The sequence below is a fragment of the Hippopotamus amphibius genome, chromosome 7 (genome assembly GCF_030028045.1).
Source record: "Hippopotamus amphibius kiboko isolate mHipAmp2 chromosome 7, mHipAmp2.hap2, whole genome shotgun sequence".
In the NCBI taxonomy this organism is placed as follows: domain Eukaryota; kingdom Metazoa; phylum Chordata; class Mammalia; order Artiodactyla; family Hippopotamidae; genus Hippopotamus; species Hippopotamus amphibius.
In genome coordinates this window covers 91282901-91354989 of record NC_080192.1, presented here as the reverse complement: position 1 = coordinate 91354989, position 72089 = coordinate 91282901, and the positions used below count along the sequence as shown (strand labels likewise).

The 72089-nt window shown below is 40.2% G+C and overlaps 1 protein-coding gene across 1 annotated transcript; it reads left to right on the top strand.

Annotated features, from left to right (window-relative positions):
* Positions 1 to 38385: 38385 nt before the first annotated feature.
* PLEK (pleckstrin) lies at positions 38386 to 63616 on the top strand. Its single transcript, XM_057742334.1, has 9 exons — positions 38386 to 38491; positions 47388 to 47543; positions 47792 to 47973; positions 49552 to 49643; positions 52744 to 52928; positions 54299 to 54403; positions 59604 to 59687; positions 60546 to 60615; positions 61994 to 63616. The coding sequence occupies exons 1-9, from the start codon at positions 38450 to 38452 to the stop codon at positions 62128 to 62130; spliced, it is 1053 nt and encodes a 350-aa protein (XP_057598317.1). The 5' UTR covers positions 38386 to 38449; the 3' UTR covers positions 62131 to 63616.
* Positions 63617 to 72089: the final 8473 nt, after the last annotated feature.

Genomic DNA, 72089 nt, shown 5'->3' with positions numbered 1-72089 from the left:
AAGGTAGTTTGACTGCCAAAACTCTTTCTTCAAAGTTAATATTAATCTCACCGAGTATACTAGTGTTCTGTAAATGAGTGCTCCGTAAATATTGAGAATATTGCATTAGATACACATCTGAGGATGTTCCCTTTCATTTCTCATTTGCTGAGGGCATAGGATAGACTCACATCATCTAGCAGTAATTTTTAAAATAAATAGAATCAACCTTTATTTTGCTTGAATTATGTGTAATGTACCTAGGGGGATGTGGCCTCCTGTCCGGTGTGGACTCCCTCTGTGAGTCCTCCTTCTCTCTCCTCCGGGTCACCCAGCGATCTTTAGTGGGATGAGAGGCAGGAAGAGCATGGAGGCAGCAGAAAGCCACAGTCCTCAGCAACTGAGGCCCACTCAGGAAATCCACCAGAATGAGAGTCAGCCCAGGGTTTCTTTCTCATAGCAGTGGTGATAGGTGTGGGGCAACATGAACTCGTGAGCATATGGCTGTGACCACCCAAAGGAGGAAAATCAGGTGTCTCCGTGGTTTGAAACACTCTTTTCCATCCACTTTGCTTTGATGGTAGCAGAACCACCCCGTACGCATTTGCCCTGGCTCTCAGGCCCTGCCTGACTCCCTGCAGCCTTAGTGGGCTTGCCACAGACAGCGCTTCATGCTGGCCAACATGCAGAGGGAGAAAAGCAGTTTTGAGATGGGTCCTAGGGAGATTATGATTTTCACTACTGGGGGCTGAGGGCCACTAAGGTTCCTGTGTATTCTGAGGCCTGAACTTTCTATTTAAACTATGGGAACTTACCAGTGTCCTCCTAATAAATACTTTTTATTGTTTAAATAACTGACAGGAAGCAGGGTTTGCCACCCTCAAATACGCCACTTTGGCATAACGATTATCTTGAGCTGAAGGCATCTGAGAAGAACAGATACAAGAAAAGCTCTCTGCCCACCCCTATTTTCCTAAAAGCAGGACATAAATTTGTAAAGATGTACCCCACTCCTCTCTCTATCAGGAAGGTCAGAAGTTAGTCACCGAGACTGTTCTAGACCCTTATCAACCCAGAGAAGGGACCAGAGGAATCTATTTAACGGACCGGGCTGAAGTTAGCCCTTATCCACCATTGCTTCCCCCATATATTTGCTTTCCCATAATCTGCCAGACCCCTAGAAACTCAAAGTCTCTTTCTTGTATCTTGTCACTTCTCTACAAAATTATTGTTCTTTTCAAAGATGCTATATAAGCTCTCTGGGTATTCCCAGGTGTAAGTGTGACATGCTTGTTAATAAGCCTCTGTTTGTTTTCCCGTTGTTAACCTATCTTTTGTCTGTCTGATTTGCAGGGTCCCAGTCAATGAACCTGAGATGGGTAGAAGAAAAAGAAAAATTCCCTCCCCTGCATAAGTCAGAGTCAGTTTGTCTTTCTGGCAACCAAATAATAATAATAAAGTTGTGATGGGGGTGGGGATGGTATAACAAGAGAAATGTACACTAAGGTTTCAAAGGCAACAGTTGCTATTTTTCTTCATTTTTTGTGTCTATATTTCCTACCGTTAATAATGAATATGTATTACTCTTATGGTACAACATGAAAGGATAATCAAACTACTTTTACAAACAGGATCAGAGACAGACATGGGGCTGGGCACTTGGGATGCACTGGTTACCGCAAGTGAGTTTAGTTTAGATCTGACTCTTTTGGGAGTTAAGGAAAAAAGTAGAGACAGGAAACATATGGGTTATTTAGTCTGATAGAAAGAAGCACACATATTTTTCTAAAAAGACAAGGTTTTTCCTGGCACTGAATTTGAGGAGAAATTTTGTATGTGTGGGTTCCTGTTTAAGGTACACTGAGTAATTTAATAGTTATCTTAAAATGTGTTTTTGCAAAAGACAAAATGTTCTTCAAATGAATTTTTTATATTAGCATGCTGTAAAAACTATGAGACTTACATTACATCTTAATATGGTGAAAACATTTCTGCCACAGACCAAAATAATAAGATCAAAGTAAATTTCATTCTCCAGATATTACCTAATGTAGGTAATAGACCCTGGCTCCCACTCTCACCTACCTCAGAGCCAAATTCACAATTTCATTTCTTTTTCCAAAATAGATCCAAATACACATTATTATAAAAAATGGACATATTTGTGGTTGGTTTGTGATTCACAGCCTTCACCAAACAGCAAGATCTTAATCAAACTCATCTAGCAGAGTTCGTTCCTCTTTCCAGTTACCCCTATTTCTTCTTTCTCTTTCTCAAATTACTACAAATCCTCTCTGTGCTCCAGGTTTAGCTTTTGTCCTCAGCTGAGGACAATCCAGCTCTTGTCTATCTTACTCAATAAAACAAAAGCCTAGTTTGGTTAGTAGAATAATTTCCATTTATTGTTCTCAAGTGAGACCCTAATGCCTTACCAACCTACCAAGAAATGAGATCTGAAAGTCTTCTGCTTTTGACATGATGGTGGACCAGGTAATCGCCTCATCAAAAAAAAAAAAAAAAAAAGAACTTACATAAAACACAATTTTTATTATATTGCTTGCATCACAGCAAATAGAGAACTTTCCAAAGGAAAAAACAAAACCTCAGTGAATCTCATGCCTCTGAGAAGACAGAGTTGAACAGGAGGGAAATGAAATCACAATATCATCCCTGCAATCCAGAAACTAAGCTGTTAGATCAGTGGCAAAATGGAGGACGGGGAGGAAGGGAGGGATAAGGCCAGGACTCTTGATGCTCCAAATATGGGTTAAAAGTGGTTGTAGGTTTGCAGGAATCCCAAGCTCCTGGAAGACGTGAATAAAAATCTTATCTGGAGGAAGCGTCTTCAACTGGGGACACAGATTTTAAACAGATGAATAGCAACCAAATGTCAGCTTACAATCAAAGATCACCAAAGCCATATAGGTAACAGAAAAGAATGAGATTCCATACAAACAATAAACAACAAATTTAGACTACCAAGAATTTCAGGTATTAGAATATCAGACAGCAACTATAAAATAGCTATGGATGAAATGTTTAAAGAAACAAAAGATGAAATCACAATGATGTGGTAGGTCAAAAAAGACTATAAAATAGACTCATGTGGCTATGAAATAGAATTTAAAACTCAATGAGACCAAGAGGCAGCAATTCCTTTCCAAAAAATATTTGAGGAAAGAATCACATATTCACCAGCAGTAGGATGGATACCTTTTGGACAATAGAATACCATACTTCAATAAAAACTAGAGCTGGAAGCAATAATATAAATGCATCTCTCAATGCCAAACGAAAGAAACAAGATCCTCCAAGAATACAAATAATAGGATTCCATAAGATTCTAAAGCAAGCAAAATTAAGCTACAGTAATCAAAACCATGTGGTGCTGGCATCAAGACAGACATACGGACAGATGGGATAGAATAGAGAGCCCAGAAATAAACCCTTGCATACACGCTTAAATGATTTTCAGTGGGGCAAAGAATAGCCTTTTCAACAAATGGTGTTGGGAAAACTGGATATCCACATGCAAAAGAATGAAGTTGGACTCAATTAACATGATAAAAAATTAACTAAAAATGAATCAAAGACTTAAATGTAAGACCTAAGACTATAAAACTCTTAGAACAAAGCATCAGGGAAAATCTCTATAACATTAAATTTGGCAATGATTTCTTGAATATAATACCAAAAGCACAGGCAATAAAAGTAAAAACAGATTAATTTGACTATATGAAAATTAAAAACTTCTCTGTGTCAAAGGACACACTCAACAAAATGAAAAGGCAACCTATAGAATTGCAGAAAATATTTGTAAATCATATATCTGATAAAGGTTAATATTTCAGAATATATAAAGAACTTCTACAACTCAACAATAAAAACTCAAATAAATATTTAAAAAAGGGGAAATGACTTGAATAGATGTTTCTTTAAAGAAGATATAAAAATGGCCAACAAGTTGTAGCCACTGTGGAAAACAGTATGGAAGTTCTTCAGAAAACTAAAAACAGAACTACCATATGATCCACATTAATCCCACTCTTAGGCACATACCCGAACAAAACTCTAATTCAAAAAGATACATGTACCCCTATGTTCATAGCAGCACTATTCACAACAGCCAAGCCATGGAAACAACCTAAATGTCTATTGACAGATAAATGGATAAAGAAGATGTGGTATATATATACAGTGGAATACTACTCAGCCATAAAAAAGAACAAAATAATGCCATTTGCAACAACATGGATGCAACTAGAGATTATCATACTAAGCGAAGTAAATCAGAAGAGATAGACAAATACCATATGATATCACTTATATGAGGAATCTAAACTATGACACAAAAATGAACATATCTAGGAAACAGAAACAGAGTCACGGACATAGAGAACAGACTGGTGGTTACCAAAGGGGAGGGGATTGGGGGAGGAATGGAGTGAGAGGTTGGGGTTGGCAGATATAAGCTTTTATATATAGAATGGATAAGCAACAAGGTCCTACAGTATAGCCCAGAGAACTATATTAACTATCCTATGATAAACCATAATGAAAAGAATATATATATACAAAAAGAATGTATATATGTATAACTGAATCACTTTGTTGTATAGCAGTAATTAACACAACATTGTGAATCAACTATACTTCAATAAAAAAAATAAAAGTTCTCAATAAGATTAAATCGAATCATATCCTGAGACTGCAAGGCAAAGTAATTTTTTAGGTCTATTGCCACATGCATTGACTTTTTAATGTCAATGTTAATGCTATCAATCCTTGTATAAGCAAAATAAAGAATTCAATTCATAAGAAATTGAAAAACAAATGACCAACAAGCATATGAAAAGATGCTCAACATCACTAATCATTAGGGAAATGCAAATCAAAAACACATTATCACCTCACACCTAATATGATGGCTACTAAAAAAAAAAAATACCCAACAGAAAATAACAAGTTTTACGAAGATGTGGAGAATTTGGAACCCTGTGCACTATTGGTGGGAATATAAAATGGTGCAGCTGCTATGGAAAACAGTATGGTGTTTCCTCAAAAAAATAAAATAGAATCACCATATAGCCCTGCAATACCACTTATGGGTATATATCTAAAGGAATTGAAAGGAGATTATTGAAGAGATAATTGTTCAATTATGCTCATAATACCATTATTCATGATAGCCAAAGGCAGAAGCAACCCGAATGCCCTGTTGACAGATAATTACACAAACGAAATGTGATATATATGTCCAATGGACTATTGTTTGGACTTATAAAGATAGCAAATTCTGACACATCCTACGACATGGATGAACCTTGAGGGCACTATGGTATGTGAAATAAGCTAGTCATAAAAAGACAAATATTGCATCATTTCACTTATATGAGGTATTTAAAGTAGTCAAAATCATAGAAACAAAATATAGTAGTTACCAAGGGCTGGGGGTATCAGGGAATGGGAGTTGTCATTTACCAGGTATAAAGTTTCAGTTTTGCAAGATGAAAAATTCAGGAGCTCTGTTGAACAACAAAATACACTTAGAAATGGTTAAGATGGAAAATTTTATGTTACATGTATTTTACAACAATTAAAAATTTTAGAAGACAAGCAAAATTACTCTACTGGTTAGAGATACACTTCTACGTGTGCATTTACATGTGCACAAAGGAAAACAAAATTATTACCAAGAGGTCAAGATAATGGTGATCTCTTGGAAGAGGGAGACGTATATGATGGGGAAGGGTGTATGCGGTTTCTAGGCTGCTGGGAATATCCTACTTCTTGACTTGGGTGATGGTTACACATACATTCACTTCACAATTTTTTTCATTAAACTGTTTATATGTTTTATTCATATATGTAAAAGTTTTAATGTTTTTCTTTAAAATGTGTGTATACATAAATACATATATGTGTATATATTCACAATAGTGAATAAAACATATAAACAGTTTAAAGAAAAATTATGAAATGAATGTGTGTGTATGTATGTATATGCATGTACATATGTATATACACATATCTATGTATACATATATGCTTATTTCTTTTTCCTGCTGTAACAAATTACAACAAAGTTAGTGGCTTAAAACAACATAAATTTATGGTCTTACAGTTTGGAGGTTAAAAGTCTAAGATAAGGTGTTGGCAAGACTGTGTTTCTTCTGATGGCTCTGGGCAATCCCTTTCCCTGCCTTTTCTAGCTTCTAGAGGTCATCTGCACTCTTGGCTCGTGACTGCAACATCCATCTTCCAAACCAGCAGCCTGGCATCTTCCAAAGTCTCTCTCTGCTTCTGTCATCACATCGCCTCTTCTGACCCTCCTGCCTCCCTTTTTACAAGGACCCTTGTGGTTACACTGGGCCCAACTGAATAATCTAGGATAATCTCCCATCTCAAGATCCTTAATTTAATCACACTTGCGGGGTTTCTTTTGCCATGTAAGGTTACTACCTTATTCACAAATTCTAGGGATTAAGATGTAGGCATCTTTGGGAGGCTATTGTTTAGCCTACTGCAAAGTGTTTAATTTTTTTGGCCAGTTTTTGTATTTTTTATTAAATTTTGAGATTTCTTCATATGTTTTAGACTTAATATAGAAATGTGATCTGCAGATATTTTCTCCCAATATGTGCCTTGTCTTTTCATTTTCTTAGTGGTAACTTTTGAGGGGAAGAGTTGTTAATTTTGAAGAATTCCAATTTGTTTTTCTTATGGATCATGATTTACTGTCATACCTAAGAAACAGTTGCCTAATCTAAGCTTTCAACAAATTTTTTTCCTATTTTTCTTCTGCAAGTTTTTTAATTTTAAGCTTTACACTTAGAGCTATTATCTATTTTGAGTTAATTTTTGTATAAGGTGTGAGGCATAGGTCTTAAAAATTTTTAAGATTTAATCATAAGATATCACTTATATGTGGAATCTAAAATACAACACAAATGAACTTATCTACAAAACAGACTCACAGACATAGAGAACAGAATTGTGGTTGCCAAGGAGGAAGGTGGGGGTTGGGGAGGGAAGGACTGGGAGTTTGGGGTTAACAGATGCAAACTATTATATATAGAATGAATATACAACAAGCTCCTACTGTATAGCACAGGGAACCATATTTAATATCCTGAGATAAACCATAATGGAAAAGAATATATGTATATATGTATAACTGAATCACTTTGCTGTACAACAGTAACACAACGTTGTAAATCAACTATACTTCAATAAAACAAATTTAAAAAATACAAATTTTCAAGTTTTAAATCTTGAATGAATGATGCAAAGATTAAAATACAGTGAGAATTTATCAGCTGCAGGGGTGGTTAGTGTTGGATGTTCTATACTAGCAGCCTCTTGGCCATAGTATTCCTTCCAGAACATCTAGATTTCTGTCTTCAAGTATGACAAGGCAGCTATATTGACGATAAAAACTGTGTTTGTGTTCAACTAAACATAAAAAAAATCCCTAAACAATGTTGCAAAATAACATGAACAACAAACAAAAACACCTTCCTTAGAAACCAGTTTGTGATGATATTCTTTTCTCTACCACATTTTAAAATGTTTAAATAAAGGATTTATTACAGACACTGAACAAGAATGAGACTAACTTACATCGTACTCTTTGTTTGAGGAGTTATATGAGGAGACCTGAACTGAACAGTATAATTTTTATTTATCCCGATAATATTTAAATGAACAGATCAAAGTCTTAGAATATTGCTTGTTTGGCTGATTCCTTAATGCAGCTCTTTGTTTATGTGTCTCTTCTCAGGTTTCCATGATGGAAAGAGATTTCCCCCTCATTATTAGAGTCTAATATTTTGTTCTTATTTGGTTGAAATTTGGGAGAGAAGGGAAATGAAATATGCGTTCTCAAAACATTTGACTTTTAAATGCTTGAAAATTATTTTTATGTCTACCTTAGCCTTTCTGATGTTGTCCATTGTGTTTTCTTTATAAATGATGACTTATGGGCTTATATGGATAATTTCTAAATGAGCATTCTCAAATGCTAGATGCTACAGGATCAGAGATGGGGAAACATGGGCCCTGGCACTAGATAGGTCTGGGTTTCAGTCCCAGCTTTGGCACTTATCAGACTTCAGAGAGTTTCTTAGCCTCGCTGACAGTTTTCCCTGCTGCAAGATGGAGATAATGATACCCTCCCCGGATGCACACACTAGGTGCTTTATAAAACTACTTATATGGAGGAGGCCCTGGGAGTTGAGAGGAGGCAGAATTCTGGGCTGGATCCTGAGGGATGGATGGGATGCTTCCTCCAGCTTTTGCTTTTCACCAGCTTTTTTGTCTCTGTGACAAAGTAGCATCCCTCCTCCCCTGCCTGCCTTTGCTGTTACCATGGTGACCCAGGTTCTATTTAGCCAGAGTTTGTGACAGGACAGATTGGTTTTGCGATTTGTGAAATCTCAGTCTCTAAAATAAGGACCAGGCAGTCATAGCAGCAGTAACAACATGGTTTTGGTAGAGCTTCTACGACCTCTCAGTTACACCATATAAGTGGAGAAGCTATTGTCAGCCTGGACTGGTGCCAGGCCCTGGATATCTGGGTCGATCAGGAGGGGCTGTCTTTTTTTTTTTTTTTTTAATATTTATTGGAGTATAGTTGATTTACAATGTTGCGTTAGTTTCAGGTGCAGCAAAGTGAATCAGTTAAACATATACATATATCCACTCCTTTTTATATTCTTTTCCCATATAGGCCATTATAGAGTATTGAGTAGAGTTCCCTGTGCTATACAGTAGGTCCTTATTATTTATTTATTTTATATGCAGTAGTGTGTATATGTCAGTCCCAGTCTCCCAGCAGTTGAAGATTGCCATTAGCTTTTGTTTCCCTTTTCTTCAGTTTCTTTTTCACATTGCCTGCCTCCTGCCCTTGTTACCATCAAAGGCCTGCTATTAGCTCATTCGTTCTTAGCTGACATGGTAGAAGTCGTGTAGTGGGCCTTAAACACAGAGGTTCTTAGAACTGATTTCAGAAAACTTTTTATTATGGAAAATTTCAAAACCTTAAAAAGTAAACAGTACTCCCCATCCAACCTCAGTAATTATCAATTCATATGCAACATTTATCTCTTTGCAATTTCACCCTCATTCGTATGTTTGAATCAAATGCCAGAAATTGTAAATTGTATCACTTAGTCTATAAATATTTCAATAGAATCCCTAAAAGATAAGAATCAGTGTGTGTGTGTGTGTGTGTGTGTAAAACATGACCACAGTACCATTTACAGTGACCTTGGAGATACCCTTCCTCACTCTTGGGGAACCCATGAAGTATAAAGTTACTAACTTACACTTCTTCTCATGAAGGTTTTTTTTTTATATAAATGTATTTATTTATTTATTGGCTACATTGGGTCTTCGTTGCTGCACACAGGCTTTCTCTAGCTGCAGCGAGTGGGGCTACTCTTCTTTGTGCTGTGTGGGCTCCTCATTGCAGTGGCTTCTCTTATTGCAGAGCTGGGGTTTTAGGCACGAGGGCTTCAGTAGTTGTGGCACACAGGCTCAACAGTTGTGGCTCATGGGCTCTAGTGCATAGGCTCAATTGTTGTGGCACATGGGCTTAGTTGCCCTGCAGCATGTGGGATCTTCCTGGAGCAGGGATTGAACCTGTGTCCCCTGCACTGGGAGGCAAATTCTTAACCACTGCACCACCTAGGAGGTCCCCTCATGAAGGTTTAACTGCAATAAGAATTTCCTTCCTGTAATAAAAAACTAGAAAATTAAACAAAATATATGTGACAACTATTTCTAGACAGTTGATGGCAGGTAGCATAGACCTGTGAAATACACAAGGGGAGCCCTATGGTTGCCCCAGCTTGCAGTCTGTGGCCACTTCCAGGCTGTGGAGCAGGAAGGAGAATGGAAAAAGAGCCTAGTGGATGCACTGGATTAAGGAGCAGAGATCAGAATTACTGGAGACTGGCTAGAATTTGCAGGGCAGAATATCACTGAGGAGGGAATTGGCAGGAGGGTGGGGTCAGGGGAGGGAGGGAGAGAGAGAGAGAATGAGGATGCTCTGGACATCTGCAGGGCAGTCCTTGAGAATCTTTGGCTGACTGATCTGTATGGGTTGAAATTCCATGAGACCAAGGAAGAACCACCCAAAAGCATTAGGTTGAATAATTCCTGGAGCTCACACAGGGCTGGGAATGGTTTGCGTTGCTACTAGCCAGAGTGAAAAGACCTTGTAATATTGCAGCCCTTTCACTGGACGTTACCTTTGATTTGGTGGAAACAAGCAGTTAATGGGCCAAAGTCCGTAGAAAAACTTGTGTAGATGAGTATTGTCTGATTTAGAGCCCTGATACAGAACCCACCCCATGATAACCGCTTAGCAGGAACTGTCTTCTATTAAATCACATGATCATTCGGAGTGATATAAAGATAGGTAATGCTGCAACCTTATCTTTTAAGTTTATTTCTCAATGATTTTTAACAATTTTTGGACCAACTGTGAGCGTCTCCTTATCTGTCCCATTTGTTATGTAGGAAGTAGAAAAATATGTATCCTTCTCTGCTTTAATATATATATATATATATACTTTTAGTAGTTATGAAATAGGAATGTTTCTTATCTAACTACGATCAGAAATAGTAACACAAACACCTTAAAAGCCATTATTTTTATCAGCATCCCTCCCCTCAAAACTTACTGATTGATATTCAACAACTTCCTAGGGAAGATCAGTATGGTTAATTACTTTTGGTATGTTACTTCCCAATCTTCTAACTTGGTGGGATCACTATGATTCTATGTTATTTAAGTATCCGCTTATCTGCCTATCTATTGCCTCCCACAACCAGCTTTGTTCAGGGCCTTTTTTGCTTAGTGTGCCATGTTCATGTCCCTCAGAGCATCTAGAACACTATACTTCTGGAAGCAGATAATAGAGCTATCCTAGTAATGTCTGTTTTGATATTTTTCTATTTCAAAATCACTATTGCCTATGATATACAACTTTGATTAATCACTTACATATTTATATATATGGTAGAGCAGACCAACAACTGTTTTCCAATAAGAATCTCTGTCCTGGCATAAAAAAATCCTGCAACCACCAAATGCAGAAGTGGTATATTCATCTGTGAGGTGTGAATTATTTGTGCGTTTGACTGGAGCTAGCCTGTGGAGATGGAAACAATATTACCGTTTTACACAAAGGATAACATGCAGTGTCATCATTGCGTACCCTGCTCTTTTCCACTTGGCAATATACTCCTTCATCCATTCATTTATCATTTAAATATTATTTATAGAGTTCTTAGTATGTGCCAGGTCCTATTCTAAATGTTGGCCATGCAGCCTGCCTTTTGGTGCTTTGTCAAGCCACCAGGAGCAGCCCCAGGTTCAGATTGGCTGTCCAACTGGCAGGACTCAATGGGACTGAGTCTAGAACTAAGTTTACTCTGTCAGTTGAAACGGGTTATGGAAAACAGCACACAAAACTTCCCTGGGCTCATCAGTGATTCAGCAGGGAGTGCAAACATAGTTTCCATGAACAAGGTCTGGGTATGTGTGATTCATCTTGAAACAGGGACTTTCCTGTCCTAGTTCCCCTCCTGTCTCTTTATATGATTCCATTTATGTCAGCGCAAGGCTTCAGTGCCCATATCTCTCAGTAAACAAGACAGATAACAAAAATGTAGCATGTAATAGTCCACATTTATGCAAGGAAGTAGAGCTGTGAGACAGCAAACTCAGGATCAGCACCCCAAGCAAGTCTGCTGCTCACCCTTTACTTACATGCACTCACTCAAGGGCGAGACAGACAAAACAAATTAGCATATTGTAAGGAAAGTATTGGTGAGTGCTATGATGACCAAGAAGGAGAAAGAAATAGAGGATGATGCAAGGTGCTACTTTGAGGAGGGGAGTCCTTGCATACTTGTTATTTGCACACAGGTAAGTATATCCATAGGATTTTTGCTCAGAAGCAGATTTGCTGGGTCAAAGAATATGTGCTTTTTGTAATTTTGATAGATATAGCCAAATTTCCTTCTGTAGAGTTTGCTCTACTTTACACTCCTACCAGCCACATGCCTATTTCCTTACATCTTCATCAACACAGGTTGCTATCTAAGTTTTGACTCTGAGCCATCTGGTATGTAAGGAATAGCATTTCATCTTTTTTTGGTGATTTCATTTGTTATGAATGAGTTCACACATTTTTCATAAGTTTAAGGATAATCTGAACTCCCTTTCCTGTGACCTGTTCATGTTTTCTACCCATTTTCTATTGTCTTTTTCTTATTTCTTTGTGTGAATTTTTAGTACATCAAGGAAGTAAGTCTTTTGCCAGGGATATGTAATAAAATTTTTTCTTTTGATTTGACACCTTTTTGCTTTGTATGTGATGTTTTTCTCATACAAAGTTTGTTTTTTTATGTTTGTTTGTTTTTTTACTTTTATGTAATTTAATTTATCAATCTCACCACTCTGGGATTATAAAAATAATTTTATCTCATGTTTTCTGATAGGACTTTTGGGATATCATTTTTGATATCAATATTTACATTTTTGATTCATGTGGAATCTATTTTTGGAATCTATTTGATATAAGTTGTGAAATCTAGAATCTAAATATATCTGTTTCTTCTATATGGCTATCACCACTTTATTGAATAACAACGTGTTATTATATCAGAGCATATACATCTGCTCTTAATTGGCCACCTAGAATATATTCGCTTTAGGCCTTTGCCAAACACAATAACCTCAAATTTTTACTGCTCAACTTTTATCTTAAGCACTTTGATGAAAGATGATTTACATGGAAGATTGTTTAAAGGATGTTCCTCTGAGATTTTATATACGTGTGTGTGTATGTGTGTGTGTGTGTGTTTTCAAGTTTTATTTCTGGATTGAGACAGAGAGTTTTATATATAACTTAATTGTTTTAACACCTTTTTGAAGGTGAGCATTTATTTCCTTACCTCAGATTTGTTGAGAGATTTTAAGAAATTGCTATGCAAAATCCAAGATTGCATTTACTGTGGGGATATTTTATTCAGTGACTTCTGTATAAAAATACACAATAAGCATTTTTTTTTTGAAACAAAGAGTCAATGAAGCTTTGTTTCTTCTGTTGAAATTGTGGCTCTTTTGGGGGGATTGATGTGAATTTAATGATTGATTTCTCTTGGCTGCCAAGCACCAGAGCTTAAGGGGACTGTATGCCAGGTATTGTGTGGAAACTGTAGGCTCTGGAATGAGACCTGGATCAAATCTCAGCCCATTGTCCTTATGAGCTGAGCTGCCTTGGGCAAACCATTTATTCATTTGTTTATTTATTTATTTATTTATTTTCTGAGTGTTCTCATTTATTTTTATGAATAATGTTTGTTCTTTAAATAATTTTTAATTGAAATATAGTTGATTTACAATGCTTCAGGTGTACAGCAAAGTGATTCATTTATACATATATATATACAGATTTTTCCATTATAGGTTATTACTAGATATTGAATTTAGTTTCCTGTGTTATACAATAGGTCCCTGTTTATCTATTTTGTATATAATAGTGTGTATCTATTAATCCCGAATTCCTAATTTATTCCCATTTGGTAACTATAAATTTGTTTTCTATGTCCGTGAGTTTATTTCTGTTTTGTAAATATATTCATTTGTATCATTTTTTAATTTTTTAATTTATTTTTTTCTATCATTTTTTTAGATTCCCCATATAAATGATATATTTGTCTTCCTCTGTCTGACTTACTTCACTTCATATGACAATCTCTAGATCCTTGGGCAAGTGTAACTTCTCTGTGCTTGCTGTCTCATCTGTAAGTCAGGGGTATAATAAGAGTAGCCACTTAAGCCCCAACAAGACTGCTGGGGTCCCCAGGCCTAAACCTCAGCCCTCCATGGCCCCTTCCATCTGTGCTGAGCCTAAGCTCTGCCACCCCAAGTCCCCCCCACACCCCCAGAGCCTTTCAGGCCATCCCTGCGGAAGCCCCATCCCATCAAAGCCCCACAGCAACCTAAGCCCCGCCCCTACCCAAGCCTGCCCCTCACAAGGCCCTTTCCATCCATTTTTTTTTTTTTTTGCTCTTGTGGTTCTGTTTTGCCTTGTTATTATTGTTTTATTTATAGTTTTATTTTTTAACATATTTTTAATTTTTCTAATTGTATTTTATTTTTTATTCTTTGTTACAGTTCTGCTTTTACACTTTTCTTTTTTTTTTTTTTGATGCACTGTGCGGCTTGTGGGATCTTGATTCCTGGGGGTTGGGCCTAGTGGGAGTATCAAGTCCAAACCACTGGACTAACAGAGAATCTCAGACCCTAGGGAATATTAATTGGTGTGAAGTCTCCCAGAGGTCCTCATCTTGGCACCAAGACCTTGCTCTACCCAACTGCTTGACACCCAAGTCCAGGAAGTGCAGAGAATCCTGTACAGGATAAACCCAAGGAGAAACACACCAAGACATATATTAATCAAACCAACAAAAATTAAATTCAAAGAAAAAATATTAAAAGCAGCAAGGGAGAAGCAATAAATAACATACAAGGGAATCTCCATAATGTTATCATCTGATTTTTCAGCAGAAACTCTGTAGGCCAGAAGGGAGTGGCAGGATATATTTAAAGTGATGAAAGGGAAGAACCTACAACCAAGATTACTCTACCCAGCAGGGATCTCATTCAGATTCAACAGAGAAATTAAAATCCATACAGACAAGCAACAGCTAAGAGAATTCAGCACCACCAAACCAGCCCTACAACAAATGCTAAAGGAACTTCTCTAGGAGGGAAATACAAAAGAAGAAAAAGACCTACAAAAACAAACCCACAACAATTAAAATGGTAATAGGAACATACATATTGATAATTACCTTGAATGTAAATGCATTAAATGCTCCAACCAAAAGACATAGACTGGCTGAATGGATACAAAAACAAGACCCATATATATGCTGTCTATAAGAGACCCACGTCAGACCTAGGCACACATATAGACTGAAGGTGAGGGGATGGAAAAAGATATTCCATGCAAATGGAAATCAAAAGAAAGCTGAAGTAGCAACACTCATATCAGACAAAATAGACTTTAAAATAAAGACTGTTACAAGAGATGAGGAAGAACACTATCTAATGATCAAGGGATCAATCCAAGAAGAAGATATAACAATTAAAAATATTTATGCACACAACATTGGAGCACCTCAATACACAAGGCAAATGCTAACAGCCATAAAAGGGGAAACCAACAGTAACACAATAACAGTGGGGGACTTTAATACCCTACTTACACCAATGGACAAATCATCCAGACAGGCAATAAATATGAAACACAAGCTTTAAATGACACAATAGACCAGATAGATTTGTTATTTACAGGACATTCCACCTGAAAGTGACAGAATACACTTCCTTCTCAAGTGCACACAGAACATTCTCCAGGATAGATCACATCTTGGGTCACAAATCAAGCCTCAGAAAATTTAAGAAAATTGAAACTGTATCATGCATCTTTTCCAACCACAATGCTATGAGATTAGAAATCAATTACAGGAAAAAAACTGTAAAAAACACAAACACATGGAGGCTAAACAATATGCTACTAAATAACCAAGAGATCACTGAAGAAATCAAAGAGGAAATAAGAAAATACACAGAAACAAATGACCATGAAAACACAACAACCCAAAACCTATGGGACGCAGCAAAAGCAGTTCTAAGAGGGAAGTTTATAAAAGCAAGAAAAATCTCAAAAACAATCGAACCTTATATCTAAAGCAACTAGAGAAAGAACAACAAGGACAACAACAACAACAACAAAATCCCCCAAAGTTAGCAGAAGAAAGAGAAAAAATATCATAAAGATCAGAGCAGAAATAAATAAAATAGAAACAAAGAAAACAATAGCAAAGATCATTAAAACTAAAAGTTGGTTCTTTGGGAAGATAAACAAAACTGAGAAATCTTTAGCCAGACTCATCAAGAAAAACTGGGAGAAGATTCAAATCAATAAAATTAGAAATGAAGAAAGAGAAATGACAACTGACACCACAGAAATACAAAGGTTCATAAGAGAAAACTACAAGAAACTATGCCAATAAAATGGACAACTTGGAAGAAATGGACAAATTATTCAAAAGGTACAACTTTCCAGTGCTGATCCAGGAAGAATTAGAAAATATAGACAGATAAGTCACAAGCAATGAAATTGAAACTGTAATTAAAAATATTCCAGCAAATAAAAGTCCAGGACCAGATGGCCTCACAGACTAATTCTATCAAACATTTAGAGGAGAGCTAACACCTATTGTTCTCAAACTCTTCCAAAAAATTGCAGAGGGAGGAACACTCCCAAACTTGTTCTATGAGGCCACCATCACCCTGATACCAAACCCAGACAAAGACATCACAAAAAAAGAAAATTACAGACCAATAACACTAATGAACATAGATGCAAAAATCCTTAACAAAATTCTACCAAACAGAATCCAACAACACATTAAGAGGATCATACACCTTGATCAAGTGGGATTTATTCCAGGGATGCAAGGATTCTTCAATATACACAAATCAATCAATATGATGCACCATATTAATAAATTAAAGAATAAAAACAATATGGTCATCTCAATAGATGCAGAACAACTTTTCACAAAATTCAACACCCATTTATGATCAAAACTCTCCAGAAAGTGGGCACAGAGGGAACGTACCTCAACATAATAAAGATCATATACTACAAACCAACCACAACACCATTCTCAATTGTGAAAAATTAAAAGCATTTCCCCTAAAATTAGGAATAAGACCAGGATGTCCACTCTTGCCACTATTATTCAACATAGTTTTTGAAGTCCTAGCCACAGCAAAAAGAGAAGAAAAAGAAATAAAAGGAATGCAAATTGGAAAAGAAGAATTAAAACTGTCACTCTTTGCAGGTGACATGATACTATACATAGAAAATCCTAAAGATGGCACCAGAAAACTACTAGAGGTAATCAATTAATTTGGTAAATTTTCAGGATACAAAATTAATGCACAGAAATCTCTTGCATTCATGTACAACAATGAGAGATCAGGAAGATATTAAAGAAACAATCCCATTTAGCATTGTAACAGAAAAAAAAAAAAACCTAGGAATAAACCTACCTAGGGAGGCAAAAGACCTGTACTCAGAAAACTATTAAATGCTGATGAAAGAAATCAAAGATGATACAAACACATGGAGAGATATACCACGTTCTTGGATTGGAAGAATCAATATTGTGAAAATGACTATACTACCCAAAGCAATCTACAGAGTCAATGCAATCCCTATCAAATTACCAACAACATTTTTCAAAGAATTAGAACACAAATTTTACAATTTGTTTGGAAACACAAAAGACCCTGAATAGCAAAAGTAATCTTGAAAAAAAATAACGGAGCCTGAGAAATCAGGCTTTCCAACTTCAGACTATACTACAAAGCTACAGTAATCAAGACAGTATGGTACTGGCACAAAAACAGAAATATAGATAAATGGTACAGGATAGAAAGCCCTGAGATAAACCCATGCACCAATGGTCACATAATCTATGACAAAGGAGGCAAGAATATACAATGGAGAAAAGAGAGTCTCTTCAATAAGTGGTGCTGGGAAACTGGACAGCTACATATAAAAGAATGAAATTAGAACACAAATGAAATCTGTCTTACCATACACAAAACCTTAACTCAAAGTGGATTAAAGACCTAAATGTAAGAGCAGACACTATAAAACTCTTAGAGGAAAACATAGGCAGAACACTTTATGACATAAATGACAGCAAGATCCTTTTTGGCCCACCTCTTAGAGTGATGAAAATAAAAACAAAAATAAACAAATGGGACCTGATGAAACTTAAAAGCTTTTGCACAGCAAAGGAAATCATAAACGAGACAAAAAGATGACCCTCAGAATGGGAGAAAATATTTGCAAAAGAAGCAACTGACAAAGGATTAATCTCCAAAAAATACAGACAGCTTATGCAGCTCAATATAAAAAACAAAAAACAAAAAAACAAACAACCCAATCAAAAAATGGGTGGAAGACCTCAATAGACATTTCTCTAAAGAAGACACACAAATGGACAAGAGGCACATGAAAAGATGCTCAACATCACTAATTATTAGAGAAATGCAAATCAAAACTATGGTGAGGTATCACCTCACACTGGTCAGAATGGCTATCATCAAAAAAATCTACAAACAATAAATGCTGGAGAGGGTGTTGATACAGCCACTATGGAGAACAATATAGACACTCATTAAAAAACTAAAAATAGAGCTACCATATGACCCAGCAATCCCACTACTGGGCATATGCCCTGAGAAAACCATAATTCAAAAGGACACATGAGGGACTTCCCAGGTGGCACAGTGGTTAAGAATTCACCTGCCAATGCAGGGGACATGTGTTTGATCCCTGCCCCAGGAAGATATCACATGCTGCGGAGCAACTAAGCCTGTGCACCACAACTATTGAGCCTGTGTGCTGCAACTACTGAAGCCCACGCACCTAAAGCCTGTGCTCTGCAACAAAAGAAGCCACTGCAATGAGGAGCCTGCGCACCAAAATGAAGAGTAGCCCCTACTCGCCGCAACTAGAGAAAGCCTGTGTGGAGCAACAAAGACCCAGTGCAGCCAATAAATAAATAAATAAAATTAATTAAAAAATATTTTTTAAAGAAAAATGTTAAAAAAAAAAGACACATGAACCCCAATGTTCACTGCAGCACTGTTTATAATAGCCAGGACTTGGAAACAACCTAAATGTCCATAAACAGAGGAATGGATAAAGAAGATGTGGTATGTATATACAATGGAATATTACTCAGCCATAAAAAGGAATGAAATTGGGTCATTTGTAGAGATGTGGATGGACCTAGAGTCTGTCATACAGAGTTAAGTAAGCCAGAAAGAGAAAAACAAATATCGTATATTAACGCATATATATGGAATCTAGAAAAATGGTACACACGAACCTATTTGCAGGGCAGGAATAGAGACTCAGACATAGAAAACAGACATGTGGACACAGTGGGGGGAGGGAAGGGTGGGATGAATTGGGAGATTAGGATTGACATATAACACACCACCATATGTAAAATAGATAGCTAGTGGGAACCTGCTATATAGCCTAAGGAGCTCAGCTCAGTGCTCTGTGATGACCTAGATGGGTGAGATTGGGGGGAGGGGGGGCAGAGTGGGATGGAGGCCCAAAAGGGAGGGGTCTTATGTATACATAAGGCTGATTTACTTCATTGTACAGCAGAAAGTAACATAAGATTGTAAAGCAACTATACTCCAATTAAAGAAATAAAGAAATGGGAAATCAGTTTGAATCAGAATGAAATATACACTTATTATTTCTAAAGTGTCAAATATTTTCAGAGCCAAATCATGATCTGGTATATCATTTGGTTGAAATTCCATTGGGAAACAGTGTACTCCATCTTTTACGGGAGGTTACCTGTTGGCACGAGATCTCACCTTGCTCCTGGTACCCACTCTAATCTGGTACCCACTACGGTCCTGCATAGTCAAGCAATAGTCAGCCACCACTGCTGCTGCTGCAGAGAAGATGTTGTGCTGACCCAGAATAACAGCTCTGAGCTGATGATATCAGCAGCTTTTAAAATAGCTTATTTAAAAATCTCTTCAGTGACCTCAGCTACACTTAATGACACTTAGCTCATCTGGACGTGGGCAGGAAATGTAAGAAGGATGGGTGACAACTGCAACTCCAAGCAGCTGTATCTTCAGAAGGCCATTTTAGGAAAGAACTTGTCTGAACAAGCTGAAGGTTGAAGATACCCTTGGTATCCAGTGACCGCGATGCAGATATAGAAATTGTGTATCCCCAGCCCTACAAGTCTGGGAAAAATCTAGCTACACAGCAACAGTTATACATGGTATTTCTCGAGCTCTGCACATACCTTCTGTGGTGAGAGCTCTGGCTCCCTTCCCTGGTCCCCTGTGTATTTTGGAAATTCTGCAGGAGATGATTCACATGGACTCATGGACAGCCCTATCAGTTACTGTGGGTTTCCCCCATTGGCCCTTCTTACCATTCTCTCCTGCAGCTCATGCTGCCACTGCAGCAGGTGATGCCTACCTAAGTCTGCTGTATCCAGGCTGGGGATGTGTAATGCCAAAGATGCTGACGTCTGCACTGAGAGCACGTCCCTCACTTGCAGAGTCACTTGCAGAGGTTGCTGCTGTCAGCCCCTGAAAAGCTGTGCTTAGTCTTCTGGAGCTGTCAGTGTAGCTGAAGCAACACCAAAGCAGAGGGCATTTTGGCATTTGTTAATGCTATTCATTTGTTAACTGGGCACCAAATCTATACCCCCAAATCTCCAGCACTCTATACCTGTTACTACTGAAATCTTTATGGACCATTATTAAACACGCTGTTGTTAAAAATTTGACAGTTGATTCCACAGCACCTAGATCATCACAGAACTCAACACTTTGCTGTGAAATAATCAACACATAAAGTTTCGAACTGGTTCATGCCCTGTTTTTCTTCCACTTATTTCTATGGAATGCCTTTATTTCAGTCTATACATGCTTTGTAATTCATTTAACCAACATTTTATTCTTGCACATTTAGATTTCCCCCTAACTTCTCATTACAGTCACCCCTTGGTATCTGTGCGGGATTGGTTCCAGGACACCCTTCAGATATCAAAATTGGCAGATGCTCAAGTCTCTTGTAAAAAATGACATAGTATTTGCATATAACCTATGCACATCTTCCTGTATACTTTATGTTTTAATTTAAAAAAATTTTTGGCCACACTGTGCAGCATGGGGGATATTAGTTCCCCGACCAGGGATCAAACCTGCACCCCCTGCATTGGAAGCATGGAGTCCTAACCACTGGGCAGCCAGGGAATTTCCAACGTTAACAGTTTTGTGTGTTTCCTTCCACTTTCCTGAGCAGTGCGCCTGGAAAGAGGCAGTTCTGAGACATTCGCATACCTGCTCTGATGTGATGGAAAAACTCTGCTGAAATATAAAATCACTGCTTCTAATGGAAAACACTTAAAACATTAATTCACCCTCTTTCACTTCCGTATTTATTTCATTCCTTTCTGTACTGTCTGAAATGTTTACTGTTTTGCAGTATTTTGATAATCCAAAAAACCCACGAGTATATTTATAAATACGTTAGAATTGGGATGACATTTAAGGGATGTCAACTGTTCCCCAGAACCATAAAAAAGAAATTTGTTATATTTATTGTAATGTATGCATATTATAGAGTGCTGAGAAAACTGTTAGAAATTTAGTTGAGAGTTTTTCTGTTGCTGTCTAGAGTTAAGGACAAAGGATCATACTGTAGTCTCTTCATCTAATCTGCAAAAAAGCAGGAGTTCCAGCCCTCAGATTAGGGGTGGACAAAAAGGCACATGGGTTAAATTGAGTTTGCCACCTGGTTTTAAACGGCTGGCAAGCTAAGAATGTCTTTTACATTTTTAATAGAAAAATCAAAAGAAGCCTGAAGATGATATGAAACAATTTCAGAGTTCATATAGAAAATTTTATTGGCACACAGCTACACTCATTCATTTATATATTGTCGTTGGTGGCTTTTTTGCTACAAAGGAGGGTTGCATGATTGTGACAGAGATAGCATGGCTCTTAGAACCTGAAATATTTACTATCTGGAATTTTACAGAAAAAGGGAACCAAGCCCTGATTTAGATTTTCAAATGAAAAATGGATTGAATTTCAGTACTAAGGGGACAAATCTGTTTATTAATTTAAAGATGAGTGATCAACTATATTTCAATTTAAAAAATAAAGGATTCAACTAAATAATAAAATCTATAAATAGTAAAAAAAAAAAAAAAAAAGATGAGCGATTTTAGAGAGGAATCAGAGAATATGTGATGCAGGCCACAAGTGAAATCTTGGAGAGTGAGTGGATACTTTTCTTAGAACAGTCAATGGTCCTTTATGGGGTGAGCAAGTGTGAGAAGCATACGATCCTTGGGGTAAAGAGTTGGTCTCCCTCACAGCATGCGTTTAAGTTTTGAGAGGTACCAATCACATTGTTCCCCAAAGAGATTTTTACCAACTTGTATTTTCACTAACAGTATATGGAAGTGCACTCATGCTGTCATCAATATGAAAAAAAATTTAAGTCTGACGGGCAAAAAATGTCATACCTTAACTGTTTTAAGTTGCATTTTATTTTTTAATTGACATATAGTTGATTTACAATATTGTGTTAGTTTCAGGTGTACAGCAAAGTGATTCAGTTATACATACATACACATAGATCTATATTCTTCCTTTATTTTTCCTATTCTTTTCAATTATAGTTTATTACAAGATGCTGAATACAGTTCCCTGTGCAATACAGTAAAACCTTGTTGTTTCTTAAGTTGCATTCTTAAAATTCCTACTGAGGTGGGAATTTTTCATCTTTATTGTCATTTATACTTATTTTGTGAAATGCTTTTTCATGCCTTTTGCCCATTTTTTTCTTCTTGGATTTTTTTTTCCTACTAGATTGGTAGGAGTCCTTCCTATATAATGAAGAGTAACTTTTTGTATTTCATACTTATCTCAAATACTTTTCCAGGCTGTCACTTATGCTTTAACTTAAAAAAAAGACCCTAATAATAGCTAGTATTTATTAAGCACTTGCTACATACCAGATACTCATCTAAGAGCTGTGTATACATTGCCTCATTTACTTCCCATAGCAAGTTTATGAGGTGGGGACAATTATTTAATTAATTAATTAATTTATTTATTTATTTTATGGAAGTATATTTGATTTACAATGTTGTGTTAATTTCTACTGTATTGCAAAGCAATTCAGTTATACAAATATATACTTTTTTTTTTATTGGCTGTGTTGGGTCTTGGTTACTGCATACGGGCTTTCTCTAGTTGTGGCAAGCAGGGGCTACACTTCGTTGTGGTGCATAGGCTCTCGTGGTGGCTTCTCTTGTTGTGGCGCATAGGCTCTAGATGCGTGGGCTTCAGTAGTTGTGGCACGTGGACTCAATAGCTGTGGCTCACGGGCTCTAGAGTGCAGGCTCAGCAGTTGTGGTACACAGGCTTAGTTGCTCCACGGCATGTAGGATCTTCTCGGACCAGGGATGGAACCCATGTCCCCTGTATTGGCAGCCGGATTCTTAACCACTATGCTACCAGGGAAGTCCCTATACATTGTTTTTTTTAATAGTCTTTTCCATTATGGTTTATCACAGGATATTGAATATAGTTCCCTGTGTTATCCAGTAGGACCTTGTTGTTTATCCATTCTATATATAATAGTTTGCATCTGCTAATTGAGACAGGGACTATTATTACCCTAGTATTACAAACAAGGAAATGGAGTCACTGAGAAGCCAAGTAACTGGTCTAAGACCACATGGCTAGGAAACAGTCAAGCTAGGATTAGAACCCAGGCAACTGGGTCTGGTGCCATGATCTTCACCGCTCTTCCACAGGGCCTTCTTCACAGGCATGACTCAACATCTCCTGTCATCTTCACAACAGTCCTAGAGATGGGTACTATCTCTATCTGCATTTTACAGTTGAGGAAATGGAGGCTCAGAGAAGTCAAGCCATTTGCCCAAGATGAGAAGTAGAACTGGAATTTGAATGTGAATCTGTCTCCAAAGTCCATGTTCTTTCCCATCTTACCGTTTCCCAGCATCTCCCACTTTGAGGACCTCTCCCAAAAGGAGGATCTCTCAGCAGGGTTGGCTGAGCTCAGAAGGGCTTGGGAAGATCTTGCTAGGAACTACCAGAGTCACAGGGCTTTGAATTCATGCCTCCTGAGCTCCTTTAATTCTTGCCCAGTTTTCTGACTGTGCTTATTTGGAAAATGCCCTTCCTCCATCCTCAACTTGCTGGTGCGTCATAGTGGGATATGGCATTAACGCACTTAATGGGACCCTTGAGTCTGTCTGTAGGACACTTGCATCTCCCAATATTCCTTTCTCCTTGTTCTGGACCACATCCTGCCTCCTACCTACTCTTGTTTTTGCAGACAAAACTTGATGTGAATAGAGGTGTGTGGTGCTAGAATGCATCTGTGTGAAAGGAGACTTCAGGGTCTGTATTATGGGCAGCCTCAAGAACATCCGCCTTGTGGTGGGAGCTGGAGCAGGCATGTTAGGCCATGGGATGGAAATCATGTGTCGAGGAGGCAGAACAACCAGATCAAAGGGGTCTGTATCCTGATACCCCAGAGCTGTATTGCAGCACTGGATTGTTGAGGTTCCGTTTGTCATATCAGACGGGAATAAATGTATCTTGTTGAAGCCTCTGTTTTATTTTATTTTATTTTTTCTGATCTTTATTGGAGTATAATAGCTCTACACTGTTGTGCCAGTTTCCGCTGTACAACCAAGTGAATCAGCTGTCTTGTTTTATTTTTTAAGCAGCTACCTTTAAGCTAAGACAGCTAATAAGCATATAAAAATACATTCAATTGTATTGGTAGTCAGAGAAAATACAAATTAATACCACAAGATACTGTTTTACCAGATTGGCAAACATTTTAAAGTCTGATACTACTAATTGTTGGCAAAAATGTAGAAAAACAAGAATTCTACTCATGAGAGAATAAATTTGTAAACTTTGTTAATTTGGCAAAACTTTGTTAAACAATTTGGTGCTATTGTGTAAAATATGATCTAGTAGTTTGTACCCCCAACATAAATGTGTGCACATAGACATTACCCAGAAGACAAATACCCAGCATTCATAGGATCACTGTTTGTAAAAATAACAAACTGGAAATAACTCAAATGTCTACTAACAGGGGAAGTATAAATAAATTCGGGTATATTTGCCTAGTAGAATGCTATATAAAGATATAAATTAATGAATATATATATATCTATGTGCATCAACATGGATGAACTTTAAGAGCATAATATTGAGTAACAAGTAAGTTACAGAAGAATGTATATAATATGACATTTCTGGTTCTCATGCAATACATTCTTTTAACTCTCTTTTAATAAAAGGTTATTAATTATAACCTTTTTTTCTTTATCTCATTGTATCATTTCTGTTTTCACAAAGGTTTTTGCTTTGCTTGTTTGTTTTCAGTTCTGGTTTCAACTCAACATTTTTCTTCCTGTGTCTGGTTATCTTTTGATGCCATTATATTAAAAAATAAGGCACTAGAAGTTTGCTTGTGCATGGGTGGAACTTGTCAATTTACATGGTGCCCAGAGACTGAACGGGCAGAGACCTGGCTGTTTGGCTGGGGATCTCCTTGGTGTCCATATGTGATGGCCATTTCCCCAGAGAGGAAGCCTCCGATTATATTCTCAATGGAGATCAGCCTGGCTGCCGACACGACTGACCCACACAAGGAACTGTGCTTGAGATCTCTCTGATTGGTAGGCAGACTTCATCTCTCTGTTTTCAACATATGCTTTATCTCCATTCTCAGCTGAGATGGTGGTCTCAGAGAATCCTTTCTTGTATTTTCTTGTTCAATAATTCTCAAATGAGTAGTTCTCATAGTGTGATCCCCAGATCCTTGAGTGTCCCCAAGACTTTGGGTGATCAAACAGGTTAAAATTATTTTCATAATAATAGTAAATGTTTTTAGTAATTTTTGTTTAACCATGTTGACATTTGCAGAGATGGTGCAAAACCAATAGTGAGTGAAATTACCTAGCACAATCAAGGCAGTGGCACCAAACTGTAGCTGCGTATTTTTCTCTGTGATGCAGCCACAGGTTAAAAAAATGAAAACTTCCAACTCGAGGATGGAAGATGCCTTAGAGGACTGGGGCAGGGAGGGTGGGGGGGACTTGGTGGGGGGAGTCAAGGAAGGGAGGGAATACGGGGATATGTGTATAAAAACAGATGATTGAACCTGGTGTACCCCCCAAAAAATAAAAAAAAATAAAAAAATGAAAACCAAGGGTATTTGGCAGACATTCTCTTGAAAATGAATAAAATGAGCTTGTCAATTTAGAGAAAATGATATTTGTTGCCAATGATACATGTAATTCAAACTTCCAAATGAAAATTAGAAATTTGGAAAATTGGTATCTGCTACCATGATCTTGACCACTTTCCAATAGTTTAAAACTATTTTGATAAGATTGGTGATATTATTTTTTAAAGCAGTGATTGATTGACTTTTTATTGGCTGTGTTGGGTCTTCATTGGTGCATGTGGGCTTTCTGTAGCTGCGGAGATGGGGGCTCCTCTTGTTGCTGTGCATGGGTTTCTTATTGTGGCGGCTTCTTTTGTTGCAGAACACAGACTTTAGGTGCACGGGCTTCAGTAGTTGTGGCACGTGGGCTCAGTAGTTGTGGTGCACGGCCTTAGTGGGATCTTCCTGGACCAGGGCTTGAACCCGTGTGCCCTGCATTGGCAGGCAGATTCTTAACCACTGCGCTACCAGGGAAGTCCCTGATATTTTTTTATTTTTTTAAATGTGATTTTAAAAATTATGGTAGAGAGGCACATGAAAAGATGCTCAACATCACTAATTATTAGAAAAAGGCAAATCAAAACTACAATGAGGTATCACCTCACACTGGTCAGAATGGCCATCATCAAAAAAAGCTACAAACAATAAATGCTGGAGAGGGTGTGGAGAAAAGGGAACCCTCTTGCACTGTTGGTTGGATTGTAAATTGATACAACTACTATGGAGAACAATATAGACATTCATTAAAAAACTAAAATAGAACTACCATATGACCCAGCAATCCCACCACTGGGCATATACCCAGAGAAAACCATAATTCAAAAAGACACATGCACCCCAGTGTTCATTGCAGCACTATATACAATAGCTGGGTCATGGAAGCCACCTAAATGTCCATTGACAGGTGAATGGATAAAAAAGATGTGGTATGTATATACAATGAAATATTACTCAGCCATAAAAAGGAACAAAATTGGGTCATTTGTAGAGATGTGGATGGACCTAGAATCTGTCTTGCAGAGTGAAGTAAGACAGAAAGATAAAAACAAATATCATATATTAACACATATAAGTGGAATATAGAAAAATGGTACAGATCAATCGGTTTGCAAGGCAGAAATAGAGACACAGACATAGAGAACAAACATATGGACACCAAAGGGGGAAAGCAGGGGTAAGGGGGTTTGGGGTTGGATGAATTGGGATATTGGGAGTGCCATATATACATTACTAATAAGAAAAAAAAATCAAATTGTACACTTTAAATGTATGCAGTTTATTGTATGTCAACTGTATCTCAATAAAAGTTCTTAAAAAAATAATTTCTTTAAAATTGAAAAAAAAGACACATGCACTCCAATGTTCATTGCAGCACTATTTACAATAGTCAGGACATGGAAGCAATCTAAATGTCCATCAACATATGAAAGGATGTAGAAGATGTGGTACATATATACAATGGAATATTACTCAGTCATAAAAAGGAACAAAATTGGGTCATTTGTAGAGATGCAGATGGACTAGAGTTTGTCATACAGAGTGAAGTAAGTCAGACAGAGAAAAACAAATATTGTGCATTAACGCATATATGATGAATCTAGAAAAATGGTACAGATGAACCTATCTGCAGGGCAGGAAAAGAGACACAGACATAGAGAATGGACGTGTGGACATGGAGGCTGGTGGGGAAGGGAGGGTGGGATGAACTGGGAGATTGGGATTGATGTATGTGCACTGCCATGTGTAAAACAGATAGCTAGTGGGAACCTTCTGTGTAGCGCAGTGAGCTCATCTCGGTGCTCTGTGGTGACCTAGCGGGTGGGATGGAGGAGTGGGAGGCCCAAGAGGGAGAGGTCATATGTATACATATAGCTGATTCACTTCTTTGTACAGCAGAAAGTAACACAACATTGTAAAGCAACTATACCCCAATTAAAAAAAAATTACGGTAGAATAAACTGTCAACATTTGGAAGATCTGCATAACTTGGTGAACCAATAATTTTTAAATAATCAATAAGTCATGCTACAAAATTGTCCAGGGACTAAAGGAACCCATTCAAAGGGCAAGGGAAAGCAATACTTTTAATATAACAGAGTACCAAAAGTTCATTGATATGGCTCTATGTTCTAGGTTAGAACTGACCTTTAAGAAACTTGTCAAGTTTTGGTGTAGTTCGTAAGAAGAATGTCCATAATTACCTAGAAGGGCTATTCAAATATACTGCCTTTTGAAAGAATATAAAAAAGAATGTATGTAAATGTATAAATGAATCAATTTGTTGTACAGCAGCAATTACACAACATCGTAAATCAACTATACTTGAGTAAAAAAAATACTCCCTTTTCAACTCCATGGCTGTGTAATGTCATATTGTCTTCATTTACTTCAACCACAACAACATATCAACAGTTCAAACACAGAAGCAGCAATGAGAATCCAGTTGTGTTTTATTTAACAGGACATTGAAGAGCTTTGAAAAAAATGTAAAATAATGTCACCCATCACTAATTTATTTATTTTATTTTGTTTTTTTAATTTTAAAATTATTTTTATTTTATTTCATACAATATGTTATTTGTGTTAACACGCAATGGGGTTATTGTTATTTGAAAGTGAATTAGTGAATACTTTTAAAATTTCTCGTGTTTTACATTTTTAAGCATAACTTAACTTATTTTTATTACATTTTAAAAATCAAAGTAAAGTTGATTTACAATGTTTCAGGTGTACAGCAAGGTGATTCAGTTGTGTGTGTATATATATATGTAACTTTTTCAGATTCTTTTCCATTATAAGTTCTTAAAAGATACTGAATATAGTTCCGTGTGCTATACAGTAGGTCCTTGTTGTTTACCTATTTTATATATAGTACTATACATCTGTTAAGTCCAAATTCCTAATTTATCCCTCTAAACCAAAGCTCTTTGAAGTCTTCAATAATTTTTTGAGAGTTTAAAGGGGTCCTGAGACCAAAATGTTTGAGAACTATTGTTCTGCAAAGTAAACCTTCCACCTTCTACTGGAGCAGAAGGGGGCCAGTCTTTGGGCTGTGCTGGCTGGGGAGGGTGGGGATGCAACCTTTCCACAGACAGACTTTCAAATAGATTTTTTGTCACAGCCCATACTGGGCTTCAAGAAATAAGCTTCTCACTGATGTCCTTTCCTGTGAATAGTTGGGGTGATTTCGATTATTTTTTTACTTAGGCCATATACTTCATCAAGTTATTTACTTTTTTCTTTTTCTGAAAAAGTATAGGAGTGTATCTTTTCCAAATCCTTAAACACATGACGATGTCTTACTGAGTCTCTGAACATATATGACAGATTTGTTGTGAATCTAAGACAATTTTTGTAGCTGGTTTTCCAATTCATCAATTTGTTTTCCTGCAGCTCTCATCTGCTGTTCTTTTGAACTGTTGAACTTGTAACCATATGTTAAGTTAGATCTTGGAGTTTCGCCAGAAAGGAGCCAACTGTTGTTAAATACCTTTACATTCTGAGTGAAGCTGTAGACCAGGGGGTTGGCACACTTTTTCTATCAGAGGCAGTAGAGTCAATATTTTAGGCTCTGTGGGTCACGTGATCTCTGTCACAGCTGCCCAGCTCTACCTTTTTAAAAAGTGGCCATAGACAAGACAGAGACGAATACGTGGCTGTGTTCCAGTAAAACCTTATTTAAGACCCTGAAATGTGAATTTCATATAATTTTCACATGTCCCAAAATCTTCTTCTTTGGCTTCTTTAACCACTTGAACGTGGAAGAACCATTCCCAGCTGATGGGCTCTACTGAAAACAGGTGGGGAGGGGCTGTGGCTGCAGGCTGCAGGCTGCTGCCCTCTGTGCTAGACTGTTCACAGAGCACTTACGAAAGAGGCAAACAGCCTCTACTCCCATTAGCAATCACCTGGCTCCTGAGTGCTGAGACTGGAAAGGTTGGGGAGATCTCCTTGGAGCGTCGTCCGTGTGCTCTACTCCCATTCCCTCTCCCCTTCGCCCCGTTGGAAAGGAAGGACATGCTCCCCTCACCTTGGACAAAGTGGAGAGGATTCAGAGGTACTTTCGAAATGCTCCAAACCAGAAATATGTGAAGAGGGACCCCATGGATGGAGTAGCTCCCACTAGGGGGTAGAGATGAAAGAAATGCAGCTGTAATCGCCCTGCCTGGAGGCCCAGGAGCTTGGATTCTGGGGCCAGATGCAGACCCTTGAGGGGAAGACTGCCTGGGGTGGCTTAAGAAGGATCCTGCCCACAGAGACCAACAGGGTGGATGAAGGGGCCCTTTAAGGAGAGCTAATCTGGTGAAACTCTCTCCATAGGCTGAGGGGCTAATGGGAAGGAGCATCCGGGAGGGAGACCTTGTCCATGTCGAGGGAATTGTTGCCATCACCAGCAATGGCAGAACCAGGATGCACATCTCGGGAGAGAAGGAGCCAGCCATAGTGTATCTGCCAAGCAGGGGCTCCAGTGCCAACTGGTGGCTGTGCCAGTCGGCCAAGACCCTAGTCCAGGGCTGACTCACATGAGCTCAGGGCAACTGAATGAGTGGGGCTGCTCACGATGAGTCCACTTGAAAGGCATCTGCACTGTAGGGCATCTTTCATGTCCTTTAGGTTATCATGAAAAGCAGAGTTTTTCAAATTGTTTTAATGATGTACAAAAATGATGAATTAAGACACAGTGCCTAATAGACTCTCCCTTCCTCCTACAAACAGAAGCTAAAGCAGCTGTCCCAAAAGCTTGACCCAGGGACAGGTCTGACAGTATATCTTTCACCATATCTACCTCCCCCTTAGATCCTGGAGACTCCAGAAAACCTGACCTAGCAAATAGGATTAGAGAAGGAGCCAGGGCAGGGCGATCGGAAACTTTCCTCTTCACTCCAGGTTTCAAATTGGGGGTGAGGAAACACTGTGAGTTAAACAAAAATGTTTAGAGTGTTTAATATTATACTAGACTATAGTTAATATGATGTTAGACTGATTTGGATTGTTTGTTTTTAAAGCTAAGAGTTCTTGGGAAATACGTGGAAGCTGGCCACGATTTCATCCAAGGGGCTGAGAAGGAACTGACTGATTGTCAGAGAGAGGAGCATTGAGAAAAAGAATAGGTCCTTTGTGATTGTACCCTATTGGGTCCAGCTCCTTCAGGAACATGTTACAGTTGGCACTTTCTTTTCATATGTGCTGGTTTTTTTGTTTGCTTGTTGTCCTTTAAGAGAGGGATCTATATATTTCAGTGTCAGAGTCGAAATGTGTTCTATCCCTGTTCACATCTTTCAAGCCCATTTCAAGGAAGTAGGGAAAATTTTAGATTCACTATTGTTTTGTTTTAAAAGGCCAGAAGCCTAATTGTTCGGGATAGCGGCCAGGAAACGGAAGGGAGGAACTTCTCCAAGGTTCTGTTTGAGCTGCGGCTTGGCAGTTGTTTGGGGAACTCCCTTGGGCTGCAGCTAGCTGCGAAGGTCTATTGTTGGTAGCAAAAGGCACCCTTTCTAGGGCCGAGCAACTTCAGGGTCACAGTGCTTAACTGGAGGAGGGTACTACTACATACAAGAAAAAGGCATCCCTTCCTCAGGGCAGCAGTACTGGGGGTCTTGTCAGATGCAGCGTGGACCTCAGCCTCCGATTGCCACCATGGTGAACTGCGCATGTCTGCAGCGCCGGCTAGCCCGCCCTTTCATCCCGCAATGGCCCCCATCTACAGGCAGCAGGAGCACTGCCCCTCTTCTCCTTCAGATCCACCCTCTGTACAGGAGTGGGCTGACAGGAGGTGCCCGGCAGCATTGCTCCACGGTGCTTGGTTTGCTGCACTTCTCTAAATGTGCTGGCAGCATTAGGATTTGGTTGGCATCAACCTTCAGCAGTCCGTACTTCTTTTTTTGTTTGTTTTTTTGGCACACGGGCTTAGTTGCTCCGTGGCATGTGGGATCTTCCTGGAGCAGGGATCGAACCTGTATCCCCTGCATTGGCAGGCGGATTCTTAACCACTGCACCACCTAGGAAGCCCTAGAAATCTGTACTTCTAATAGCTGGTCCTCTCAGTTTGTGCGTATTAGTGCTATTCTTCTGGGGACTCATCCTCTTAGTTCTTGGTTGTCGTTGTTGGTGTAAGACCTTTATTTAATAATATCTTAAAAAATCGGAGAGTTTCCATGTTTAGACTAGAGACATACACTGAATAAAAATCTTGAACTTAACAAAGGTGCACTCGTTTAAAAAGCAGTGTTCTCTACCTCCGTAATCTTTAGAGGGAGAGGAAGAACTGACAAAACAAAGTTTCCATCTCAAAACAGTCCTGGCTGAATTTAAAGCTTTTCTGTACAAATAGGATGTAAACGTAACAATATGGAAATTTTTCCACCAGAATCTCCATCCGAATGGGATAATAATTAAGAAGATGAAGATGAATTGGAAATGCTTTCTTCTTATCACAATATTGGATACATTTTAGAACAGTTTTAGATTTACAGAAAAATTTAGATCTTATAGAGAGTTCCTATATGCCCTCTACCCAGTTTCTCTTATTATTAACATTTACATTAATATGGTGTATTTATCATTATTAATTAACTGATATTGATACATTGTTATTAACTAAAGTTGATGCTTTCTTTAGGTGTCCCTTAATGTCCTTTCTCTGTCCTGGATCCCATCCCACTTTGCATTGAGTCCTCATGTCTCCTTAGGCTCCTCTGAGCTGTGATAGTTTCTCAGAACTTTGTTTTTGATGACCTTGACAGTTTTGAGGAATACTGGTCAAGTATCTTGCAGAATGTTCCTCAGTTGGGGCTTGTGTAATATTTTTCTCATGATCAGATATCGAGTGTATACTTTCAACCTGACTTATCACTGTTGATGGTGACCTTGATCCCCAGGCTGAGGTTGTGTTTGCCAGTTTTCTCCCCCCTAAACTTACTCTTTCTTGCTCTTTCCCTACTGTACTCTTTGAAAGGAAGTTATTAAGAGCAGCCCATAATTAACGAGTGGGGATTTACGCTCCATCTTATTGAGGGTGGAGTATTTACACAAAGTAGTTGGAATTCTTGGAATAGATTTGCCTCTTCTCCTTCATTTATTTATTTATTCAATCTTTTATTTATCTATTGTACTCTTTGGGCTGTAGTCTAATACTGTTTTATGTATTTTGTTGTTCAAATTGTTCCAGCTTTGGCCATTGGGATCTCTTTCCGTTGGCTCCTGTGTCTCTTTGACATAACCCATCATTGCGGTTTTATTTATTTATTTAAAAATTTTTTAGCACTTCCTCACTTTCTGACACTATCAGATGCTCCAGGCTCATCTTGTATATTTCCTGTCCCAGTCCTAGAATCATTCTATTTCTCCAAGGAGCCCTAGTTCCCTTTTTTTTTTTTTTTTTTGAGATTTTGCTTTGCTCTTTTTTTCTTTAAGAACTTTTATTGAGATACAATTGACATACAATAAATTTCATATATTTAAAGTGTAGAATCTGTTATTTCTTTTCTTATTAGTAATGCATATATGGCAATCCCAATCTCCCCACTCATCGCCCCAACCCCTGCCCCCAACTTTCCCCACTTGGCCTATTTCCTTTTATTGGAGATGGTGTATCAAGATCTGGGCACTAGATGTGTGTCTCAGTCAGTTTAGGCTGCTGTGACAAACTGCTGCAGACTGAGTGTCTGATAAACAACAGAAATTTATTTCTCACAGTTCTGGAGGCTCAAAGTCCAAGATGAGGGTGTCAGCATAGTTGGGTTGTGATGAAGGCTTTCTTCCACGTTGCAGACTGCTGTCTTCTCGTTGTATCCCCACGTGGTAGAAGATCAGAGAGCGAGAAAGGAAGCTCTCTTATGTCTTTTTATGAGGGCACTACCCCCATTCATGAGAGCTCCATCCTCATGGCATAATTACCTCCCAAAAGTCCCATCTCCAAAGGCCCCATCACATTGGGGATTAGAATTTCAACATATGAATTTTGGAGGCACATAAGCATTTAGTCCATAGCACTGTGCCCGTTGCTACCAGGGTGTTGTTGCTTCTAAGCTCTCAGTTGACAAAACAAGGAAATATATGTGTGGAAATGCTTTCACTGAAGGAAATGAGTATATGCATATATATACTTTTATATTTCTTTTATCATTTCCACATGAATTTTGTGTCTGTTGGGAAGAATTGCTTAAGATGTGGTCTCAGTTATGCATTTTGAGCTAGAGGCCCATTGGGCAGCAACTAGATATTCTCTAATGGGTTTAAATAAAATAACAACTTAAGGCTTTCTTTTTATTGGGAGATAACTCTCCATGGATCTCTTGTGTTTCTCTGCAACTTGCAAGCAGAGGCACTATCTTTTCATGCATGTATGTGTAGAGAACAATAACCTTGGAAGATGGAGATAGGGTCTCTCTGCAGAGCAAGGGCAGATTTGCTTATCATCCAGTATAATAAGGATAACGTCTCCCTCTGAGGCCAAGTTTGGGGAAGGTTTGCTTGCAGCCCATGGACAAAGATTTGGGTTCCATAAGCTCCTGCATGGGCAGCCTCCATCCGGGCTGCTCCGTCTTGCCTCACAGCATGTGGGGGCAAGAGGAACACAGACATGATGCTTATCCTCCCTACTGTGTTGTGAGTAACTTAGTCCTTTGTCCATTGTAAGGTCTGGAAGTCTGGAGTCTTCTCTTAGCTTCCACAAAGCTGTGCACACTAACTTGTAAGCTTGCACCTCAGACTCTTCTCTGGTTTTGACACCTTCATTTAGGTTGATTCCTAGCCGTATTCTGATACTTCTCAGCCAGACGTAAGACTTTTTGGGAGTTACCAATGCTGAAGAACAAATTTTTAAAATTTTAAATTAAAAAAATTTAAAACATGTTTCAAAATAAAATCACGACTTACATATAGTGAAATGAAAATTTTAATTAGCTTATCAATTAAAGCAGGAACCAGCCAGATGTCACAACTGGTTCAAAGGAGAAATCAAAGACCAATTCATATGGAGTAAAGGAATGGTAAAATCAGTTTGCAAGTAGACAAAAACGCTGGCTTTTTCCATGGGGAATAGGGTGGGGTTGAATCTCCATCAGGCAGAATTTATTTGCATGTCCATAGATAAGAATTATTTGCATTGCTATCAGTTATCCACAATTTAGAGAGTTGCAAAATAATTCAAATACATGGAAAAGCACAAACTTCATAGAATCAGATAACCTGGAAAGGTGTGCTGTAAATGATGGCTGGTTTTCCACTGGAGACATGCAGTAATCTTTTTTGCTTACTCCAAAGTCTTACATTTTCCTTACACTAATAAAATGTACTATAAGAATTGTTTCCAAGGTATTGATTCAATGTGGGAGAATTAAAAGGAGGACAGAAAGAGATTTTTATTTTTTGTTTTGTTTCGTTTATTTATTTATTTTTTATTTTTGGCTGTGTTGGGTCTTTGTTGCTCTGTGCAGGCTTTCTCTAGTTGGGGTGAGTGGGGGTTTCTCATTGTGGTGGCTTCTCTTATTGTGGAGCACAGGCTCTAGGTGAGCAGGCTTCAGTAGTTGCAGCATGCAGCCTCAGTAGTTTTGGCACATGGGCTTAGCTGCTCCATGGCATGAGGGATCTTCCCAGACCAGGGCTCAAACCCGTGTGCCCTGCACTGGCAGGCGGATTCTTAACTACTGTGCTACCAGGGAAGTCCCAGAAAGAGATTTTTAAAAGTAAGCCTAGACATATACACATAAAAAAGATATTGGAAGAGGTTCTAACTATCTGATCCGGGAATAGAATCCACCAGAGCAGAGGAGCGTTTGCTCAGGCTCCGACCATTGAGAGAAGTCGTCATTGATTCAGGCAGTTCCCTCTACTGACCACTAGAAGTCGTTAAGCAGGCATTTTGACCCCTAACAGTAGGAGAAGCGGGGGCAATCCATCCATGGTAATGTTCACCCTATTAACAAATTTGGGAAGCTCGTTGGTGGCAAGACATTTTTACCTAGTCCAGGGCTGGCACATGGTAAGCATTCAATACATATTCCTTAAAATGAATTATTCAGAACGCAGGGGATGCTTTTACACTGTAGGCATCCAAGAGAGATGATATTTCAGAGTAAGGATTCGTTAAGACTTCTGGTCATACCAGGACAAAGGGAGAAAACATTATAAATTAGAAGTCACTAGCATAATTACATAAAAAGAGATATATTTAGGCATTAAATTAGACTTGGTAAATCCATGACCTGTTTCCGTTGCCTGTACAAACACCAACATAGCAAAATACTGGTTTCAATGCAGATGTGGCAAATCATTCCTTTATTTGTTTCTGTTTCACTCAGGTGTCATCAAATGTTGATTCGTCCACTCCTAGTCCCCAAAACTCTCTAATAATTTCTTACTAATTTTGGTGCGATGAAAAACTGATGGCAAGTCATCTGTAATTTTAAGGAATCAATTAGGAAAAGATGGAAAGTGAAAACTAGAGGGGCAATGACTGCGGGTTAGATGCACAGCTGCAAGGAAGGAGGAGAGAGAACTGGGAGGCTCTCAGAAAGCCCCAAGAACAGATCTTCTTCCTGCCCTTGACTTTCCTGGCTTCTCACATGCCTTCCGTGGACATCCTCTGTTTTTGCCTGCCTTGGGGCCCTTCACTCTTCTACTGTTAATAGTGCCTTGATATTTACCCTGGGGGCCAAGCCCCTTCCCCACCAGGCACTGTCCTGATGGGGCTGTTGGTTCATGTGCTTCCCACTTCAGATGGCTGAGGAGTAAGCCCTAAGCCAAACTAGGCCAATGGTAGAGCCTGAAAACCACTGGAATTCTTTCAACCTGGTGTCCCAAAGAGATCATCCATTACTTCTTGCTTTGTAGCGTTCTGCAGCTGTCCTGTTTTCTGTCCTTTCAAAGACCCAAGTCTTTATTTTTTCCTTCAAGTCCGTGAGCCACCCCACACTCTTCTAGTAAACCCCTATTTGCCTGTATAAGCCAGAGTTGGTTTCTATGTGACTGCAGCCAAAGAATGCTCTCTGATGTAATGGGGAAAGGGAACTAGTCAAAAATCTAGTCCTATGTTACTTATATAATCTCAGTTGAACTTACCATTAAAAAAGAGAAGCCATAAGGAAGTGGAGACTCCTTGAAAATGAGGCATTACTAACACTTATGGACACATTATGTTCTGGACACTTTTCTAAACATGTTTAAGTATTCTTATTTAAGAATACTTACATAAGAATGACCCCACTGAATAAATGTTGCTATTCCCATTTTACAGATGAGAAAACTGAGGCACAGATGATTAAATAACTTGCCCATTTTTACATGGCCAGATTAACATTCTTGAAGTTTTTTCTGTAGAATACAAGTTTTTCAGAAGTGCATGTTTCTTAGGGCTGCTGTTACAGTTCCCTTTTCCCATCAGTCAGCATCTCCAGTATGACCTCATCCTAACTAATTACACCTGCAATACACTATACCCAAATAAGGTCACATTCTAAGGTACTGGGGGTGAGGACTTTTTTTTTGGTGGGGGTGGGGGTGGTGTCATTTTTAGATATTTGATATGCATGTTAAATATGTTTTTGAGGTTTTTTATAATTCAACTCGTAACAAGACTGTCGGTAGAAATTGCTCAAAAAAGAATTGTGTGGTCAAATAAATTTGAAAAACACAGGATTGAAACCATTACAGTAGGATTCTCAGCTGTAGTACTTTGGGAGGGTCTTTAATTTGTGAATCTGAAAGGGAGCCACCAAACTGGGACTGGAATGTACAATTTCTCAAACATGTTTGAGTATGGACTTTTTGCTGTGGAATTAGTGGTCTGTGTGACACATCACAGGCCCGATGGGAGGCAGCAGCTCCCTGGTAAGGACCCTCTCTACTCTTCTGGTTCTGCCTCTTACCTGCTATGTGTCCTTAAGACAACTGCTTTCTTCTCTGAGCATGAGTTTCCTTATGTCTAAGATAGAGGCAACAGTATGCTTTCCCCTTGGGTTTCTTATGAGAACTATGCTAAATGAGGTAGGCTGAAACACACCTAGGAGAATACCTGGGACAGAAGTAGACATTCACTTCATAGTAGTTGCCTTTGTTATGAGGACCAGACAGTTCTGAATTTCTTGGCAATTTTATTAAGCATTTCTGGGCTCTCAGGAATAATTCCTAAGCCAGGACAATTTCTATCAGTAGGGTTTTCTTGTTCATTTTCCTTTTCCTTTCACCACTTTTTCTTCTCTTTAGGAGAATTGTTTCCTTTATGGTAATAAAAATTGACCTTAGGTAAATAGTCAGCCCAATTGTACTTCTGATAAGTCTCCAACATTAGCAAAGAAAGGGTTGTTTCACTCTGCATTTCCTTATTCTGATCTTCCACCCTAGTGAGGGGAAGAGGATGTGATCACGCGGTAGCCAGCAGAGGGGAAATTGTGAAAGGGACCTCGCTCTAGAAAAGGAGCCCACAACGGCCCCAGCTGTCAGAGGAGGGTGAGCTCCTGTGACAACTTCTCTGAGAGGGGACTTGGCCGCCTGTTTATCCATCCAACATGGAACCAAAGCGGATCAGGGAGGGCTACCTTGTGAAGAGGGTAAGTAAAGTGCCACCTGCGAGAGTGCCCCTGGAGATAGGGTGCGGGAGGATTGGAGTCCAGCTTTGTGCTTTCTACCTGCTGAACCTATTGGACTGAGATAGGAGAGCATCGCAGCCTGTAGAAGGTTGGAGTGGTGGGGAGAAGCCAGTATGTGTTCCACTGCTTTCTGGTTCTTAAAAATGAACAAATCCAGCTCAGGTGTAAGCACAGCTTGATTTTATGGGACTGAGAATTCCAGACAACATGGAAGGTCTGAAAATCCTTCATGATTTAAAGCATCCTCTTCAAGAATCACGCATGTGCGTTATGCTAGAAGATCAAACTCTTCTGCTATAGAGGTTACTAGGAGGAACTATCCATTTTTTAACTTAAATTCTCTTCCCCTCTTTTTTTTTTTTTTTGCAAAGGAAGAATAAAATGCTTAAAGATGAGCTGATATAATATACAGTAATGGTAGCTTATTTATCTTTTCTTTATTGGATTGATATTTCTTCATTCACAGTTCTTAGTGAATTTGTAGAACATGCTGTTAAGGTGGTAGGTAGATGCACCATTTTAAAGATTAGAAAATGGAGACACAAGTTTATTCAAAAATGCTTGCTTTCACTGATGTGCCATCAGGAAATCGAATTGCATTAACACTGCTGGTTTCTCTCCTGATGGTGGGCGTACGCCATGTCACTGCAATACTCCCATCCTGTGGGCAACACATATGTGAACACGTAACTTAGCCTGACCCACTGAGCTCAGGGTGTTAGGAGTGAACTGAACTCAGTATCTTCCTTTAGAGGCCCAGTTTTTAACTGAATGAGCACATGATGGGACTCTGTTTTAGGCCATTCATGGTTTAACGTTTTAGCCTGAAATGTTCTGATAAGCGGGGGTTAAACCGCTCACATTGCTGTCTGATTCTGTTTTGATTTAAATCTGGAAGGGGGCTTAGACTGTCTGACCTCATTCCTTCATTTCCACAAGAGTGAACTGAGACCAAGAAGCTAGGTGATTGCTCAAAATCACATGGCTGTGACAGAGTTGGGACCAGAAACCCACTCCCTGACTCCTGGCACTGAGCTCTGTCCAGGACACCGGGATTTTCATAGAGTAAATTCAATCTAAGTTAGGTTCTGTAATGTGTCTATGGTCATGAGAGTTACAAGTAGATGCCAGAGAATAAATGAGCCCTCAGCTGGTATTCTCTCTAGCTAGCCATATTTTGAAACATCCTTTGGAAAAGACACACATATATAGACACAGAGGTGTATGTAGATTTTTTGCTATAGGTGCTGATACTCTCTTTGATAGCCAATAATAATTAATGTTGACATTTCTTTCCTGATTGCTAAAGCTAGTATCCTGAGAAGAGTAGGTGAATGGAAATATTTTCTGCAAAGGTTGTTTTGTTCGTTCTTAAAAAACAATGTAAGCATCTTGTAATGAAAATTGCTGTTATATTGTATACTTATATTTTCAACTCTATAAATTACAAAGGATTGAAAGACCAAATCGCTAATAAATGATTCTGCCCCACGGGAACATGAGGATGAAAGAGTCAAGGTTGTCAAGCATATGGAATTAAATTAAACAAATTTTTGAAAATCAGTGGGAGTAATTCTCTCAGATCATGGCCTGTAAAAGTCATCCTGGAAGATGTACCTAGAAAAAAAATAGCAAAATTTTATAGTGATTTTTCCAGGTTATATCTCCCTCTAATTTTCATGTCTACAATTTACAGCTTCCATAATTTTTTTGCATTTTTCTTTGGGACATTTTGAACACTCGTCATTATAATGTATTAGGATTCTGTAATTTGTTTCTTTGTATTAGGATTCTGTAATTTGTTACTTTAAAGACACGTTTCCTCCAGAGATATTCCCTTTGTCAGCTACAGAACTGAAGTCAGAATTTCCCAGTAAGGTATTAAAGTACTGAGTTTCTTGAGACATTGTATATTTTTTTCTTTCAGATACCTCATGCACAAGGGTTTAAAAGTATATGTCAGGAATCTAGCCCACTGTAGATGGTACCTAAGTGACAATGATTCCTAGCATCAGTATTGCTATACACTTCAGTCGATAGGGAGTCCTCGCCTAGATACTATCGAGCATATGTCCTGGGTTGGTTGCCAAGTTAATAGTGAAGAAAGGAGCAGGAAGATCTTCCTCTGACAAGGCTGTGAGATGCCTTGACTATCTGATGTTAAAGCACGGCAGGCAATACTATACGTCTCCCTCTATTCACCTTTTTTTTCTTATGCAGGTTAAGGTACCTGGGTGGTAATAAGGAATATATTTTTCCCTATTCTTGTTTTTTTGAAATAATTTTATTGGCTATAAAGTTGTTTTGGGTGGAAAAAATATAACATTAGAATATGCTAGTACAAGGATTTTGTCAAGTCAGAAATCTTGGGGTCAGTAGTCAATGGTATCGACTATAAAACGTTTATGCTTTTCTTCTGTGCAAGATAGTGTCCTTTCACAATTCAGGTTTCCTTCTTTGCCTCCCTCTTAAGATCTTTAAACAGAGATGATGGTTAAGAGCAGGAGGGAAAATACACGATTCTGTCATTTTGCGGCTTTTTCATTCTAAAGAAGACCCAGATTTCCTTGCCTCAAAGTCTTGGCACTTTGACTTAAAAAAAAAAAGAAAAAGGAGCACTTCAAGCCTGTCATGTAGCAGCTAGCCACTGTACGAACTCCATCTCATTTAATCCTATCCACCTTATGCGATAGTACCCTTATCCCCATCTTACAGATGAGAAAACAGGCTCAGAGAGAATCAGTGGCTTGCCCACAGTCCAACAGTTGGTAAGAGGACAACCTGGGATTCAAACCCAGGCAAAGCCCACCATCTCGTGGATTCCAGCCAGCCTTCTGAAAAACAGGCTTCCCAAGCCAGCAAAAAGGAGGTGAGATGGCTTTTGCAGAGCCAGAGTGGGGCACGGACAAACTGTGCTGTGGGCGAGAATGTGTGTAGTGACCTCAACCTCTCTTTTCTCTGATTAGGGGGTTACTTCCAGCCAATAAACATAAACATATTTTGGAGGTCCTTGACAACATACTTCTGATATGGATGTGTTTATAATCATAGCTTAAAAAAAGAGAGAGGAGCAGGTTACATGCAACCAATAACCTAGACTCCACCAACTCACGTCCCAAAGCAACCTCATTCCCAGAGGGTTAGGGAGCCAACTGTCGTTTCTATGACAACCAATCCAGCCAGCATGTTGAGTGGCAAGGACTGACCCAAGGCATGTATTAGGAATTTAGGTGGCCTATGCGGCTGAGGGAAAGCACAGGAGTTGGGTTTGTGAGAAAGAGAAGGACAAGGGGCTTGGGCAGGAAAGAAAAGAGCTGCAAAAAGCTGATGTGTTGATAGAAGGAGGAAAGCCTGGGGTGAAACAGAGAGCAGACTCAGGGGTCTCGGCCCGGCAATTCCTTTGAATGGCCACCTTGTCTTCCGGTCACCATGAAATAATCCCCCTGGATTTGCACCATTAATTCATCACATCAGAGTAGCCAACATGTGTAGCACTTACCCTGCGGCAGGGGCAGATCTAAGCATTTAATGCATTCATGCAATTTACATATATATATAATTTAATGCATTAATGTATTAAAGTAAGTATAATAGCGTATATTTGTGTGTGCATATGTGTGTGTGTGTATATACACACACACACACACACACACACATATATATATATTTATATAGTGGGTACCACTATTACCCTTACTTTACAGAGGAGGAAAGTAAGGTCAAAGAGGCAAAGGGGCTTGCCTGAGGTCGCAGAGCTATTAAGTGGCAGAGCTGGACTGGAACCCAGCAGTGTGGTCCCAGTGTCACAGAGAGTCGTGCCTAACCGTGATGTACATGGCCCTCATGGGCTTGGATTGCAATGATTTTCTTTTCCAAAGCACTGTTGTTGTGATGGGTGGTGCCCAGGAGAATCTTAGGCCAGAATGACTTCACAGTATTGCCTACAAAACTGTGTCATCTTATCTGCCCATATGGTTACCATTTTTTGAGCACCTATTACAAGCTAGGCCATAGTGTTCAGCCCTCTAAGTGCATTATCTTATTTAATCTTTATAATAGTGGGAAATTGGTACTATATTATTTTCATTTTACAAGTGAGGAGACTAAGGTTTGGAAAAATGAAGTAACTTGCCTAAGGCCACACAGCCTGGAGGAGGCAAGTTTGAAATGTGAAACCAAATCCCTAAGACTCCAGAAATCATTCTCTTAAACACTTTGTGTCATTTTTTTATTTATTGCTAACCTAATATGTTTTTATTGAGAAATTGTCCAAACTGGAAGAGTTATGTAAAAAAATGCTACTGAACTGATTAGTTTCCTTGCCTTCAAAGTAATTAAACAGGCACAAAATGACCATTGATCTGGGATGTTATACAAGTGATGTCATGAATCAGATTGGACAATTAGATGATGCAATTCATGATGTAGCAGAAATAAGGACTTCACTGAATGCAACACCAACTTAAAATACCATGTCCCACGAAGATGGGAAAATAGATGATACTAACTCACAGTTCTGCTTTAGTTCAATATATAGTTTTGACTGTCATATAGTTTTCCTTTGAATTCTAGTTATGTCAACACAGGAAAAGAAAAGTTGAGGAAAAGGAGAAGTGAAAAGAGGTGTCTTCACTTGGAGGGAGGTGTTTGGTCATGGCTTGACACCAAAATCAAGCTGTCCCCACCCTCAGCAATGAATCATGGTTTCTTTCTGTGAAGCTACACACGCGCAGGAAGGCCTGTCTCAGTTTGTGCGTTCATCACACTGAGCTGGAGTTGCAGGTCAAGGTTACTCTCTTCCCTCTTAGCCTGTGAACGTTTTGAGAGCAAAGGTGGCATCTTGTTCATTTTTATACCCTAACACTCAGGCCAGTGTCTGAAGCATGGGAGCTGCTTTATTTATCATTATTGGTAGAGAAACCAAAAAATCAGGGGTTCATATTATAGTAAGTTAAAGAAAATTTCTAATGGTGTCATTTTTAGATATTCATGTTAAATATGTTTTTGAGAGTTTTTTTTGGGGGGGGTTGTTTTTTTGTTTTGTTTTGTTTTTGCTCGTAGATGAGGCCCAAGGGTTCAGGTGAGGGCAAGGGCATCTGGAATTAGAAGACTAAAGGCATAATAGGAATAACGGGTTTTTGGAATAGATGTGTAGAATCTGAGGATTGAAAGGAATGTGACGTATTTTGATAAGTATTTAATTGAACTTCTCATCTGTGGCCTTGTTTCTTTTATTAAACCATTCATAAGCATCTAGAAGACCTCTTGTGCCAGAGAACTTACTAATTTAACTTTCTCCCTTAAGTTATGCAGCAAACTGTTTTTTTCTGAAACTTTTACCTACTGGGACTTCAAAACAATCCAATATTTCACACCTTTGAAGACAGTCCTTATCTAGTCTGCCTGTCCCTTTTTGGGCTAAAAACCTACCAGTTCCAACAATTTCCCCAAGAGAGATGCCATCCTGTCACTCTCTTTTGAACAGGTTTTACTTTATCTGTAGCTTTGAGGTTTCCTGAGCTCAAGTTCATTCTCCAGGTGCACCTGTAAGTACAGACTTACAGGGACTGGGTTGTATTTATTGGCTGCTCGTTATGTTCTGGATATTGCCCTAAGCAAATTACATGGATTATTTTATTTACTCTCCCAGTCATGCTAAGAAATAGGTAGTAGCATTATCCCCATTTGTCAGATGTAGAAAATGAGGTTTAAAAACTTCCTCAAGGTCACATTGCTGGAATGTGGCAGAGCTGGGATTTGAACCTGGGGCACCCAGCTGCATGGTCACCTACTGGTTATGTTCCATTTAAAGTTAGAACATTACTTTCCTGTGATTCTATTTATATAGCCTACAAATGACTTTAGTTTTTTTGACGGCCCACATGAAACTGCTGACTCATAGAGCTCCTTTTTTTTTCTACCACATACCCATTTCCCCAGATCTTCACCAATACATTTTATAAATCTTTTAAAAAGCGTATTAAAGAATAAGACTATATTTTGTTTAATTTGCATTTGTTTAAATGTTTTTGAGGCAATACATTTTTACATTTATTGGACCTAAACATTTCTTCTTTTGAGAATTGCCTGTTTCTATTTTTTGTTCATTTAAAAAAATTGAGAAGGTTTGTATATTTCTTATTGATTCTGAACGGTTAAAAATATATTGAGGAAAAATATATTAAGGATATTAACTTTTAATTATATGATAACATACTATAAATATCCACCCATTTGTATTTGCTTTTCAGTTGTTCAGGGCTTTTTTGGGTGTTGTTTGTTCATTTGTTTTTTTTTTTTTAACCGTACAGAAATTCAATTTTTTTATATGGTCAAATATCTTGACCTTTAAGATTTCTTCTTTTGGTATCATGCAATGTCAGACTCATGCACTAAACTAACCATTTCTATGATGATGTACAGTGACTCACTTGAAAACTTTAAATTTGACTCAACATCTGCCCACTCTGACATGTAATTGTATAGGTTTTGGCCTATAATGGAAGAAAGCTGACATACGCCACATATATATTTACTTATATATATAAACCTTATATATTTATAGTACCATAAAACATATCTATCATATATGATCATATTATGATGTGATTTATGATTTAGATGTGTTTTATGATTTTATATGCACAAACGCACACATATGTGAGGTTTTACATACATAGCTGGCTAAATGGCCTAAAAATTCATTTAGATTCCAGAATGACTCAAATTGATGTGAGAACCAAAATGAAGATGGCATCTAAGAATAAGTGGAAAGAGCATAAAATTGGGAGTCAGGAGACCTGGATTCTAATCTCAGTGCCACGTTAACTGCTCAGGTGTACTAGGCCCAGTCACTTAAACTGGCCTCGACTTTCTAACGTGTATGATGAGGGTGTTGGTAGATGATCCTAAATGCCTTTCTAGCATGCGCAATCTGTGATCACACTTCTGGGTTTGCTCTTGGGTAAGCGCCAAGAGGGTTAAGGACAAAGAAGGGTAAATATAGGGGTCGTGGAGGGGAGGTGCTGTCAGATTGCTCCAGGGAGAAGCTGGCAGGTGCAGAGGAGAGAGATGACCCAGAATTCCATCATCCTAACCTAACTAAGCACTCCCAAGCCTGGAGGGAAGTCCCCACTTTATCCGCTGTCCGATTTCTCTTGTTTTACCGAGTACCAGCCTCCTCAACGGGCATAATGCCCCTGAATCCCAAGTGACACATCCTCTTCCCAGTAAGCTGTCAGGCCCCGAGGCTACATTTGAATGAGGAAAGCACAAACTCATCTGGAACAGTTGGCTGCAGAGTAGTTTTATTTTAATTGTCTACAGAAGGAATGCAGTGCTGGCTGACCTCTCCTAATTTTATCCCAGTTCCAAGGTCAAAAGCCCTGAGTGACTCTGGCAGTTTTAAATCTTTGATAGGTCTGAAGTAGAATATAAAATTTGAGGCTTGGAAGGTAGTCATCTGGTCCAACTTCTTATTCCTAGCTCTGTGAATAGATAATTTATTATTTTCAGTTATTTAACACTTTTAGATTTGTCTATATATTTTCTTAAAAATACGTCCCAAATTTTAGTATGTAGTAGTATCATGTGTTGTTCATTTACTTATTAATTTTTCCCAATTATTTTGAAAAATTGAAAAACCCACAGAGAAGTGGAGAAAATAGTATCACTACCTATATACTCTTCCTTAGATTTATCAGTTGTTAACACATGGCTGCATTTGCCTTATCTCTCCCTATCTCTGTATTTCTATATAAATATACACACGTTTTTACTCTGAGATATTTGAGAATAAGTTTTAGACATCATGCTCCCTCATGCCTAAACACGTCAAAATATATCTTATAAGAATTAGAACGTTCTTCACCGTTTTCCAAATTGGATATACTATTTTGCACTCCTGCCAGCCATGTATGGGAGTTCCAGTTACCATCCTTGCCAAGTCTCACTCCTCTCAAATTTCGAAATTTTAGATGCTCTGTGGGTGTGCAGAGGTATGTCATTGTGGTTTTAATCTGAGTTTCCCTGATGGATAATGATATTGAATACCTTTTCACAGTCTTTTTGGATATCCTCTTTAATGAAATTCCTCTTTGCTTTTTGCCTATTAAAAATAGATTATTTGTATTTGTTTCTTATTGATTTGCAGGAACTCTTTATATTCTGAGTTTCTCTCTGAGAGATGTAACACAGAAAGACATTTGATTGAAATTATTTCATGTGTTGACGTAGTGGCATAGTGGCATAGTGTTGCCCATTTTTTAGAAAAGGGAAATAATTCAGTGTCAGCATGAATAATTATTCTGCATGCACTGAAAAGAGATAGTGTGTATTCATTTTAAAACTTTTTTTTCCCCAGTAACTAAAACAGAGGAAACACTTGGACAAGCGAAATGATAGTCCCACAAGTATTTATCTTCTTTGCATAAATAGTCTTCCTTTTGGGCAACTGGACCTTTATATAGAGGCTCTTGGTATTTTCAGCTAAGCAGCAGGATCTTCTGGGAACTGGATGATAATTCCATTTTGTGGTAGTCATGACAGGATGACATCATGGATTCAAAGATGAGAGGCAAAGAACCCTGTTCTCTTCGTTTTCCAAAGCCCTCCCAACATATAGATAAAAAAGAGAGACTTCCTTGATGTAGTCAGAATGGTTATCTATTGATAAAGGGGCAGTTGGCATTAACCCAAACTGAAAACTTTTTAAGTAAGGATTTTCCTAAAGGCCACATTGACATGACAGCATCAGGCTGGCATTAGAGACCATAAGAGGTGATTTTCATACCTCTTAGCCATGCCTGTACACAAGGCCGTGCTCTGAGTTACCCAGCTCTTTCTGTTGTCATTACAGGGGAGTATGTTCAACACCTGGAAACCCATGTGGGTTGTACTGTTAGAAGATGGAATTGAATTCTATAAGAAGAAAAGTGACAACAGCCCCAAAGGAATGATTCCCCTGAAAGGAAGCACTCTGACTAGCCCTTGCCAGGACTTTGGCAAAAGGATGGTGAGTTGATGTCATTAACCACAATGAACAGCTTGTCAGGAGCTGACCTTTCAGCTCATTCATAGCCTACAATGCGAATGGAGCTTCCTGGGCCAGTCCCTCTTCCCATCACCCACACTCCACCCTGGGCATTTGGGTCTTTCTTGGCCAATCACTTCCAGAACACGGTTGGCTCAACTGCTGTGCTTCATAAGAGATCTCACCCCCTTGAAAGGAGTCATTCCTAATGGGATGTGTTTTGATTTCAGTTTGTGTTTAAGATCACTACAACCAAGCAGCAGGACCACTTCTTCCAGGCAGCCTTTCTGGAGGAGAGAGATGGCTGGGTTCGGGACATCAAAAAGGCCATTAAATGCATTGAAGGAGGCCAGAAGTTTGCGAGGAAATCCACCAGGAGGTCCATCCGACTGCCAGAAACCATTGACTTAGGGTGATTTTCTATGTTTGCTTCTCTCCACTCTTCCCCCGTCCCGCCCCACCCCTTGAGGAAATCTCACAACAGATCCTGCTCCAAAGCCTGCTTTGGTCACCTCTGAAGGCTCTATCCCCCCTTCCAGGTTCTTAGTACTGGCACTTGGTGTACTAAGATGTTTACCTGGGTCTGAAGGAGTGATCATGGCTTCTCCAAGACCTTGCGGCTGAGGAGAGGAGGCAGTGAAATTTAAATTCCCTCATTTTGGGTAACCTCAGCAGAGAGAGAGAGACAGGGAGATAGAGAGATAGAGAAAGCAAGAGAGAGAGAGAGAAAGAGAGAGAGCGAGAGAAATGCATCGTTGCATTTATGAAGTAGCCATAATAAGTTATTCTTAAAATAAAGCTTCAGGATCTATAGTAGGTAGGAAAAGGCAGGTGCTGTGTGTCCAAGTAGGTAAGGTTTCAAGTTCAAGTTCATGCATTCTACAAGGGTGAACACCTCTCCTAGCCAGAAGCCATTTGTACCCTGACCTAGTTTAATGACCTGTGATGTTGACTGGCCTCACACCACAGGTGATAGTTGTTGCCTAAAGGTTTATATCATGTGACCCTCTTTCTCTAGGAGTCTTTTTACTTTTTTGCTCGTTTTTGCTTTTACGTGGAGCATATCCTACAACAGGAGCCCTGCCTGGAAGAATTCCATATTGGCTACTTAAAGCATCCAACCAGGATTCTGTTTACAAAGTGGGGGGGGGGGGGTCCTTAGGAGGGGACTGAGAAAAGCCCTCTGCACACCCTCTGCGTGCAGGACTTGGCAGGTCACAGGAGTTTGATGAAATTTATGCATTGAGCTTAGAGAGAATGGGCACTTTCTCTCACCAAGAAAGCTTTTTGGTAGTTAAAAACATGTTCTTTAGACCAAAGAAGAGTTATCTAGTCTAGCTATAGCTGCTGGGTGGGGTGATCAAGTGACCACATTTCTAGCCACAGCTGTCAGAGCTAAATGGGAATGATTCTTGTGCTACGTAGGGCCACAAGATACATGAAAGTGGCCTTGAGTTTTGTTGCCTGAAATTTCTCTGATAAAGGTATCTTTAGTTTATTGCTTCAAGGACAAAAGTGAGAATGTCTCACTGTCTTGCTTTATCTCTTATAATTTTTAGGATAAGGGATAAGCTTAGTCAAGACATTCACTTTCTTGGAGGCAAATGTCTCTACCAGATGGTCTCTTGAAGGACACAAAGAACTGAGACGTGAGGCCCGAGGTCTGAGAAGCTTTAATCTTTGGCACCTAACTGGGGGCAACTCTCCATCTCAGACACTAAGAGTTAAATCAGCGGAGTTTAATGAATTTAAGAGACATGAAATAGCTTCCCAGTACATTTTGCTAAATGTTGTGCAGGCCACAGAGTTATGCAAGTGTGAACTCTGCCCTCTAACGATCTACCTATGATCTCGTGGAGGGATTAGGCTCAGGGTTCCCTGGGGAGGGGGAAACTCGTACTCACAACTAGCTGCTCCAAGGCAGTGACTCTCAGAGGGGACTGGCTATTCTGAGATGCTCCCGCTCATCCGTGTGTTTTCACCTGTGCAGTGCCTTGTATTTGTCCATGAAAGACACTGAAAAAGGAGTAAAAGAACTGAACCTAGAGAAGGACAAGAAGATTTTCAATCACTGCTTCACAGGTAAAAGGCCTTGTGAGTCTGACCTGGGGCTTCTGGGGCAGGCAGTATGGAGGCCTCGCTCAGCCTCATGTGTGGATGGGGGATGTGGAGCATGGTGGGGAGATGGGGTCAGGGAACGCAGACTGGTGGACATGATCATTGAACTTCTCCAGCATGGGAAGAGAAAGAAGGGTAAAACAAAACTTTGTCGTTCAAGATAAAATCTGAGAAGTTCCAGCTACATCAATCAAAGGGTCATATTTTTCTTTTCGATAAACGGCAGGATGTTGAAATAGACACAGAGTTGAATCAGATGATAAACAGGAATCAAGATACCCAATGTAAGATTTACGGGACAATATTTGGGATGTCTGAGGCTGCACAGGGTCTGGCATTATGTGTTCTGAGTTTCGGTAGGTGGTGTAGTAGTTAAAAACATGTTCTTTGGAGCCAGACTTCCTTCGTTCAGATTCTGGCTCTTCAACTTACTAGCTATAAAACCTTAGGCCAACAACTTGGCCTCTCTGTGCTTTACTTTCTTTGTATATTAAATAGGGATAATTGTAGTGCACCTACATTAAGGCTTGCTGTAACCGTAAAGCATTTAGAACACATGCTAAATACTATATGGTGTAAGCTCTCAGTGCAATTATGATTAAGAGGTCACATGTCTGCACAAACAATCAATTCTGTGAGTTCAGAAAAGAGAAAGAACTTGGGGGTAGTGGGGATGAATAGAAGGTGGTGTCTAAATTCTACCCTGAAAGATGGGTAGAATTTCATTAAGTACTTGTGGGAAGGAATTCTGATGGGGATGGTTAGGCTGAGCAGAGGATGGTGAGCACAAAGTTATGAGGCTGAGATTTCCAGAATATTCATCAGCAAAAGAAAATGACCAGCCTGGTAGGACTGATGGTTCCTTAGGGGAAAAAAATGAGAAGTACAGTTTGGGACTAGGTTGTCAGATGTCAGACATGGCTGACATGGTGACAGGAGAGGTCAAGAGAGGAAAATGCTGAGAAGAGACAACAGATGTAGAATCTGAGGGACTGTCCAATCAGCAGATAATTCACAAAAATGGCAGAGGTCAAGGTCAGGAAGGTGGAGGATAAAGGGTGTGATCTGGGGCAACAGGGTAGTATCCTAGGGGAATTCAGCCTCAGAGAGTCAAGGCAGTGGCCCATTAGCATCAGAAAAGTCAGGGCTGCGATTTGGAATCAAGATACCAAGAATAATGCAGGGCCCTAACTCAAGTAGGACTGAGGTCACTAAGACAGAGCCTCTGGAAAAGGAAGCCAGGAGGTTCTGATATAGATCTGGGCACAAGGTCCAGATCAGACTTATTTCCCATGAAATGTGTTACTGAGTCCCAGAGTACTGGGCTTGAACTTCTTAAGTTCTTTCCACTGAAGGTCAGAGTCAGTTCTAGAAATTCAGGTGGCTTGAGCCTTCGTGTGGGACTCAGGTGGTCTCAGCAGAGACACGAGTCTGTGACAGAGACTGGGACTCAGGCACTGCTGACATGTGTTGGAGGACCTTGTATGTCAGGTGATGGGGAGACTAGATTGAACTTATCTTTCAAGCGTCAGCTTGTCTAGCTGAACACATATGGAACCTAGGATTAGAACACTTAGGAGAAGGCCCATTGCAGGTGTAACTCAGGCCTGAGGTCACTTAAACCCTCTGAGTCTTAATCTTCTCATTCTTAAAAGAGGTCTATAATTACTGCCTTACCTTTTTATACGGTCACTGCAAGAATTAAAGGCAAAAAGGCAGTATTAATTAGTTTATCCTTCTAGAGAAAGAAAAGTGGGCAGAGCCTTTTGTATATGAACTTCATGGAAAGTGCACTAATCAGCTCCTTTCACTCTTGTTTCAAGGATGGCATACACTTTGAGACCTGGGACTTGTTATGTTGGCTCCCTGGTTGATTACATTTGTACAGAATATTTATATATATGTTATATATATATAGAATGTTTGAAAGAAATTTGTTTTATTTATTTACTTATTTTTATTGAAGTATAGTTGATTTACAATATTGTGTTAGTTTCAGGTGTACAGCACAGTGATTCAGTTATATATATATATATGTTCTGTTTCAGATTCTTTTCCCTTATAGGTTATTACAAATATTAAGTATAGTTCCCTGTGCTCTACAGTTGGTATATTTTTAATACAAAGCTTCATTGTAGCCTGCTAACAATCAGTTGATGGCTCAATTTCATTTTATTCTCCCCGCAATCCTCTCTTGAGTCAGAAAGCTGATTGAATGACTTCTCAAGGTCCCTGCTAGACCCTGCAGAGGTGTGACATCCAGTGCAAGGGTTGTCATCAAATTCTAATTTAGGACATACACATACTATCATGTGGTTTCTCTGCTTAAAAACTTGCAATAGTTCCTCACTGCCAAATTTCCTCATACGCCATCAAAGCTCTCCCTGCTCGCACTGGACCTTCCTCGCTCTTGTCTTCTTTTGTCTTCTTTCCAGCAGCTCCTCCCCTCCACTCCCCAGGGGGCTGCTTCGTGCCTGTGTGAGTCTGTTCACAGTGCTGCTCCCTCAGCCCCTGCTGGTTCCTCTCGGCCCCTGCCCGAGTAGATGTTTGGCAAGTATCCACTCAGTGTTGTTTCCTCTGTGAAACTTTTCCTGCTGGTGCACACACAGTACCCCTTCCCCCACCCACCGCTCCACTTCTTCCTGCAGGTTTGACCCAGTAGCTCCACTGTACTGACCCACAGCAAAGCACGTGTTGCAACACTTACTCATCACCCAGATCTCCCTTTTACATTCCCCGAGGGAGCCTCTCCTAGACCCATCACAGAACTTAGCTCCTAGTAGACGTTCTAGGTCATTAACGGAATAAATGAGTGGGTTAGTAAAAGCTATTTCTTTATGCATGCATTGCTCCTTAAGAAGCATGTGGATGTTTTTTAAAACCCTTTACATGGTTCCTTTTGTTTCCAGGTATCTGTCTCACTGATTTCATTTTTCCCTCTTGGAGTAACAGGAAAGATGAGATGAATCTGATACTTGGGTCATCTGGAGCTCTCCAGGGGCAACTGTCAGTGGCTTGTTCTCTGGTAAAGAGAGTTAATGTTCCTTCTGATGGTCCCATCCAGGTAACTGTGTCATTGACTGGCTGGTTTCCAATAAATCTGTTCGGAATCGCCAGGAAGGCCTCGTGATTGCCTCCTCCTTGCTCAACGAAGGGTACCTGCAGCCTGCTGGAGAGCTCTCCAAGACCGCGGTGGATGGAACTGCTGAAAACCCTTTCCTTGACAACCCCGACGCTTTCTACTACTTTGTGAGTGAGGGAGCTCCCCATCGACTCCTCCTGGCGTGGGGGCTGCTCCAGGGTGGGTTCTAGGTTGATTTCACTTCATATCTGCATATGTGAAAGAAAGAGCCCAGCCCTGCAGCACTGGTCCATGTCCCTGACTTGGCAGCTGTCCGCCTCCACCATGCCTGTCACATCCAGTGAGGTTGTTCAAAGGAACATATTGTTTACTCAAATAGTTTTCTTTATTTACTTTTAAAAATTTGCTATATCTATTCTTATTCTAAGCAAGAATTCTTTTATAAGAACTTCTTAGGCCCTCGTACGTGCCAGGCACCCACCTAGACAAAGGAGACACAGTAGTGGAAAGAAAAATACCTGGCAAAAATTATGGCCCTCGGGGAGATTCCTTTCTAGAGGGAGGTGTGAAAATTATGATGTGGTGCCAGTTGTATATTTCCAAACATACATTAAAATACGTGACTCAGTACAAAACGTGTTCATCCATGTTCCTTCCCCCGTCATCGTGGGTACCTCTGGTGGCACGCTTACCACAGATTGGGAAACACTGTATTATACAATATGGACTTAATCTTAGGTCACAGGAGAAATCTGGCAACAGTGGATTTCTAGGGGGATTTTGGCAATTTTGTTTCTGTTTGGGGCCAGAGCACAAAAGTAAGGAAGCTGCTTATAAAAATGAAGTGAATGTCCCAGAGGCAGTTTCATTTCACTTTGGGGAAGTTCCCCTGTCAGAATTTTTTTTTTTCTTCAGAATTTCGATGTGGTTGTTTATAGCCATTTTAATGCGGGACTCTAAAAATACCCAGCATGGTGGCTCCTCTCCCTCTGTGTGATTCGTTGCTCTCTTACAGCTGAGCAAAGCCTAGTTCCCTCCTGACCTCACAGGATGTGGCTGGACACGTGCTCTTGGTGTTCTCAAAGTGGAAGAGCTGAGTGACAGAGGGCATGGTGGAGACTGTGTTGTTTGCATAGTGTCTTATAAACTAGCCAACTGTGTTTTCAGGGATGTGGCCATGAGGTCCCAAGAGAAGGAAGGCTTTAAAAAAAGAGATGTGCTGAGCTAGATTTCCAATATAGCTTGGGGAACCCAAGAAAATGAAAGGATGTTGACAATATTACACTTGAATGGTGATAAGAGAGCATCTAGCAACAAGAAATAAGCATCTAGAAACAAGAAAAGCAGGGAGGGGAAACGAGCTCACCAAGAATGATCTTTAAGGTTCAGATTGGGATGTGAACCGCAGGAGGAAGGAGTGGCTGTGTGTGGGGCGCCGGCGGGTGGCGGGGTGGGGGGGGGGGCAGGGCTGGAGATGGTGTAAGTAGCAATGTGCCTAAGACTGGGAAAACAAATTTACTCTTTGGTTCCCCAATAGCCAGACAGTGGGTTCTTCTGCGAAGAGAATTCCAGTGATGAGGATGTGATTCTGAAGGAAGAATTCAGAGGGGTCATTATCAAGCAGGGATGTTTACTGAAGCAGGTGAGTGGTTGCTACTATTCCCTCCTAGCCTTTCTCCCTTATCAGGTCCTTTGTATTCTGAATTACCAAATGGTATTTTGTTTGTGTGGTCAATAGCCAACTAGAAAATGAAACCCACCTAGTGAAAGATAGTAAGTAGATGATCAAAGATTAAGGAGATGATCAAAGTGGCATTAGGTCAGGAGGACCGAGGCAGGCAGGGCAGAAGCACCTTAAAATAAGGAAATTCAGTACTTCCCTGGCAGTCCAGTGGTTAAGACTCTGCACTTCCACTGCAGGGGGTGCAGGTTTGATCCTTGGTCAGGGAACTAAGATTCCACATGCCACGATAAATAAAATTAAAAATATAAATAAATAAATGAATGAATAAATAAATAAATAAAAAATAAAATAGGGAAGTTATTCTATCAATGTTTCAGGAAAATGTGGACCTTTACATTAGCTGGAGGATATCAGTTGGTTAAGACATGCCATCCAAAAGACAGGGATGTTTTATAGTGAAAGTACTTCCCTTGGCCTATCCCTCTTCTCTGCAAAGTAACCAGGAAATAAGAACAGGCCATATCCAGAGAGGGGTTTAAGATGTTCCTCTGATATACCCAGAGGAACATCATAAACCATTGAGAGCAAGGAAGTACCATTCCAAACTGTGGGTAGGTCATGGTGAGACCACATCCACGCCAGCTCTGCAGGAGCAACAGCAGACAAAGGTCAAATCCGGTCAGAGAGCATAGACTCGATCATCACCAGCTGTCCACAGGTACTGGCCACTGTGAGTCTGGAAGGTAGGGGCGGGGGTGAGCTGAAGAGCTCTGGTTAGTTACTAGGCACCAAGACACGGGTTGCCAAGGGGTAAGAGAACACAGGGGCTGGGGCTGAGTGAGGAAGCCATGCGCAGCACCTGGCAGAGAAGAAGTAACAGGAAAACATGCGAATATTCAGGGTGAAACAACTGATGCTAGCATATGTTGTCATGGAAGCTAAAGCTGCTTGATAAGGCCAAGGTCTTGCCCTTGTGGCTATGCTGTGAGCTGTCTGAAAGGCACTGCTCAGTACATAACAGATAGAATCAGGTTGCTGCAAGGAGATTCCGTGCATTGTCTACAGGTCTCAGGGGACTGAGAGATTTGACTTATAATAGGAACCTGAACTTCCATGTGAAGAGGAAAGCACCAAGGTTGAACTTATATTTATATTTAAAAAGAACTTTGGACTGGTTGAGATTAAGTATAGATAGGGATTTTGAGTTTCACTGGGGGAAGTGGGGCATTCATGTGGAAAACTTAGCTTCACATCAGGTTTTGCGAGAACAGGGTCCTAAGAAATAATACAGCCACACTTCAGAAGGAATTCCAGACTATTCTAATAACTGTTATGACAGGGTGCCCACTGACTAGAGGAGGAGCGTAGGAGCAGGGCCAGCCTTATGCGGGGAAGGCTCTGGCAGTTGTCCGTAGGCAGAGTTTGCCCAACGCCTACTTCCTCATTGGTTCTGACAGACGTTCCGATGTTCCTGGCTCTTTGATTACAGGTGCGAAAGGTGGCTGTTAAAGCAGGCAAGGGAATTTCATTATTTTCGTATTTTGTCGATGTCTCCTATAACTCTATATTGTTATCAGCCATGAATGACTTTTCTTGAGTTAGTTGATCTGACAAGCCCAATTTTGAGCGGGGCCCTGAGAAAACTAAACATGAAGGTTGGAAAGGGGTAGATGGAATCCGGTCTGCACTAGAGGCAGGTCTGGGCAAAGGGCCCAGGGGAGATGCTGGACGGTCAAAAGTCCGCTGAGTGTGATGGGTGCGAGTGTGTGTTGAAGGCAATGGGACTAGAAGTAGGTTTACTTCCCTGTTTTCCTTTGCCTTCCTTTATGTGGCCTTTGATAGGTACAGGTTAGCCTTTGATAGCCCAGTTTTTGCACATTTTAATCCTCCAGGGATCTGTTAAAATTGCACCCCAGACCAATTAAATCAGAGTCTCTGGATGTTACAGGTCCCCGAGGGATTCTGATGTGTGACCAATGTTAAGAACCACAGAGCTAGCCTTTTTCTTAAAAGTTAATTTATCTTCTTTCTTAAAAGTTAATTTATCCTATTACCAAAATACCACTATTTAAATAGTCATAAAGCCTCCTTCTAACATGAAGGAAGCATAAATCTTTGTGCATTCAGGAATTGTGTTATTTTTCGATATTCTCCCCTCTAATTTTTGGGGGAGGGAGAGGGAAGAAAAACCTCTTCCACTTAAATCGACAGCTCCCATTCATTTTTCCAATCTCTTATCTCAGTGGTTTATAACCCTGGTTCAGAGCAGAATCACCTGAGAAATTTTTGAAAATCTTCTCTTTAAGTACCTCAAAACTAAGCCACCCTGTGTCTACTGTTGGGTGTTAGCCAGGGTTACCTGCGTAGAAGGTTTATCTCAAAAAAGGACACCTGTGTTCCACACTTTGCAGGTGGGAAGTAGCTGCATCCAGCTGGAGGTCAGTGCCCTCCCCCCCCGCCCCCTATAGTCCCCCCTTCTCTCCTCCCAGAGGGAATAATTCTACTTGAGGGACGTAGCAAGTTTGAGGATGAAAAATATTGGATTATATTCAATATAATCTCTTTTTATGTAATTCATTCTGTTACAACAGTGGATAAACTATCTAGTTCCTCAACTATGTGTAGATACTTTGATGAGGAGGGACAGTGTATTACATGTTTTCCTTTTTTTTTTAACATTTAATTAATTAACTAATTAAATTTTTGGGCCACACCATGTGGCTTGCTGGATCTTAGTTCCCCGACCAGAGACTGAACCTGGGCCTCGGCACTGAAAGTGCTGACTCCTAACCAGTGGACCGTTAGGGAACTCCCTATATGTTTTTCTTGTATCGGCTGCAGGGTTCAGCATCCCTCTTGGTCTGTAATAGGCAAAAAAGATTTGTAGTGTGAATTACATTGATTATAAGTGCAGCCGTTCCTCAATATCCACGGGGAATTGGTTCCAGGATTCACCCCGGATACCAAAATCTGTGAATACTCAAGTCCCTTATATAAAATGCATAGCGTGTAGATGACGTTGACAGAACAGCAACAATTCTTGGAAACCCCAGGCATGCAAGCATTCCTTAAAATGCTGCAGGAAATACTCATTCAATGAAAGATAACTCTTCAGTGCATCACACTGTGATGCCAGTAGGGCTTAAAGACAATAAGGTGGCTGGCCAAGGTTGGGTGATTTCACATCCTCCTGTGTCCTCCTCTTCCACTGACTCGTGAGTACTTGATATTCCCCCAACGATTGTGTAAGAGACCGTGACGTGTGTATCTGTAGATCTGGGGGAAATGGTGAGCGGCAGAAACCTTAGTGCCCTCAACCTATGGGCAGCATCAGCAAAGGCAAAGAGCAGGAACTCACAACAAGAAATTTAGAAGTTGATGCTTTACCGAAGCCATTCTGCATGTGATATTGCAGATAGAAATTGTTCTCTGTTCTCCCATGCTCCATTCTTCAGGCAAGTAAAAGGTTCTTTGGAGATGAGCTCCTTGACCAAATGCCCTGCCAAATAACGTAGACCCATTCTGGAAAGCTCTCTTTAAACTCCTCTGACCTGGCACTATGAAGGAGGCACTGTTTGCTAAAATCACAAATGTTTCATTGCTTTCTATACAAGCACAGTGAAAACTTTTGGAAAATTCGTATATGTGCCTCTTAATATGTGGTGCTTCAGAAATAACATGTAATATTCTTTGTATTGGCAAGATAGAAACTATGTCTTTTCTAATCTAATTTTTTTAGCTTCTGGAGTTAAGTCATTTGAATTTACCGTGGGAAATCATAGAATCAGGTTTAACGTAACATTTTAAACAACTACTATCAGCTAATTGAAATAACTGGGTAATTCAAGGCAATTGCAAACAGATATGAAGTGGCTCCCATGTGCCAGGCCCAGTGCTGGGCATGGGAGGAACAAAGACAAACAGACACAAATCCTGCCTCAAAACCCACAATCTAGACAAGGTCAATGTTTCATCCCATAGGGAGGGGCCGAGCCTTACCTTCGTCATGTCTGTCACGCCGCTATTGCTTACAATTTCCATTGCAGCTACCTGCTGTTGGTCCCTAATAATTTTATGCCAGATTGTTGCAATCCTTTCTTAATGATCTTCTTTTTACCTTATTATCATTCCCCTGGCTTATCTTTAACTTAGCCAGCTGGTCCATCCTGTATGTTGCACCGTATTAATCTTCCTAAACTGTCGCTGTAATCTTTTTGCTTCCAACTCAAAAGCCATCAATGACAACAACCCCTGTTTTACTGTTACTAAGTCTCCTTACACTTTTCTGAACTTGCTTCTGCTCTTCCTTATGAGCTCTGCCTTCTAGCCTGATTGGTCTTACTCAGCAAGGTCTGAATATGCCTTGGACATTCCCAACGCGGCTTTTTTGTTGTCGGTGGTCTTCCCCTCACCTCTTTCTCACCCATCTAACTCCTGTGTGTCCCACATGGATAAGTGTACGTTTTTATGAGGCTCTCTTTGACATCCCAAACTCACAATTACATCTTTCATTTAAATCCTTTAAAACCAGGACCTACTGTATAGCACAGGGAACTATACTCAATATCTAGTAATAAACTATAATGGAAAAGAATCTAAAAAAGAATATATATATGTGTATGTGTATAACTGAATCACGTGGCTGTACACTTGAAACTAACACAAGATTGTATATCAACTGTATTTCCATAAAAATTAAAAAAACCCAAATTGGTTCCAAATAATAAACAATACATTTCTAAAAAAATCCTTTTAAACTCATTATCTATATAAATTATTTGATTTGGACATTTGCTATTTTATATTTCCACATAGGTTATAAACTCTTTGAAGTTCAGGGCCATGTCTGAAATCTCTTGATAGCCCCCACGTTACCTAACACAGTACGTTGTACATAGTCTCGTCTTACATAATGCTAAAGCTGTAAGATAATCTTAGAAATCATTTAATCCATAATTTAATAACATCCAAATTATTCACTGACTCTAGTGCTATCTCTCTGACAAAGGCCTGGGTTGTGGCCTGGTTTCTCTTGGAGTTAGGAGTTCAACTTTATTTTTTTTCTTTTTTCAGTTCAACAAGACTTATGTAGGTACTGTGCGTACCGAGTGATGCGAGGAACTCATCCTTTCTTTTTCTGTGTTGATCCCGGATACAGGGGCATAGGCGGAAGAACTGGAAGGTGAGGAAGTTCATTCTGAGAGAAGACCCTGCGTACCTGCACTACTATGACCCTGCTGGGGTGAGAAGCTGTACTCGATAAACCCATCCCATAACCCATCCCATAGAAGCCTCCGCTGCTTCTCTTCACTGGGCTTCCCAGGTCCCTTTCTGCTCCTTGGAAGCCCCTTTCCTCTTCACCCTCTCAACTGTTTTTCCTCACCCTCTTCTACCTTTTCCTACCCCTTCTTATTGCAAAGATCTGAGATCTTAGGCTTTGAGGCCAACAGAATCTCAGGGATGGAAGAAAATATCACTATATGGTCATTTATTTGGTCAGCTAAACATTTTTGTTTGTTTGTTTGTACCAATCTGATATTTTCAGAGGAACTCAACCAACCCAACACTGTACTCTTGGTTTAATATGCAAAAAAAGTGATAATTCCTCTTCTAGACCTGCTTCAGTAAGAGCACTGTTTGATTCCTGCCATTGGGCTGTTGATTATTCAGAAGAGGGCTTTCTCCTCAACAGCATGAGCCGTGTCTGTCTGGGTTGGGCGCTCAGCTATTGCTAGCACTGCAGGCCCCTCTGATTCCCTCCAGTGAAGGTTATAGGACTATGTCCGTTGCCTGGGGCCGAAGGGGTCTGGAATCCTCTGGCCCTTCTGTCGTGGGACCTGATGATTCAGCCTCACCACCTCCCCTGCCTCCTGCTTTCCTCTGGGTGTGAAGCTCAGATTGACTTGTGTCTCCTCATCCAGCTCCCCCCGCCTCCCCGCTGTGTGAAGTGGGCGGTGGGGGACCCAGAAGGGGTTCCCTTTAATCTCTTTCTGCTCTAATCTATACCACAGTGAATCTGTGTGGCTTTTGCACCAATAGGATAAAGTGTACCTATATCTTTTACTTTGGAAACATAATGAAGGACTCTTCTCTCCTTTAGGGGGAAGATCCCTTGGGAGCAATTCGCTTGAGAGGCTGTGTGGTGACCTCAGTGGAGAGCAACCCAGATGGTAAGAATGAATTTTTGTGGGAGGGAGGTGTGTCCACCCAGGCTCCCTGCCCACGCCTGGGCACCCTGAGCAAACAGCAGTCGCTCCCTCACTCCTTCACTCAGGCATGAGTGAATTTACTGTCTGAAAACTTTAGAGAGACCCAAAGCTCTTCTCTCCCGACTGCTGCCCTGCGTCCCTGGGCTTTGGGGACTTGGAGTGTTTTTGTGGATGCCTTGAATAAAGAAAAAAATACATCATCTCAGAACCAGCTTAGGTGGAGAGACTTGTTCCCTCCTGATGCCTGTGACCGAGCCATGACATTCCTTAAAGGGGACCTTTTACAGACCAGAAAATCTCCCACAACAAAAGGCGCATTTGTACCGTGAGGCGGTGTGGGGAGCAGGAAGTGCTCTTGGGTTATAGTCAGGTCTAGGCTAGCTAGTGAGTGGCACAACTTTGGATGAGTGGCACAGCTAATCTGGGCTCCGGAAACGTCTGGCCCACCTCCTCCGAGAATGATGGAGCCGCACCAGATGACCCCTGGGTCCTGATCACAAGTCCGTGATTTGGTGATGAAATGACCGGGTCTTCTCAGCTGTAGGGACGAGTGGTGTCAGCGGGAAGATGCGGTTCAGACCTCCAGCCGCTGCTGTCTCCTTGTCATTTTGGGTTTATGAGGTTGTAGAGGCTGACAGGAAAACACTGCTGCTGCAAAAGCCTAGATGTTTACTATTCCTGGGTCTGCTCACTGCCCTCTCCCTGTAGAGGCATCCTAGTGTTGGGGTGGGGAGCGTGCTGCTTTTTCATCTGAGATGGATGTGTTTTAAGTCTTGTCACAGTATTGGCCAGTTTGAGGCCTTCCGATCTGTCAGCAGGACTCTCACCTAGCCCTTGATAAAAACCAGTTCAGGCTATACTGGTCGTACTGGTAGTGCATCTGTTTGTTTTTTGTTTTGTTTTGTTTTTGATTTTTTTTTAAAATATATTGAGGTCAGCTCTTGGTTTATATTGTGAGTGGAGGAAATGTATTCACTGGACATTATTACAGGTTACTCAAACACTGTGTGCAAAAGTGAGAAATTTAGTTTGCTTATGAACTATGAAAGAAAATGTTCCTTTTATAGTTTAAAAGAAAGTGTTTTACTTACTTCTTAAACACACACACACACACACACACACAGAATCATACTATATAGCTGTCTATAGAAGCACTATATATATATATAATCATACAATGAATATGTCTGATCATACAATGATAGTAAGTTTGAAAATCACATATTTAATTTTCTTAGAACACTTGAAAAATGAAGATTTCATTGCTTGCAGAAGGAGGGTGAGCTAGGTGGCCTTTCTGGTGCCCGTGGGCACTGTCACTCATTTTCTCTCTCTCCAGGCAAGAAGGGTGAAGAAGAGAACCTCTTTGAGATCATCACGGCTGATGAAGTTCACTATTTCGTGCAAGCAGCCACCCCCAAGGAGCGTACCGAGTGGATCAAAGCCATCCAGGTGGCCTCCCGGACGGGGAAGTGAGGACACGCCTGCAGCTCTGCACCCCCCTCCCGAGGGAACCACATGGATAAGCTTGGTCCAGAACCATGCCACTTCTGTGACAGATCAATGAGAAAGGGCCCAGGGGTGGGACATTGTCATCCTTGGGGGTCCTGAATATAATTAACCAGCTTGAAGTTTGCCTACACCAACCACATCGCTCCCTGAAGTCTCTCTGCCACTCTCCATGTCCCCCAGGCAGATATGACAAGCTCTGTGGCCTGGGGACTCTGCTTACCCTCTCCGGGCCTCGGGTTCCTCCTCTGGAAAATGAAGGAGTTGAACTTGGAGAACCCCGAGGTCCTCCCTAGCTTCTAAAGCCCTGCGATTTCAATACCCATGGCAATGCAGCTGGAGTCCCTCTGTGACCAAGTCTTGGCCTTCAGAACCTGAAACAACTCTTCCCTTTAAAACCATTGCCCTTCTGTACTAAGAGCACTAGGTACAAACCTCTTTTGTTCCCTTTTGCTGCCCTCCCTTGCTCTTGGCCACAAGATTGTGTATCAGCGTCAAGGAGAACCCTCTTCTTCCTTGCCCTACCCAGAAACTTCCTGAGAACCAGCACTGCAGTGGTGGCTTTTAGCTTGAAGGCTTGTGACTACACCCTGGAAAGTTATGTTTTCTGAGAAAAAGACCCGAGGAAGCCAGGAGCAGCAGAAAATCCTCTCTATGCCCCAAAGCTGCCCAGAGCAGGCGTGTTCCACTCCCACTGGAGACTGATTTGACAAGGAGCTATCTTTGTCCCTTTCCAGAGTGTTTCTCTACTATTTTTTTCTCATTAGGAGCAGGAACTCCATATCTGCAAGATTCTGTTTCATTTGAGTGTTTACAGAAAAACGTGGCCAGAGGGGTTTTCTCTATGTGGTCTCTTCATGGGTGAGAGGGCTGGACAGCTGCCAGCTGAAGTGTCCCCCCCAGCTCCAGAGGGTGGAGGGGCTGGATCACAGGCCAGCTGATTGGATGATGAGTTTACACAGAGACAGCCCTGAAAGGATTTACAGCTAGACAGCGCATGGAGGTGACCGTCACATTGTGCCATGCCTTTAGTTCTCAAGTTAAGGATATTGTGGTTGTGCCTTAAAGCATGTGCTTTAAGCACAAGCTGTCGCATCTCCTGTTTGGCCTGCGAGGGGACTCATGGACCCATCATCAACCAGAGGGATCTGACCTAAATTCAAATTGGGTATCTGTTTCCAATTTTTGACCCTGTTCGCCAACTAGTGATTCTAAACCAAAATTGGGAAGGAGATCAGGTATGTGTGAGAAGTGTATTTTCCAACTTCAGATTTTTAATCTTAAGGCCCTGGTGAGGAAAGGAGGGTAGAAAATTTTTCCTGCTTTTATCAACTCCTCTCTTTCCCTCCCCCAATTTTACACAATATCCTTGAGGCTATTCCTACCCCCAGATTATTTCTCAGTGGCCAAGAGGTGAAATATTACCTTTTCTCTGATTCTTCAGTAAACTGTATTAGAGCATACACAGTAGTTTTTCTACATTCAGTGTTGAACATATTTATTAATATGGAGTCAATTTTAAGTTTTGAAATAAATGTTACTTGTTTAGTGTCTTCTTGGTGTGATGACTCTCATGTTTTGCCTGACATTGGTGACTCTCCTGTTTTACCACCTACCTTCCTTTACTGGGGATAACACCATCTGTCATCTCTCAAGTCATCCCAATGACTTTACGATTTTTTAAAAAACAAAATCAGCATATTCTAGGGAGCAATATTATAGGGAAAATAAAATATGGGGAAAATAAAGATAAGGCTTAAGGAATAGGAAGATACACAGACAGCATATCTTTCTACTCCCTAAGCCTTTATCAGTTATTTTTAATTTATGAGACCTTGATGATAATGTTTCAGCAGGCAAATGAGTTCATAAATGGCCATTATCTATTAGGAATGTATAAAACTATTTACATTAGGGGAAAAGAAGTTTCCCACTGAAAGGTTGCTAAGAATGGTTGAGCAAGGTGTTCACTGCTCAACTCCAGGGGGTATGATTCACCCTGCACTTTAAGTGATTGTCACTCCTTGGGATTTGCAGTATACAATCTGCACATTTGTACACTGTGGTCTGCAGACCACAATAATTCAAAGCATCATTATGACTTCCTAACAGGGGCAATCAATTTTTCTTGGTGGAACAAATGTGTCACTTGCCAAAGTAGGTATTTAGAGTATAGGTATAGATATTATGTCTGAACCTCTTTGGCTTAGAAATCGTACTCAGGCCCTTTCAGCACAGAAATAAGCAAACCCACTTGGCGCTGAGCCCCAGAGTGACAGACATTGCCCTCAGTGTTGTGGATGAAGGAATATACTACCTGTCAATTCCATTTGAAGAAATTACAAGCTGGAAAAAAGGGCTGCTCAGCATTTACCCAGGATTCCAATTTAAAGTGGGGAAAAAAAATAAGTCAGAAAAGAATCACTGGTGGGAGAATTAGGAAAGTATATATAAAAGGGGAAAACGGCTTCTTGTATCATATGACCTACAGCAAGTGAGAAAACTAAGCATTAAATGTGAAAAATCCAACACTTTTAGGAAAAAAAAAAAGGAGATCTTGAAGGGTGAGAATCATACACCTTGTAAGGTGGAGAACACAGGACTAATTTAAGGAAAGATGTTGTGTCTCTTGTAGACTCACAGAGACTCACATACAGTGGCTAAAATCCTACCAACGCGAGACGGCTTTCAAAAGCAGAATGAGGAACTTGCTTAGATTAAAATAACAACCAGTTTCCCAGTGCTTGTTGGTAGATATTCAGGAAAGTTAAACAGAGCATCCGCATCATTTCCTGTGGATTTCAGGTGAAGCCTCCCGTGTGCAAACCCTCCCCCACCCCTGGCTGCCACCCCATGTCACCCTTGGGGTAAAAAAAAAAACCACAAAGGGAATTATTTAAAATTTCATGTTCCATTTGTGTTCTGCTCTGCATAAGGAGTTTCAGAACTGCTTAGGCTGCTGCTCTCATGTTCACTGCAGCATTATTTGCAATAACCAAGATATGGAAGCACCCTAAGTGCCCATTGATGGATGAATAGGTAAAGCAGATGTGGTATATATATACAATGAAACACCACTCAGTCATAAAAGGGAATGAAATCTTATTTGCAACAACATAGAGAGACATTAAATGTGTTATGCTGATTGAATAAGTCAGAGAAAGACAAATACTTTCTGATTTCACTCATATGTGGAATCTAAAAAAAAAAAATAAGCAAAATAAAATAAAAAGAAACTCTTAAATACAGAGATCAGTTTAGTGGTTACCAGGAGGGAAGGGGGTCATAGGATGGGCAAAATGGGTGAAAAGCCTCAACTGTATGGTGATGGGTGGTAACTAGACTCATGGTGATCACACTGTAGTGTATACAGATGTTCAACTATAACGCTGTACCCCTGAAACATAAAACAAAACAAAATTGCACAGGGTGGATTCGGAGATGCCGCAGAGGAAAGGATGGAGGAAAAAAGAAAGTTAGAAGAAGCTTGGTTATAAGAATAAGCTCCACTTGAAATGATACCCCTTCGTGATTTTGGCTCAGCTTCGGGGCAAACGGAAGGGAAATTCGGATTTCAGTGGGAGGAGAGAAATGAAGATGGAGAAGTGTGTTTATGATGCCACATTTGCTACTGGACTTTGAACTGCATTAAGTTTCAGGGGAAAGTGATCAGGTGATACAGTGGGAAGTACTGTCATCCTAGAATCTGGGACCTGGGTTTGAAAGCCCCATCTGTAACTTACTGTGTTTGCAACATGTCCAAGTATCGGCTTCTTTATCCCTAAAATGAGAATTATAACGTCCCCCTCATGGAACTGTTGCTAGGACTCAGTGAGAGAATACCTGTCAGTCCCCTGGCGAGTGTGGGCACTCAGTTTCCTTCTTTCTGACCTCTCTGCCGCAGAAGCTGTTCGCGAATTCAAGTTTTCAAGGCTCTGTAGCAACGGCTTTCAACTTTCGGTCTATGTCAGAACAGCCTGTGGAATTCTTTCTCTGAGCCTCAGTGTCATGGATTCTGATTTCCTAAATGTGCAGTGGGATCTATAGGTTTGCACTTCTACTTTTTAACAAAAATGAGACGGGTAATTTTAATCAACATTAAAGTTAAAAACTACCAATAAAGTGCTTCAATCGCCACCGCTTCTAGTGTAGACATTGAAGCAATAGCCTAGCTTTAAAGATTTTCCAAGAACTGGCCCCCACCTACCTTTTCTAACTGATTGCTCCTTTGCCCCCCAATCCCCACCTGCCCTCTCTCTGGTGCTTGGGGGACCAGCACCCCCAAGAGCACCCCTGAGCCATAGAGCACTCTCTGCTCCTGTCTCTTTGGCTCTTTCATTCTTCTTCCTCCTTCAAGGTCCAGCTTGATGCCATGCCTTAGCTCCCTACTCAGCTCTCTTGTCCTTCTCTCCACGTCCACGGTAGACCTTACCCCTCTGAACGTCTCCATCATCGCTTGCAGTAGGCATTTATGAAGAGCTGCATACTATGCTGGTTGAAGTTACCAACCATGCTTCCTGTTTTAGGGTTTTGTGTTCTTTGGGATCAGAAACGTACCTGTGTCTTACAACTCTTTCAACCCCTCCTAACACCTAGTTGAGTGGTTTGCATAGCAGGTGCGCTGTAAATAGTTGTTGGTTAAGTAATATGAATGAAGTAGTCACTAGTCACAGTCAGAAAGCTCCTGATACACTGCCTTGAGCTTAGGGAGGTCACTGCAGCTGTAAAGCAAACACTTCCTGTCTGCTAACACCATTCTAAGGATTTTGCAGACATGAACTCAGTTAACGTTCAGAATAACTCTAGAAGATTATGCCATTCCATTCCCATTTTAGGGATGAGAAAATTGTGGCCCAGAGAGGTGAAGGGACTCTTCCAAGGACACACAGTTAGGAATTGTCAGAGTTGAAGTTCTAGCTCAGTCTGGCTGACCCCAGAGTTATGCTTTTAACCCCTACTTTAAACTTCCCCTTCATAAGAGCTGTAGTTTAATTAGTGCTGACTATGAGTGCTAGGAACTTGGCTACAGACCACACATGTTGTTCACAATTTGTACAACAATAATCTTTTTTTTTTAAATTGGGAGATATATTTGAGTCCAGGTTTTTATTTTAACTTGTATCATTTCCCTGCAGTTAGTAGCAGTTTATGGTAGAATGACCCCACTTAGAATTAACCCAACCATGCTATGATTCTATATCTGCCTTTTTTTCCTAGATGAATGCTATTTTGCATCATCTTTTCCAAATTGATCTGATAAGCTCTTGATAAATATTAGCTTCCTTATACTCAATCTACAAGTAATGGAGGGCATTATTTTGATTGGAAAGAAGGCTGGCGGGGAAAGAGAGAAGTTGTATGCTATGGAAGTGATCCCTTTGGCAGAGGGTGGAGGAAAAATTGGAAATGGGATAGACATTTGTTGGACTGCATCCTCAATTTGCAAGTGAAGGGAATGAGGTTAAGCATGTTGCTCAAAGGCCCCATGCTGGTCGCTCAAGGAGAATCAAACACAGGTCAGCCTGCCTTCTGAATCCCCGTGGGTTGTTTTTTTTTTTAATTTTATTTATTTATTTATTTATTTATTATTTTTTGGGGGGTACACCAAGTCCCGTGTTTAAGTGCTCTCCTCCAGCATGGATATATCTGGCTCTCACCACCTTTTGGCTATCTTGTTGCCGTGGGAACACCCAGCTTCCTACACCCACCACCCATCCCCTATCAGCTGCAGCAACGTTTCCTGTTAGGCCATGGCCACCCTTTAGGTTTTTCTTTATCTAAAGGGAAACCTCTATGGTTAGATACAGCTATGCAAATAGCTCTGCCCTCCTGATACTGGTTTTGAGGCTTCTGAGTATTTTATTCTCTGTTGTTACATTTGGCAAAACATTTTCCTGAGTTGATTACTGTGTATGTCTCTATATATACATGCAGCGTATATATATACACACACACATATATATACATGTATATATATATACACACATACATATATATATATTTATTTGTCTCTCTACTAACCTTCCCTCGTGGGACGAGGAGCAGCTGAGAGTACATTTTGGATACCCAGAATGCTTTGGGAATGTTCCAGCTAATGCAAATTTCTTACTCTTTGCATATTAAGCAGGCAGCTTCCTGATATCAAGTCTATAACTTGACAACCTTCCTAAAGTTGTAAGGCCAGGCTCTTACCTTCCTAAGGAGTGCAGTAAAGCTGCTTGAAATTCTCTTTGCTGACTCAGGAGCTGACCTTACTCGAAGTGGGCCCTCTGGGCTTCAGCTATCATTGCTGGGGGCAGGAGAAGTAAATGGGCTAATGTGGGAGGAAGTGGGTGCATCTGGACAGAGTCAGGGCTCCACTAGGAAGCTTTCTCTTAAAACCCATGCCCCTGCTCTGCCCCCAACTTCTCACATTGACCTGCTGTCTTGTGACTTGCCTCTTTATTTCAAACTGCAAGACAGAAGAAAGTTCCTGTTATTTTGGAGCTCTGATCAGTTCAGTCAAATGTTTCCTATAATGCCAATAATCAAATTTCCCTTTGAATAGCATTTCGGAGGAAATCAATTGATGCATGCAAATCTGTGAAGCTGAAACACACTTCTAAGAAAGGCCAGAATGACAGAAAAATGGTGAGTTAGCTGATGAGCTCACATTAAAACTGAAGTGTGGTTAGCCTCATGTTCAGACAAGGAAGGCTATAGTTCCTCCTAACAGGGTCACTTTTAACAGAAGATCAAACCACCAAAGTCAAATAATTTTAAATGATTGTGAAATTTTCTACCCCTACTACAAAAAGGGGTTTTATCTCAGAGTCAGTAGGCAGAGCAAATGCCAGATCTCCTTCACCAATTCCTAGCTAACCTCTCTGAGCCTTGCCAATGCATCTGTAATACGGGGAGGCTGACACCAACATTGCACCGTTGATGTGAGGATTAAATGAGATCATGGCAGTAAAATGACTGACGCAGGGCATGGATAGTCAGCATTCAATAGTTTAGCAAGATGTTAAAATGGGATGCTTTTTTTCTCTATTGGGCGGGTGCCCTTAAAAGGTCCAGGTATCCCCACATCAAAACAACATGGGAGGGACTTCCCTGGTGGTCCAGTGGTTAAGACTCACGCTCCCAATGTAGGGGGCCCAGATTTGATCCCTGGTTGGGGAACTAGATCCCACATGCCACAGCTGAAAAAAGTCCACAAGCAGCAACTAAAAAAAGATTCCGTATGCCTCAGTGAAGATCCCGCCCACCACAACTAAGACCCAGCGCAGCCAAATAAATAAAGTAAATATTTTAAAAAAATTATAAACAAACAAACAAACAAACCAAAAAACCCCCATGGGACTTGCAAAGGATGGACAAAAGCCAGATGCATGACCCTTTGCTCTTCTACCATCTGGAAAATCTAAACGAGAAGAATTTGGAGAGATCAGTTGGAAATCAGGGATCTTGTTTCTTTGGGGAAAGCACTTGCAATTCAATGGAATTTTCCTTTCTGCTCCATGGAGGTGGTGTGAGGGTATTTCCCTTTATCCCAAGCAGACCGTGAAAGGCTTCAAGAAGACTCTGACTTTGACCTGTATCCGACGGAATGCATGTAGCCCAGAGGCTGGTGGCAGATCACTCCTGGAAACAGCCTAAGTTCAGAGGCTGTGACTGGTGTGCCCTGGTGGCAGAGTCAAGGAGCAGAGGCTACCCTAGAATCAGCCTCTACTCCTGGATTGTTGGGGCAAAGGCTGTTTGAATGAGCGTGTCCCAGTGTGGGCCACAGGCAAGAGAGGGCCACGTGGGGCTTTAAAAACTTCTGCCAGAGAGGACTGCCTCAACTGGAGGGGTGTGACCTCTACAAATGGAATGGACCATCAGGTTCTCAGGGGCTGAAGGAGAAAATGTAGACAGCCAGCCATGGGAACGCATGTGGCCAGACTCATGAGAAGTGCATCTTAATGTTGCTGGGGGTAGATGAAAGGCTGTGTCTTTAGGAACCCACCAAAATCTCCCTGAAGAGGCAGCTTCGAACCTGCACAAATTGAGAGGAAAGCAACACAAGACAAGCTTGGTAACAGGAAAGTAAAGCCTTTCCTGTCCCTTGCCTTCCCTGCCTCCCCTCTCCCAACCCTTTTTACTTCTGGAGGAGCTGGAGGAAGCAGGGGTAGGGGTACAAGGCAGGGGAATAGAGAGGACCTTGCCACACTGTCACCCTTTCCCCTGCAGAGTTCTCAAGCCCCCCAGGCCTGATCTGTGAAAGGCAGACTCCTTACCTCTAAATGAGTTTTAAAGTATTGTATGGAACACTACATTTTAATTACCCAGTTGAGGTGGTTTTGTGACTTGAAGTGACTGGAGGATTTTACCCCAGAGACTGAAAATATGATGGAACCTGCCTGAGAGTCCATCTGGGATGGGGAAAGATCTAGCCCTGTTTGTGTTTTTTACAGGTTTTTTTTTTTTTTTTACCTGTGATTGATTTCTAATCTCCTAGTGTTGTGTTGGAAAAGATGCTTGGTATGATTTCAATTTCTTAAATTTATTGATAAGATGTGATCTATCCTGGAGAATGTTCCGTGTGCGATTGAGAAGAAAGTGTATTCTGCTGCTTTCATATGGAATGTCCTATAAATATCAATTAAATATATCCAATCTGTTATTTAAGGCTTGTGTTTCCTTATTAATTTTCTGTCTGGATGATCTGTCCATTGGTGTAAGTGGGGTGTTAAAATCCCCCATTATTATTGTGTTACTGTCGATTTCCCCTTTAATGGCTCTTAGGATTTGCCTTATGTATTGGGGTGCTCCTATATTGGGTGCATAAATATTTATCATTTTTGTATCTTCTTGGATTGATCCCTTGATCATCATGTAGTGTCCTTCCTTATCTCCTGTAACAGTCTTTATTTTAAAGTCTATTTTGTTTGATATGAGTATCCAGCTTTCTATTGATTTCCGTTTGCATGGAATATCTTTTTCTACCCCCTCATTTTCAGTCTGTACGTGTTCCTAGGTCTGAAGTGGGTCTCTTGTAGACAGCGTATATACAGGTCTTGTTTTTGTATCCATTCAGTCAGTCTGTGTCTTTTGGTTGGAGTGTTTACTCCATTTACATTTAAGATGATTATCAATATGTATGTTCCTATTACCATTTTCTTAATTGGTTAATTTGTTTTTGTGGGTCTTTTCTTCCCTTGTGTTTCCCACCTAGAGAAATTCCTTCAGCATTTGTTGTAAATAGAGAATGGATTTGAATGGGTTATGGGAGAGAAAAAAAAAAAGGCGTATTCTGATTGCTTCCTGGGAGACTGGCTCTCCGACATAATGGTTACAGTAGCTATGGTCCTGACAGGAAGAGTTCTGAAGGCTGCTCACTGCATAGTTCCAGCTCTCTCTCTTCCAAGAACCTGGTAGGATTGCGCTTCCCAGCCCCTCAGGATTGGATATTGTCTCGTGACTTGTTCAGGGTCGAGCATTTCATTGTAGTGTAACACCCTCTGGAGTTCTCTTTTCTCTGTCAATGTCCAGATCTATCCTGTAGCCAAGTGTGCAGTCACATGGAGCCATTGAGCACTCGAAAGTGGCTAGTCCACACTGAGATGTAAGTGTAAAAGACATATCAGATTTCAAGGCTTAGTACCCCCCAAATGCTTGTAAATATCTCACTAATAACTTTTATATTTATTTCTTATTGAAAAGACACTATTTTGAATATAGTGGGTCGAATGAAAGTATTCTTAAAGTAATTTCATCTGTTTCTTTTTACTATTTAAAATATGGCTATGAGAAAATTTTAAATGTTCGTGTGGCTTGTATTATAGTTTTTAAAAATTTATTTTATTGAAGTATAGTTGATTTATAGTGTTGTATTAATTTCTGCTATAGAGCTAAGTGCATTATGTTTTTATTGGATAGTGTGGTTCCTCCATAAGTCTGGA

What these genes read in the sequence shown, in the direction of transcription:
- PLEK (XM_057742334.1), top strand. Translation starts at nt 38,450, where the DNA reads ATGGAACCAAAGCGGATCAGGGAGGGCTACCTTGTGAAGAGG. An exon ending in CCAGAAACCATTGACTTAGG is followed by an intron (nt 47,974 to 49,551) that starts GTGATTTTCTAT and finishes TCACCTGTGCAG; the next exon opens with TGCCTTGTATTTGTCCATGA. An exon ending in AGTGGAGAGCAACCCAGATG is followed by an intron (nt 60,616 to 61,993) that starts GTAAGAATGAAT and finishes CTCTCTCTCCAG; the next exon opens with GCAAGAAGGGTGAAGAAGAG.